This window comes from Medicago sativa, chromosome 5 (genome assembly GCF_051527215.1).
Source record: "Medicago sativa cultivar Bolivia chromosome 5, Bolivia_mono, whole genome shotgun sequence".
NCBI lineage: Eukaryota > Viridiplantae > Streptophyta > Magnoliopsida > Fabales > Fabaceae > Medicago > Medicago sativa.
Window position 1 is genome coordinate 1433681 of NC_140753.1, and position 56866 is coordinate 1490546.

General features: G+C 36.1%; 4 protein-coding genes, 1 long non-coding RNA gene, 1 other non-coding gene and 3 pseudogenes across 7 annotated transcripts; 6 read left to right on the forward strand and 3 right to left on the reverse strand.

Annotated features, from left to right (window-relative positions):
• Positions 1–8822: 8822 nt before the first annotated feature.
• Positions 8823–8929, forward strand: LOC146918957 (small nucleolar RNA R71). Its single transcript, XR_015013054.1, has one exon. It is a non-coding gene; the product is annotated as a small nucleolar RNA R71 (small nucleolar RNA).
• Positions 8930–10851: 1922 nt separating this feature from the next.
• On the forward strand, positions 10852–13376 carry LOC146918958 (putative 12-oxophytodienoate reductase 11). The gene is made up of 4 exons (XM_085712212.1): positions 10852–11462; positions 11559–11830; positions 12225–12383; positions 12540–13376. The coding sequence occupies exons 1-4, from the start codon at positions 11398–11400 to the stop codon at positions 13121–13123; spliced, it is 1080 nt and encodes a 359-aa protein (XP_085568338.1). The 5' UTR covers positions 10852–11397; the 3' UTR covers positions 13124–13376.
• Positions 13377–14081: 705 nt separating this feature from the next.
• On the reverse strand, positions 14082–18944 carry LOC146918959 (uncharacterized; annotated as a pseudogene).
• A 123-nt stretch (positions 18945–19067) lies between these two features.
• On the reverse strand, positions 19068–20258 carry LOC146918960 (F-box/kelch-repeat protein At3g06240-like; annotated as a pseudogene).
• Positions 20259–21714: 1456 nt separating this feature from the next.
• LOC146918961 (putative 12-oxophytodienoate reductase 11) lies at positions 21715–23692 on the forward strand. Its single transcript, XM_085712213.1, has 4 exons — positions 21715–21822; positions 21906–22177; positions 22537–22695; positions 22858–23692. The coding sequence occupies exons 1-4, from the start codon at positions 21746–21748 to the stop codon at positions 23439–23441; spliced, it is 1092 nt and encodes a 363-aa protein (XP_085568339.1). The 5' UTR covers positions 21715–21745; the 3' UTR covers positions 23442–23692.
• Positions 23693–39493: 15801 nt separating this feature from the next.
• LOC146918962 (uncharacterized) lies at positions 39494–40511 on the reverse strand. Its single transcript, XR_015011312.1, has 4 exons — positions 40364–40511; positions 40130–40281; positions 39933–39999; positions 39494–39828 (listed from the first exon to the last, which is right to left on the reverse strand). It is a non-coding gene; the product is annotated as an uncharacterized LOC146918962 (long non-coding RNA).
• A 2225-nt stretch (positions 40512–42736) lies between these two features.
• Positions 42737–45462, forward strand: LOC146918963 (putative 12-oxophytodienoate reductase 11). Its single transcript, XM_085712215.1, has 4 exons — positions 42737–43279; positions 43360–43631; positions 44335–44493; positions 44651–45462. Exons 1-4 carry the CDS (start codon positions 43191–43193, stop codon positions 45232–45234), a joined length of 1104 nt encoding a protein of 367 aa, XP_085568341.1. The 5' UTR covers positions 42737–43190; the 3' UTR covers positions 45235–45462.
• Positions 45463–47161: 1699 nt separating this feature from the next.
• Positions 47162–51024, forward strand: LOC146918964 (putative 12-oxophytodienoate reductase 11; annotated as a pseudogene). Its single transcript, XR_015011313.1, has 5 exons — positions 47162–47440; positions 47530–47801; positions 48605–48781; positions 48996–49624; positions 50834–51024. The product of XR_015011313.1 is annotated as a putative 12-oxophytodienoate reductase 11 (transcript).
• A 3795-nt stretch (positions 51025–54819) lies between these two features.
• Positions 54820–56503, forward strand: LOC146918965 (uncharacterized). The gene is made up of 4 exons (XM_085712217.1): positions 54820–55192; positions 55305–55402; positions 55502–55936; positions 56030–56503. The coding sequence occupies exons 1-4, from the start codon at positions 55144–55146 to the stop codon at positions 56291–56293; spliced, it is 846 nt and encodes a 281-aa protein (XP_085568343.1). The 5' UTR covers positions 54820–55143; the 3' UTR covers positions 56294–56503.
• The last annotated feature ends 363 nt before the right edge of the window (positions 56504–56866 follow it).

Sequence of the window (56866 nt, forward strand, 5' to 3'; positions counted from 1 at the left end):
AATCATCTCAGACCTAACCTCTAATGGATTTAGCTACTCATAATAATGTTTACAAATAACATAATCATTAGAGGTAATAAAACATACACAAAGTGGTTGGAAGATGAAGAAATCGTCCTCCTGGTCCTCCTTGTAGTTGTAAAATCGCACTTGGCTCTCTAGAATTCGTAACCCCTGTTTTTGGAATAGACTTCAGCATAAATAGGCACAGAATATCGCCCAAATCGTGTCACGTTTTAAGTGAATCGTGACACGTTTTTACCTTCTGGAGCAAGAAACTGAATTAGGGTTTCACCAAATCGTGTCACGTTTTACCAATCGTGACACGTTTTCCTAATGTCGAAACAAGGCTTCTTGTGCTTCCCAAATCGTGTCACGTTTATACCAAATCGTGACACGTTTTATTTCTTTGCGTTTCCTTCAGTTTTTCTGCTCTTTTTGCTGCATAAGTCTTCTGTGAACTCCTTTTTGTGATGAAAATACATATAAAATTACGTAATGACAAGGTGTCATCACAACCCCAAACTTAAACCATTCCTTGTCCTCAAGGAATTTACTTGCAAAGCTGACAATCGACAGTGAAATAACAATTACCTATTCAAGCAGTAGTACCCAAAAGTTCAACACCTTACTAGCTAATGATGAGCTAGTTTGACTTGTATGCATCCACCACTTCACAACTCCACGCAAATATTTGAAATAGGGTTCTACCAGTCGACATGCAGATCTACATATTACCATACGCTTGAAAAGTTTCTAAACATCAATCAAAGTCAATATCATTACACACTTTTGAGGTCTTTAGGGTTATAACGGGGCTTAGGTGAAAGGTGGGACATATTTGGATAAGTAGGCTACACAAAATTAGAGTTAGGCATTCCTACGGAAGTTAAAGAACAAATTCAATCCTACGATCATTCACCTTGTGGAATAACAATCAATGCAAAGGTACTAGAGAATATTTATAACTTTTAGGGACAATCGAGTTTGAAGTTACTCACATGTTTCAAAGTTTGGTCCCTTTTTCATCATTCATTTCATCTTTTTTTTTTTTTCATACATCAATTTTTTTGAATGTATTTTTGCCTTTTGCATGACAATTCTTTTTCTTTTTGTTCTCTTATTCTCTAGTACCCCCACCCCAAACTTAATTGGTTGCAAATTCCAATAGCAACCCCAAACTTAATTTTAAGCAACATTCTACAATGCCTAACTCAGAAAAACAATAAGGGACAAGTCCTAAAAGTCTCTAAGTTTGTAATGTAGTTTGTCACCGAACAAAAAGTTCTAATCCTACCGGCTCAAAGGGGCTAAGAAAAGGATAAAGTTTAACAATTATAGTCAGGGTAGGCTTCAAAAGGCTCACAGGACCAAGCACTTTTGCCTCAGTGTGTAATTAACAAAGACCAATCAATAATAGAGAAACAATGCAAGTTCTAGAAATGTAGTTGCATGGAAAACTAAGCTAAATATAAGTAAATTGAAAAACAAAATATGGCAATGAACCTTATGGCTGAGATTTCTGGGAGTATGTGACTACCTAGCAACGCCGTACACTTCGCCTTTGAAAACCAAGTCACTCCTCCTTTTGAACTTTTGGAATACCACTTGAACAACTATTTGTTATCAAACTGTAAAAAGTCAACTAAACAAACAAATTCATCAATAATAAACAAGTGCAGGAATAATTACATAAACGGGGGGAATAAAACCGAGTTAAACTTAATTAAAAGCAATAAAAATTGTTTGAACATAAAATTAAAGTTACATAACCAAAGTGCTGAAACAAACAACAGAAAAATAAAAATAGGTGGGCCATCAGTAGCCCACTCAATCCTGCATCTGGTCCTCCGGAATCCAAGTGTTGGGGTCCTCCTCTGCATAGGTATCCTCCCCAAAGTGCTGCCTAGACTGAGCTCCACCAGCAGCAAAGTCAGCTCGGATCTCCTGCTCTCTATCCTGAGCTCGACCTCTGGTGACATCAAAGTAGTGGTCCATAGCCTCCTCGGACCCATCAAAGCGCTCGAAAGACCCAGTCATCTTCCTCCTGTTGAGGCAGACCGCCTCAGTGAACTCCTGACCAAACCTCGGACGGTTCCAATACTCCTGATCTGACACCTCATTCATCCAGTTGGCATGGCCGAACATGTAGTCCAGCATCATAGGATGAATAGGTGCATAGGCACCCTACTGGCTGCTCCCCTCTCCAGCAAAAGTCTGACTCTGAGGTGGTGGCGGTGGCTGTTGTGGTGGTGGCGGCTGTGGCTGTCCTGCTGCTGCTGCCTCGGCACCCATGATAGTCTGCATGCGGTCATGATAATCCTTGACAAAGCCATCCATGTAAGTGTCGGTGATGGGCTTCATCATTGCTGCACTCAAATCATTAGCAAACAAATCGCACTCCTCCTCCTCACAAAGCCAATTGATAAGGCTCAAATGAGGGAGTGCCTTCTTGGTACCTGAAGCAAACATATAGATATTGTTGGCAATTAACTCACCAACATTGATGGGTGTACCATCAAGAATAGCAGACAGCGTCAACAAGCGGGGCAACGGAATCTCTGAAGTACAAGAGGTGCCCTCAATAGTTTGCACCACAAAAGATGCCCACGCCTTTGCATGGGGCTTGAAGTCAGCCCTCAACAGCATATGTGACCCTCCATGCCACTTAGCACCTTCAACACAAATCTGCATTAGCAACTCCTCCCACCTTTCATCATCCCAATTCTTGCACTCCTCCATCCTCCTCTTCACATCACAAATCTCCGGTGGCACAATCTCCAGCAACTGATTAATCCTTTCCGGGCTATAGTCTATCTCCTTCCCCCTCACATAGGACACATACTTCCTCCCCATATACCTAGCATTAGAATAGAATTCTATCCCAATGGTTTTGTTGGCCTGCTCGAAAATCATACTAACAAGGGACTCCCACCCTCTCTCAGTGATCACTTGATGGAACTCAGGGTTGGAGATGAGTTTGGTGAAATCAAAACCTCTCTCCGGGATCACCCTATAGCCTCGGATGTCCTTGAAACGGTCACGGGCAGCAGTATTATAAAACCGGTGGTTGATGGACGGTGGGGGTGCGGTGTTAGGGCTAGGTTTGACAGGTTGTTTTCGTTTGGGGGCTATTTTGGCCTTTTTGGCTGGTTGGGATGTGGCTTGGGACTTGCCTTTGTTGCGGGTCTCAACCATGGTTAGGGTTAGGATTTAGAGAAGAAACAAAACTGGATATTAGGGTTAGGGTTAAGATGGAGATAATGGGTTTGGTTGTTTGTTGGTGATGATGAAGGTGTATGGTAATGGTTTGGTGATTAGAAGATGAAAAGATGAAGATTTTTGGTAGAAAAGGGTTAGAAAATTGTAGGTTAGGGTTCTGGGAAAATTTTGGCAGAGTTTGGCTACTTTTGGAAGTGAATGGAATGAAAATCGTGTTGGATATATTTATAGGCTGGGACAATCGTGCCACGTTTTGCCAAAAACGTGTCACGATTTTGTTTTGTAACGGTTAAATTTTTTGAAACTGCTACAATCGTGTCACGTTTGGGCTAAACGTGTCACGATTTTTCATCTTTGAAAATTTTCTTGCCCAGAAATCGTGTCACGTTTTGGCCAACGTGTCACGATTTCCAATTGTCGAATTGCACCAATTTGAGACTTAGAAAAATTTTTAGGTGCCAAAATTCGTGTCACGATTTCAGCATCGTGACACGTTTTCTGGAAATGTCGAATGGCACCCTTTTTTTACTTAGAAAAATTTCTGAGAGGAGCTTCAGAGGGGGCAAATCGTGTCACGTTTGGCCCAAAACGTGTCACGATTTGCACAGTATTGGAAAACAACAAATTTTCTTCCTCTGTTCGTTTCAGCAAAAAATCTTTTTGTATTTTTGAATATTTGAAAGCAATAAAAAGGAAATAAGAAATACTACCTGAAATCTAAATGTGGGTTGCCTCCCACCAAGCGCTTCTTTACCGTCACTAGCTTGACTCATGACGACCCCTAAGGATCATTCAAAATAAGTCCTACCTTTGCCTTCGGTAGGTCGCCTCCCAGATATGGCTTAACTCTTTGCCCATTTACCTTGAAACTTCGGTCACCTTCAGGTGTCATCAACTCGACAGCTCCATGAGGTGACACACTTTTCACCAAGAACGGTCCAGACCACTTTGACTTGAGCTTTCCAGGAAACAGTTTCAACCTGGAATTATACAACAAAACTAATTGCCCACAGTTAATATCCCTAGACACTAAGTTTTTGTCATGATACCTTTTAGTCCTGGCTTTATAAATGAGCGCATTTTCATATGCTCTAAGCCTCATCTCCTCCAGTTCATTAAGTTTCAAGAGTCTTTTCTTACCAGCGGCTTCTTGATCAAAGTTTAAGGTCTTAATGGCCCAGTACGCCTTATGTTCTAGCTCAACTGGTAGATGACATGCCTTTCCATAGACTAGCTGATAGGGTGAGAGCCCGAGGTGAGTCTTAAAGGCAGTCCTATATGCCCATAGTGCGTCATCTAATTTTTTAGACCAGTCCTTCCTATTTGACGCAACTGTTTTCTCTAAGATCTGTTTCAGCTGACGGTTTGAAACCTCTGCTTGACCACTTGTTTGTGGGTGGTAGGGAGTTGCAACTTTGTGCTTTATGTTATACTTTTTGAGCAAATTTTCAAGAAAATTATTGCAAAAGTGCTTCCCCCCATCACTGATCAAGACTCTAGGTGTTCCAAACCTAGTGAAAATGTTTTTATGCAGGAAGTTAACAACTGTCTTAGCATCATTAGCAACACAAGGTATCGCTTCAACCCATTTAGTGACATAATCAACACAGACAAGAATATGAAGAAAAGAGTAAGAGGAAGGGAAAGGTCCCATAAAGTCGATGCCCCAACAATCAAATGGTTCAACTTCGATGATTCCTGATAGGGGCATCTCATTCCTCTTAGAGATGTTACCTGTCCTTTGGCATTTGTCACAATGTGCAACAAAGTCGTGGCAATCTTTGAAAAGGGTGGGCCACCAGAATCCACTTTGCAAAATTTTTGCCGCGGTTCTTTCTCCACTATGGTGGCCCCCATAAGCTGAGCTATGGCAGTGCCACATGATACTATGAGCTTCCTTACCTGTAACACAACGTCTTATCAAACCGTCAGTTCCTATCTTAAACAGATACGGGTCATCCCACAAGTAGTGGTTTGCATCCTTGAAGAATTTTTTTCTCTGAGGATAGGTCATATCATCAGGAACTATGTTACCGGCCTTAAAGTTCGCAATGTCAGCAAACCAAGGCCTTTCTCCAATAGCAAACAGTTGTTCATCAGGAAATTCGGCCTTGATGGCCTTCTCTTTGTTTGTCACCTCATCATTTTCCAGCCTTGATAGATGATCAGCTACTACGTTCTCTACTCCTTTCTTGTCACGAATCTCAAGATCGAATTCTTGTAGCAAAAGGATCCACCTCAACAGCCGAGGCTTTGAATCCCCTTTTGTCAAGAGATATTTAAGAGCTGCATGATCTGTAAAAACAATGACTTTGGAGCCTATTAGATAAGAACGAAACTTTTCCAATGCAAAAATTACCGCAAGCAACTCTTTTTCTGTTGTGGAATAGTTAATTTGATTCTCATTTAAAACTTTGCTTGCATAGTAAATTGCATGGAAAAACTTGTTCTTGCGTTGGCCTAGAACTGCACCAACAGCATAATCACTTGCATCACACATAAGTTCAAATGGTACATCCCAATCGGGTGCAATGATTATTGGTGCAGTTACCAACTTGTTTTTAATCAAAGAAAAAGCATTCAAACATTCATCATCAAAATTAAATTCAGTTTCTTTGACCAAGAGGTTACAAAGGGGCTTGGAAATTTTTGAAAAATCTTTTATAAAACGCCGATAGAAACCAGCATGCCCCAAGAAACTTCTTATTCCCTTAACATTAACAGGTGGAGGGAGCTTCTCTATAACCTCTATTTTAGCTTGGTCCACCTCTATGCCCTTAGCACTTATTTTATGCCCCAAAACTATACCTTCGGTCACCATAAAGTGACATTTTTCCCAGTTTAAAACAAGGTTAGTTTCGGTGCATCGTTTAAGGACAGCATCTAGGTGAAATAAGCATTGATCAAAAGACTTACCAAACACAGAAAAGTCGTCCATAAATACCTCAATATTCTTTTCTATCATGTCAGAGAAGATGGAGAGCATACACCTTTGAAAGGTCGCCGGCGCATTACACAGCCCAAAGGGCATCCTCCTATAAGCAAATATACCAAATGGACAAGTGAAGGCTGTCTTCTCTTGATCTTCTGGAGCTACCGCAATCTGATTGTACCCCGAATACCCATCCAAAAAGCAATAAAAGGCTTGGCCAGCCAACCTCTCAATCATTTGGTCCATGAATGGTAAAGGGAAATGATCCTTCCTTGTTGCGGTGTTCAACCTCCGGTAGTCTATACACATCCTCCAACCAGTAACAGTGCGGGTGGGTATTAATTCATTTTTTTCATTAGCCACCACCGTCATTCCACCTTTCTTTGGTACCACGTGGACCGGACTTACCCATGAGCTATCAGAGATAGGGTAGATCATACCTGCATCTAGTAACTTCAGCACCTCTTTCTTTACCACTTCCTTCATTGTTGGGTTAAGTCTCCTTTGAGGTTGAACCACCGGTTTGTATTCAGCCTCCATGTGTATTTTATGCATGCAATAAGCTGGACTAATACCCTTCAAATCAGAAATGTTCCACCCCAAAGCTCCTTGATTGTCTCTTAACACCCTCATTAATTTTTCTTCTTCCAAAGGTGTCAAGGTATTGCTGATGATTACTGGTTTAGAGGCATCCTTAGTGAGAAAAACATATTTCAAATGAGAAGGGAGTTCTTTTAATTCTGGGTTTTTCTCTCCTTCTCCACTCAAAATAGGAGCATCCATAGAGTGCTTACCCATTAATTCTTCTATTTTTACCGGTCCCAACTCTTGCTTGCTTGCTGCTAGTTGCTTCACACAATCTCTTACTTCAAGATCTTCATCATGCTCACAACTCTCTATAGAATTTACAATTGCTCTTTCAAGAGGTTGTGGTGGTTGAGGTTCACGAGAGTTGTCTTCTACTATTTCTTCAACAACATCAATCCGGTAACACTTGGGATTTTCCTCTCGGTGTTTCATTGCTTCGAAGATATTGAACACCACTTGCTCATTATGGAACCTCAACATTAGCTCTCCCATCTCAACATCAATCAAAGCACGACCAGTTGCAAGGAAAGGTCTTCCTAAAATGAGTGGCATATCTTCATCTTCAGCCATGTCTAAGATCACAAAGTCTGCTGGAAACACAAGATCATTAACTTTGACTAGCACATCTTCAAGTATACCGAAAGGGTAAGAGATTGACCGATCAGCTAAAGTAATGGTCATTCTCGTTGGTTTTGGCTCCCCACACTTGAGCTTCTTCATCATTGAAAGTGGCATCAGATTTATACTTGCTCCCAAGTCACATAAAGCTCTTCCAATGTCTACCGGTCCAATTGAACAAGGGATAGTAAAAGCACCAGGATCCTTCAGCTTAGGTGGCAACTTCTTTTGAAGAATAGCACTACAATTTTCAGAAAGTGCTATGTTCTCATCATCCTTAGGCTTCCTTCTTTTGGTTAACAAATCTTTCATGAACTTGGCATACAAAGGCATTTGATCAAGAGCCTCACTGAAAGGGATATTTACTTGAAGTTGTGAGACAAGTTGCATGAACTTCTTGAATTGTCCTTCCTCCTTCTTTTTCTTCTTCTCTAGATGAGGGTAAGGAAGCTTCACATATGATGGAATAATTTGTGGCTTGTCTCCATCTTTCAAGATTTGACTCTTTGACTTCCTCAAGATTGAGTCTTCATCTATCAATTTCTCACTTTTATCTCCCTCTATTTTTTTCTTCTTTTCATTTTCAACTACATCCTCATCATTTTTTTCAACTACTCCATGATCATTTTCTTCAACTACCTCGTTCTCCTCCACCTCAACTACTTCATCAACCTTCTTTGGAGCTTTTGGAACTAAAGGTGTCAAAACCTTTTTGCTCCTCAGTTCAATAGCATTACAAGACTCATTCTTAGGGTTATCTTTAGTGTTACCTGAGAATCCGCCTTTGTTTTGTTCAGCCAACTGCTTAGCTAATTGCCCCAGTTGAGTTTCAAGCATCTTCCTAGAAGCTTCATTGTTCTTTCTTTCAGCTTCTTGACTCTTCTTCATCTCTTCAAAGTTGCCTTGAGTCATCTTCATGAAATTCATCATAGTTTCTTCAAGAGCTGATGGCTTCCTTTGTTGTTGTTGAGGAGGAGTAAGCATTTGAGAATTTAAAGCATTGTTATTTGAGTAGCTTAGATTTGGATGCTTATTAATGCCTGAATTGTAGTATTGATTCTGCCTTTGATAACCTCCCATGAAGTTAGCTTCTTCACTTGATCCTTCCGGAACACATTCACCGTTTGGATGTTCTTCACCACATAAGTCACATTTGATTGCAGCCACTTGTTGTTGCTTATGAGCCAAAGTGAAGCCTTGAAACTCCTTAGTTAGAGCTTCGATTTGTTTGTTCATAGCTGCTTGGTTAGCAAGGATAGCAGTTTGTTCACTCACCCCAAACACTCCTCTTTCTTTCTTTTTAGCTTGATCACGATACTCATTGCCAGCCATGTTTTCAATTAGAGCTTGAACTTCATGATCAGTTTTACTTTTGAGACTACCTCCCGCGGAAGCATCTAAGAACATTCGAGTGTTTGGTGTTACCCCCTCAGTGAAGATTTGGAGGTATTGCTTCTCGGTGAACTCATGATTAGGGCATCTCTTGAGAAGCAAATTGAATCGCTCCCAAGCATCGTACAATGATTCACCTTCTCCTTGCTTGAAGTTAGAGATCTCCATCTTCTTGTCCCAGTACTTAGACATAGGGAAGTATTTCTCCAAGAACTTCAGCTCTAACTCTTCCCATGTTTGGACAGTCCCGTTTGGAATTGTTAGCAACCAATCTTTTGCTCTTCCCGTCAAGGTGAAAGGAAATAGCCTTAGCTTCTTTTGTGCTTCAGTCACGGTGGCTGGTTGCACACAAAACTCACAGGTTTCAGCAAAACGGCTCAAGTGTTCATGAGGACTCATAGCTTCAGTCCCATCGAATTGCTTGTCCCTCAAACCATTGAGGACAGTTGTCTTGATGTCGAACGCTACGGGGTTAGCTGGTTGAAAAGTGTGGGTCAGTTGACCGCGATGAGTGGCTAACCCGTAGTCTCCAAGCTTAGGTCTTGGTGGTACAACTCCTTCTCCTTCCATAGTTGCAGATTTAGGAGAAGAGATTGTTTCAGATTCACTTGAGAGTTGCTCCGGTACTTGTTCTCGAACACCCGGTGGAACGGATTGAGCTAACCTTTGCGATCGGACAGCTTTCCGAAGTGCTCTAGCAGTTCTTTCAATCTCCGGATCGTACTCTAGGTCGTCAGAGCTCTGTTTACCTCGCATAAACAGCAAAATACCTTAGTAGCACTGCACAACGCAAAGTAATCAAGTGAATATGAAAACAGAAAAATAAAAATTAAAAACAGAAAATTAAATTGCAAAAACCCTAAACTATAACGTAATTGCCTTGTTGAAATAGTTCAACAGTCCCCGGCAACGGCGCCAAAAACTTGATAGAGGTTTGGCAAGTGCACCAAATACTATCGAAGTAGTAAAAATATCGATCCCACGAGGACTGTTTTTAATCTCAATAATTCAACTACGTTGTATTTTAGGATGTATAAAGGTTATTTTGATTTGCCACTAGGCAGTAGATTGGTTTGATTGCATAAAAAATAATTGCTAAAAATAAATTGGTTTTCAAGAATAAGAGAGAGATGAGTTTAGGTCTTTCGAATCATCTATGTTCCCCTAATTGTTATGTTGCACCTATTCGTATGAATGATCTTCTAATCCCACGATAGTTAACAAAATAGTCCTAATCAATCCCTTGAGTTAGGACCCTCTCCTTAAACTACAGCCCCTAATCCCTTAGGTGGTCTAATAATCTTTGAAGGTTTAAAGCACGTTAACCTAACATCACTAATAAACGATTATCCATTCCTAGACTAACCATGTTTATTAGAACAATTCAATAGGTCTAAGTAGAAAGCTATGGTCAGTAGTCATTCATTCTCACAAAATCATATTTATATTTGATCAGGATATAAAAAGCATTAAGAACAATTGAATTGAATAAAGACTAGAATATCATTCACAATAAATAGAGTTTCACAACATAATATCTCAATTAGGGTTACAACGAATCATCTCAGACCTAACCTCTAATGGATTTAGCTACTCATAATAATGTTTACAAATAACATAATCATTAGAGGTAATAAAACATACACAAAGTGGTTGGAAGATGAAGAAATCGTCCTCCTGGTCCTCCTTGTAGTTGTAAAATCGCACTTGGCTCTCTAGAATTCGTAACCCCTGTTTTTGGAATAGACTTCAGCATAAATAGGCACAGAATATCGCCCAAATCGTGTCACGTTTTAAGTGAATCGTGACACGTTTTTACCTTCTGGAGCAAGAAACTGAATTAGGGTTTCACCAAATCGTGTCACGTTTTACCAATCGTGACACGTTTTCCTAATGTCGAAACAAGGCTTCTTGTGCTTCCCAAATCGTGTCACGTTTATACCAAATCGTGACACGTTTTATTTCTTTGCGTTTCCTTCAGTTTTTCTGCTCTTTTTGCTGCATAAGTCTTCTGTGAACTCCTTTTTGTGATGAAAATACATATAAAATTACGTAATGACAAGGTGTCATCAGTATTTAACGTCAAAAAAAAAAAAAAAGAGTGTGGGTGTAAATATTGTATCTAAATCTTGTGAACACGAATGATTTCCTCCAAATTACGTGCTTTATCATACAAAAATAAGCTCTCCTTTTTTCTTCTTCGAAAAACATGTTTCCATATGAACATAATTGTGTTTACATTACATTTACTAGAGTCAAAAGAATATTATACTTGTGTTTACTATGTTATGAACACAACAAGCATTTCCTATTAAAAACAGCAGGGACACCGACAAATTTTTCCACTTCCAAATTGATGAGAAAAGAAGGAACGTGGACGGTTTAATGGAGAGGTACAAATAGAAACAAATAAAATAAGACCTTCCTCTTCAATGGGGACAATATGCCAATAAGCAACTATAGCAAGTTAGCAACGCAATGGCACACGTCACCAAAAAGTTTTTGGTGGGGTATTTGACTTTCCATCACATACCATATACTATAAATATAGATGCACCCTAACAACTCCCTCTCAAATTGAATTGCATATTTGCATCAAAATTTATTTACTTATCACATTATTTGATTTAATTGGTGGTTTCAAAATGGAAGCTGATCCCATTCCTCTTATTACACCTTACAAGATGGGCAATTTCAATCTCTCTCATAGGTACCTACTACCTATTATACTTTCAATTTCAATGTTATGTTTATTTCACTTTCTATTCAATTTCAATATCAATGCTTACCTTATCTTGCATTTCAGAGTTGTTTTGGCACCACTCACTAGAATAAGATCCTATGGCAAAGTTCCTCAACCTCATGCTGTCCTCTATTACTCTCAAAGGTCCTCTAAAGGTGGTCTTCTTATAGCTGAAGCTACTGGTGTCTCTGACACTGCTCAAGGCTATCCAGACACACCAGGTATATGGACTAAAGAGCAAGTTGAGGCATGGAAACCCATTGTAGATGCTGTTCATGCCAAAGGTTCTACATTCTTCTGTCAGATTTGGCATGTTGGAAGAGTTTCTAATTCAGGTATGTATTTTTCCTTATATAATTTGAAGATTATTTTAGTTCGAGATTGTTTATTATTGTTGGATTTCGATTGTTTGTAGTGTGCGTGTATGCAGTCAACCACATCAAGATCGATTGTCTAGATTTCAATGCAAATTTTGACTTTTTAAATCTAAATTCTTGAGCTTGAAATCCAGTCTGTCCAATATTGATCGGACAGTTTTGACGTGTCTGAATAAATGCAGTCACAACTCCGTGATTATACACAACCTAAATCCGTTATTTTTTTTAGTATTTCTACTACTAAGGGGTGACTGCTTTCTGATTTTTTAAGTAATATATATATGCACACATTTATACAAATAAAATACTAACTCAGTATGTCAACTCGGTATGTCCATGTTATTCTCAACAGGTTTTCAGCCGAATGGACAAGCACCGATATCTTCTACAGACAAGTCACTCACAAGCAATGATTTTGAAAAATTCTCGCCACCGAGAAGGCTTGGGACAGATGAAATTCCTGATATTGTCAATGACTTCAGACTCGCCGCAAGAAATGCTATTGAAGCTGGTAAGTTTGTTGATCTTTACAAATTTATCCAAACGAAAAGTACTTCAATCATAGTACAATACTGATATTTTTTAGAAACAAGACTATTTGTTGCTTTAAAGGGCACAAGGACATTTTGAAAATCAACTAACATGCTCAATGTGATGCAAATTGCAGGTTTTGATGGTGTTGAAATTCATGGAGCTCATGGCTACCTACTTGAACAATTCATGAAAGATAAAGTGAATGACAGAACAGATGAATACGGTGGATCCCTAGAGAACCGATGTCGATTTGCATTGGAAGTTGTTGAAGCTGTTGTGAATGAGATAGGAGCAGAGAGAGTTGGAATTAGACTATCACCTTTTGCACAATATGCAGAAAGTGAAGACTCCAATCCCAATGAATTGGGACTTTATATGGCCAATGCTCTCAATAAATACAATATTCTTTATTGTCACATGGTGGAACCAAGAATAAAATCAAATACTGAAACAATTGAAAGCCCTTACAGCCTGGTGCCAATGAGAAAGGCTTTCAACGGCACTTTCATGGTTGCAGGAGGTTATGACAGACAAGATGGGATCAATGCTATAGCAGAAAATAGGGCAGATCTTGTTGTTTATGGTCGTTTATTCTTAGCTAATCCAGATTTGCCAAAGAGATTTGCTCTCAATGCTCCTCTTAACAAGTATAATAGGGAAACATTCTACATTTCTGATCCGGTTGTTGGTTATACGGACTATCCATTTCTTGAATGAAGAAAACAATGTTGTATTGTAGCATCCAGGGTTGGAAGCGGAACCTCCTTATTTAATAAGCTTTTTCTCCCTGCACATTTGTTTTTGTAGTGAATTTGTTTACTTAAATAAGAATTTTGTTGCTTATAGTAATATTTTTTATTCATACTAGCTTCTCTGCTAGGACACACAGTGTGCAAACTATTATGTACCTGATCCTTAAGTCATATGAAGTCTCATGAATGAGTAAATACTCATTGAATTTCTTGTCCAATTTGAATATAAATAAAAAACAAATAGAAATCATAAGAACATTTAAATTTGAAAGAACTGTGATTTCTGAACACATTTGTACATTCGATGGTTCTGTTCCAAAATAACATAATGGTTTTAGCTACTTTCAATTTATTGTTTCCCTTTAACTTGTCGATGCCATAAATTACATCTTATATTTTATGAAAAATCATACAAAGAAATATTATAGTAACAGCAAATGAAAAAACAAAGAGAAACATGCTATCATACCTAGTAGCAACACTGAAGATTAACATGCATAAATATCTATTGTTCACAATGAAAAACAAGCATAATGAAAAATATTTATGAATTAAAGTAACACTAACGACCATTTTACAATTATTCACAAGAAGATTCAAACTCAATACGGTAAGGTTATAATTCCGAGCTCTTGCACCGAGCTAGAACCTCAAGTGTATAATTGTCATTTTTGCCACTTAGGAAGTAACAAAATAAAACAGCACGGGGATTCATAGCATGACTATACTTCTAGTGGAAAAAAAATAAACTAATTGTTTATTTTTCTAAATAGGTAGAAGGCTTTCTGACGCAGTACGGAAGCGTAGGGTTAGCAAGCGCTAAACCTAGATAGAAAAGAACAAGTTTGCAAGCGACAAACTTGTGAAAATAGGGTTGCAAGCGACAAACCTATCAAAATAAGGGTTCCAGAATCCACCAGAAATTGAGAGAAAATCTCGAATATTATTAATGAATGAAAAAGTGTGCCTCTTAGGCTACATAAGTTCTGCTTATATAGGGAAAGAAATAACAAACCCGTGGGCCAAAATAAAACAAAACGAAATAATAATAGAAAGTTCTAGAAAATTACTAAGATTTGGTTAAAATAAAATACTATGAAATTACTAAGAAAGCCCTCCTACATCAGTCTCCTCCACCTCTGAAGAACTCGACCCCGAGTTCTCATCTTGATAAAGGACTTCATCTGCATGGTATTCATGAATGTCTACCACATTGAAAGTGTTGGAAATGTTCATAGAATCTGGAAGTGCTACCACATATGCATTATCATTGATCTTGCGAGTCACTTTGAACGGACCATACTTGCGGGGCTGTAGCTTGCTGTAGGTACCAACGGGAAATCTCTCTTTTCGCGGAAACACCATCACATCCCCCACATTGAAAACCTTGACTCTTCGCCGTTTATCTGCAGCAGCTTTATTTTTCAACCCGGTAGCTTCTAACTTGGCCTTGACAGAATCTTTCACAGTCATAATCCCTTCAGCCATCTTTTCAGTAGCTACGCTAACTCCAGGAGCTTTAGGCAACTTAATCAAATCAACCACATGTCTAGGGACATAAGTGTAAACAAGTGCAAAAGGTGTTTTTCCGGTAGCAGAATGCACGATGCTGTTATAAGAAAATTCAACCTGAGGTAAAGCCAAGTCCCATTGTTTCGGTTTGTCACCACAAACACATCGAATCATATTTCCCAAAGTCCTGTTCGTGACCTCAGTTTGTCCATCAGTCTGGGGGTGAGCGGTAGAACTCCTGTTCAGTGATGTTCCAAATAATTTCCACAGAGTAATCCAAAAATGACTGAGGAATTTGGTGTCTCTGTCGGAGGTAATAGATGTAGGAACCCCATGAAGGTGCACAACCTCTCTGAAAAACAATTTGGCTATGTTGGATGCATCCGCAGTCTTCTTGCATGCAATGAAATGGGACATCTTGGAGAATCGGTCCACAACCACAAACACAGAATCCACACCTCGCTGGGTACGAGGCAAACCCAACACGAAATCCATAGATAAATCCTGCCAAATGTCATCAGGAATGGGTAAAGGCATGTAAAGACCAGTGTTTTGCGACAGACCTTTAGAAACTTGGCAAGTGTAGCATTTCCTGACAATGATTCCAACATCTTTTCTCAAGTGCGGCCAATAAAACCTTTCTTCTAGACTAGCAATGGTCTTATCTCGCCCCATGTGTCCACTAAAACCGCCACTATGTAGGTCCCTAATTAATTTCTCCCTCAAGGATGAGCAAGGAATGCACAGTTGGTCTCCTTTAAAAAGGTATCCTTCTCGAATATGAAAATCTGCACAAGGATGCTCCTTGCAATTGGCCCATAATTTTTTGAACTCAACATCACTCTCATATAATTCGTTTAGGCATTCAAAACCCACAACCTCTTGTGCTAAAGTGACAAGCAAAGAAGCTCTCCTACTTAAAGCATCAGCTACCTTGTTGAGAGCACCAGATTTATGCTGAATAATAAATGGGAATTTTTGCAGAAAACTCACCCACCGAGCGTGCATCTTGTTGATTACTTTCTGACTATGGAGAAATTTCAGAGCTTGATGATCAGTAAACAGAATGAACTCTCTATGAATCAGATAATGCTCCCATTGGCGAAGGGCTCTGAAAACGGAGTAAAATTCTTGGTCATAAGTACTCCATTTTTGGCGAGCTTCACTCAACTTCTCACTAAAGAAAGCAATTGGCTTCTTCTCTTGAGACAAAACAGCTCCTATTCCAATTCCACTAGCATCACATTCAACTTGGAACACCTTTTCAAAATCAGGAAGAGCTAAGACTGGGGCGGTGCACAACTTCGTTTTTATTAAGGCAAAACTCTGATCTTGCTCGGAACCCCACTTGAATTTTCCTTTCTTCAAACATTCTGTGATTGGTGCAGTGATAGTGTTGAAATCTCTGATAAATCTTCTATAAAAAGTGGCCAGTCCGTGAAAACTACGTACTTCAGTAACTGATGTGGGTGCAGGCCAATCTCTGATAGCCCTCACCTTTTCCTCATCAACCTGGATTCCTTCTTCACCAACTATAAACCCCAAGAAAAGTAACTTATTGGTACTGAATGTGCACTTTTTCAGATTAATGTACAACTGATTATCTTGTAAAACTTGCAAAACCAGCCTCACATGTTCCAAGTGCTCTTTCTTGGACTTACTATAAATCAAAATATCATCAAAATAAACTACCACAAAGGATCCAATAAAGGGGCGTAGAACCTGATTCATTAATCGCATGACGGTGCTAGGGGCGTTTGACAATCCGAAAGGCATCACTAGCCATTCATAAAGTCCATCCTTACTCTTGAAAGCTGTCTTCCACTCATCTCCAGGTCTAATTCTGATTTGATGATATCCACTACGCATATCTAGTTTTGAAAACACCTTAGACCCTGACAACTCATCAAGCATGTCTTCTAAACGGGGAATTGGAAACCGATACTTGATAGTTATCTTGTTGATGGCTCTACTGTCGACACACATCCTTCACTGATTTCCTTTCTTTGGTACTAAAAGGACTGGGACAGCACAAGGACTCATGCTCTCACGGATGAATCCCTTTCTTAGTAAATCCTCAATCTGCTCCCTTAAAATCTCGTTCTCTTTAGGACTCATGCGGTAATGAGGAAGGTTTGGTAGGCTAGATCCTAGAATCAAGTCTATCTGATGTTGAATATCTCTCATAGGAGGTAAATCATTTGGAAGCTCATCTGCAATCAGCTCATTGAAATCTTTTAGAATTTCTAAGACTTCACTTGGTATCGGAATCTCTTCTTTCACCACATTCATCAGCCCTTTGATCACAACCGGACAAAAACACTCAGTTTCCTTAACAGCATCATCAAGTTCCTTTTCATTCTGAGTCATCACTAGGAAACTCGTTTTCTTCTCTTTTGGGTTCTTATCAAATTGTAAAACAGGTGTCATAGCAATCTTATGGGCTCCCCAAGTAAACAACATCACATTATCCCGTCCCCGATAAGTAATATCTTTATCAAACTGCCAAGGTCTACCAAGTAAAATATGACAAACATCCATATCAAGAACATCACAAAGTACCTATTCTCTATAATGTTTGCCGATGGATATAGGAACTTTGCAGGACAGCGTCACTCGTACCTGGGATCCCTTGCTGACCCAGCGGAGAGAGTATGGCTTCTCATGAGGCTCCGTGGGCAGCTTGAAATAATCCACCAATTTTTTTGACACCAAGTTCTCCGTGCTTCCATTATCAATTATCAGGTCACATACTTTGTTATTGACGGAACAACGAGTCTTAAATAAATTTTTGCGTTGACCTTCCTCTTTGGATGCCAGCAACGTTCGCTGAAGCACAAAGTTCACTCTCTCTTCAGAATCTTCCTCAGCAAACTCAACTCCTGCGTATTCATCTTCCTCATCAAGTTGCTCATCACCATCATCCAAACCTTCTGCTACTCCAACAACCCTCCTTGATGGACAAACATTGGACTTGTGACCCTTCCCACCGCAGCGGTAACAATTATCACCACTAGGATACGCATAAGGGTTGTTCTGCTTTTGAACGGGGGCCTTGACTGGAGGTGCACTGCCAGAACTGCTTGCTTTGCTAACATGGTTTGAATCTTTGACTGCTGCACTTTTCTCTTTGTCATCAGCTTGGTTCTGTGGAGAATATCTTCTGAAATTTGAGAAATTTCTAGGGGATTTCTCTATTATTTCTGCCTTTAAAGCTAGGTTGGACGCTTCAGCAACGGTCCAAACAGTCTGTAATCCCATTTTTTCTTGCAACGAACTTTTCAAACCGCTAATATACCGAGCCACCTTTTGATTCTCGGACTCGCCTAATTCATTACGTTCAGAAAAACGCAAAAATTCAGCCGTGTACTCAGTCACTGATCGCTTGCCCTGAACACATTCAATATACATCTTATATAGAATATGTTCATAATCTTCAGGTAAAAATCTGTCAAGCATCAACTGTTTCATCTTTCTCCAAGTTCGAATAGGGGGTTTATTTTGTCTACGCCTCTGAACAACGAGCTTATCCCCACCAAACAGCTGCGGTGCTTTTCAGCCTGATCGCAACCATCTTAACCTGCTTGTCTGTCGGGATGCCCATGACTTCGAAAAATCTATCAACATCGATCTGCCAGTCCAAGAATTCTTCTACTCCCATCGTTCCATGAAATAGGGGAATATCAGCCTTAACACGGTAATCTTGGTGATTCCCACGTTCACTCCCATCATCGATCACAACTTCATCCTCATCAAAACTCAAATCATCATCAGAAGGGTTGTTGACATAACGAATCCTAATATCCGGAGTTGGTCCTCCTCCCCTGTTGTTGCGGTTGTTGTTGTTATTTCGGTTGTTGTTGTTGTTTCGGTTGTTGTTTTTGTTGGCGAGGTCGTCCACCCTAGCCATCAACGTCGTTATTTGAGCCGTTGTTGCCGTTGTTGTTGTGGATATCACTGCAATCTGATCTGCAAGAGCTTTGATGGTTGCAGCTAAACCGTTAAAATCTGCCCTGGTAACTGGTTGATGGCTGATCACGTTAGAAAAAAGAACAGGAGAAACCTGCTCTGATGCCAACTGACGCAGTACGGAAGCGTAGGATTAGCAAGCGCTAAACCTAGATAGAAAAGAACAAGTTTGCAAGCGACAAACTTGTGAAAATAGGGTTGCAAGCGACAAACCTATCAAAATAAGGGTTCCAGAATCCACCAGAAATTGAGAGAAAATCTCGAATATTATTAATGAATGAAAAAGTGTGCCTCTTAGGCTGCATAAGTTCTGCTTATATAGGGAAAGAAATAACAAACCCGTGGGCCAAAATAAAACAAAACGAAATAATAATAGAAAGTTCTAGAAAATTACTAAGATTTGGTTAAAATAAAATACTATGAAATTACTAAGAAAGCCCTCCTACATCACTTTCCTTAAAAATCATTATCCGGCCATACGGATGTGCACTTTTCATACCAAGCTCTTCAATTCTTTGAGTGCTTAAATTAAACCAAATTAGTTCATCATCTTTTTTTCTAAAGAATATATCTCCCTTCTTACCGACTCCAATAGGATGCTCAACACAATCCAACAATGAAGAGTTTGGTCCAAGATTCCGTCACTCCGACTTCACCCAAAATTGATATGTGTAAAGTAGCTGTCTCTGTATAATTTAAAATCCATCCAATTGATCCATTTAACACGTCTAAGTGTCTAAACATGGGTCCAGAGTCAACATCATCCATGATTGAAGGTATATATGTTTTCACAAATACCTCACTGCTCAAGTCAAATGACACCAAATAAACCTCATCACGTGTTACGCTTTGACCCCACCAGTGACACATTTCATCCATGTACACTCGAACACCTACTTCAAGATGGTAATTTGTAGGAATATCTACTGCATCAACTTTTCTCCAAGAATCTTCTTTTAGACAATATATCTCCCACGAGGTGGGATGATGACGTACGTCTTTCCAAATCTCTCCATCTTGTGGTAAAAGAGTTATGTGTCGAATCACCTTATAGTCATCTCTAACATGGTCATAACCAAATCCATGAAGAGAAAACACAGGATCCCTATGAAAAGATTCATAAGCAAAACGATTTGAAGGAATGTCTTTGACTTCCTTAGTGGATGGGTTCCATAGACTAACTATTTCATCCAAATTACGTTCAATACAAAGAATGCCGTTGACACAACCATAAATAGAAAAATAACATGCATCCTCTAGAAATGAATTTGGCCAATCAAGTTTGACTCTATTTTCAATATTCTCGCCAAAAAGAGAGTGCAACATAGGTTGATAAATATGATTGTCCAGAACAACATGATGAAAGAGGAGTAATGTATCATTGTTATATGAGTGATCCTTGGATAAGAAATATGTTCGAAACATGGTCATAAAATAAGGATTTTGAAATAAGAGGGACCATAATTTGCTTACGCAACGAAATCGAGTCAATGATTTAAGAGACAATTTTGAAAGAACGAGAAAAGCGAGCTCGTCATGTATATGAATATTACTAACCTTTCCATTTGTTGCAGTCACTGATTTCACCATTGAGAGAAGCCGCCGATGCCAAACAAACCTAATCAAGCTGCTGCAGGTGTTGTTAACTTGTTGTAGCTAGAAATTGGATTGAATTTATAAACAATTTAAGAGATTTTTGCTCCTATTATGGCAAATACGCGGAGTTTATGCTTGATTTTTAGAAATTGATTTTTTTTTCTTAGGCCGAGTATAGTTTTTACATCCCTATATTTTATTTTCTCCAAAGTTTTTATTTATTTTATTTAATTTCGTTTTCCACCTTCATCATACTTGTTAGAGGGCCTTCATTTGATTGGATTTTCTCTTCCAATGCTATTGAAGTCGGTAAATTTATCCAAATTTGAAAAATGCTTCAATCACTGTGCAATAATATTTTCCGGAAACAGGACTAATTAATTGTTGTTAAGGTCATCTAACATGCTCAATATGGTGCAAGTTTCAGGTTTTGATGGGTTGAAATATCCATCCAGCTCATGGCTACCTACTTAGCAATTTATGTGTATAACCATTTAAACATCCATTATTTTCATATAGTCATTCAACGTATTATTCTCTCTCTATATATCTCCTCCAATCACATCATCAACTTATTAAATTATACGATATTTTCTTTTCAAGGGTAATAATCATTTTGGTTCTTCAAAAAAAATCATTTTGGTTCTTAAACGTGTAACGAATAGCCACAATAGTCCGTATCAAAATTTCAAAACAGTCTTTGCATTTTGTTTTTTTTTTTTGTGGTGCCCGAAGTTTGAACCCTGGATCTTGCATATATTTTATGCATTGTCCCTGTCAACTGAGTTAAACTCATGAGGACTACACTTCATTTATCAAAAGAGTTAATTGTCCACAAACTATACCAAAATAATTGTACAAATATCATTTCAATATTATAAAAAGAGAAAAGTTTTTTTTACAATCTACAAGCTGTGTCATTTTAATAATAATAATAATAATAATAATAATAATAATAATAATAATAATAATAATTTTTTTCCTTCCTTTAATCAAATTCACCTTTGTTTTAGGTGTATTTTCACACATATCTCAATAGTTATTCTACTTGTTCAAATATCACACTCTCAATTTCTTTTCTTCAAAAGTTCTAATGAGTGTATGTGAATGGGTGTTCCCTGTTCAATTATTTATTTATTTATTTCAAAGAAAATTTATTTTTTTAACAAAAAGAAGTGTGAACACAAAAGTTTCATATTTGAAACCATTTCCTTTTAAAGACAGCTAGGACATTGACCAATAGTAATACTTTCAATTCCTTCTTCTAAATGAAATGGGAAAATAACGAACTTGGACGGTTTTAATCGACAGGTACATACCTGATACCTATGCAATGGCACACGTCACCATGAAGAAGCACAAACGTGGGGATTTGACTTTTCACACCTTACTTACTTTATCAATAAGACAAAAAAGTATTTCCCCTTCTAGAACATAGTACCTTATAGTATAAATATACAAACCAACCCCCTTCAAATTGAATCACATATTTTTCATCAAAAGAAAAAAAATGGAAGCTGCTAACATCACTGATTCAATTCCTCTTCTTACACCTTACATGATGGGCAAATTCAATCTAGCTCATAGGTACATACTACATACCATTTAACTTTCTATTCTATTTTATTTTAATGTTTTGCTCTTGCTAAATAATTTCACATCATTTTCAGAGTTGTTTTGGCACCACTAACAAGAATGAGATCCTACAACAATGTTCCTCAACCCATTGCTGTCAAGTATTATTCACAGAGAACCTCTAAAGGTGGTCTTCTCATAGCTGAAGCTACTGGTGTCTCAGACACTGCTCAAGGCTATCCAAACACACCAGGTATATGGACTAAAGAGCATGTTGAGGCGTGGAAACCTATCGTAGATGCGGTTCATGACAAAGGCGGTATATTTTTCTGTCAGATTTGGCATGTTGGAAGGGTTTCAAATTCAGGTATATCATGTTTATTTCATCATATCACTATTATTTATTATGAAAATAAAAGTTGGTGTGAGCGGAAGGTCTCACCATCTGTGTCAACCCAAATTGGTTAAGATCATCAATTTTTAACATAGACCTAGCATAATTTTAGCATTACCTAGCTCAAATATAACATGCTTTTTAGGCATTAATCAAATAACTTAGGTCTACCATCATTGATAGTAAACTGAATATGATTTGGGTTGGAGGTTATTATTGAGTATTACTATCAAGGTGTTACCACTTTCTAATGTTTTGAGGTCTACTCACATTTATGCAAATAGAATACTCACTCAATGTATGTTCATGTTTTTTCCTTGTGAATCGAACAGTTTATCAGCCGAATGGACAAGCACCGATATCTTCTACTGACAAGTCACTCACAAGCAATGATGTACAACAATTCACGAAACCGAGACGGCTAAGTACAGATGAAATTTCTCATATTGTCAATGATTTCAGACTTGCTGCAAGAAATGCTATTGAAGCTGGTAAGTTTACTGGTCTTTACAAACGCCCGAAATTGAAAAATGCTTCAATCATATTCATAGTATACAATATTAATATTTTTAACAAAAATGACTATTTGTTGCTTTAATGCACAAGGACATTTTTCAAATCTCCTAACATAATCAATGTGGTGCAAATTGAAGGTTTTGATGGAGTTGAAATCCATGGAGCTCATGGCTACCTACTTGAACAATTCATGAAAGATCAAGTGAACGACCGAACAGATGAATATGGTGGATCCCTTGAGAACCGTTGTCGATTTCCTTTGGAAGTTGTTGAAGCAGTTGTGAATGAGATAGGAGCAGATAAAGTTGGAATTAGACTATCACCATTTGCAGAATATGCAGAAAGCGGAGACTCTAATCCAAATGCATTGGGACTTCATATGGTTAATGCCCTCAATAAGTACAATATTCTTTACTGTCACATGGTGGAACCAAGAATAAAATCAGCTTCTGAAACGATTGAAAGCCCTTACAGTCTGGTGCCAATGAGAAAGGCTTTCAATGGCACTTTCATGGCTGCAGGAGGCTATGACAGACAAGACGGGATCAATGCTATAGCTGAAAACAAGGCAGATCTTGTAGTTTATGGTCGTTTGTTCTTAGCGAATCCAGATTTGCCAAAGAGATTTGCACTCAATGCTCCTCTCAACAAGTATAATAGGGAGACATTCTATATTTCTGATCCGGTTGTTGGTTACACTGACTATCCATTTCTCGAATGAAGAAAACAATGTTGTATTGTAGCATCCAAGGGTGGACCTCCATATTAATAAGTTTTCTTCTTCTTACACATTGGTTTTGTAGTGAATTTGGCCACTTAAATAAGAATTTTGTTAATTATAGTTATATTTTTTTTTTTTTCATTCTTCTCATACTAGCTTCTGTGCTATGACACACAGTGTGTAGAACTATTATGTACCTGATTTTTGTAATACCATTTGAGCTTTGTGTTAATGAAAGGATTGTTGTAGTACCCGAATTTTTTAAATTGCTATTCTATTGTAACTACTGTGATACTAAGAATTGACATTGTTATTGATTTTGAAAATATCTGAAGTGAATTTGATTCCTAATTTACCCGGTTGAACCACAAAATTTTCAAATCCAAGCCTAACTCAAGGACTTTCAAGTATTGTTTCAACTTGAGATATAATTCAGGTACTACCACTAAACTGTGGTTGAAGCTTTGTACCTATGGCATGGTAACAAAGAATAAGAAAAAAAACCACCGGGAAAATATGAAACACAAATGCTATTTTGTTATAAAAGAATTAAGAATTCTTAAAAATTTGATATTTGACCAATCAAGTTTTTGGTTTTGACTGACTGTAGAAGAGTGGTGCCTGCCATGTAGAATTTTTACATTTCTTGTCCAAGTCTAACAATAAGAATTTTTCAATATGAAAACGATATATAACCAGTAACGAAAGGAATGGTCAGCAAAAAGCATAAATGCTGATACTACTTTCCAGTTTTTATAATATATAAAAAAAATATCCTCCAACTTCATATTCAAGTGTATATTTTCCTCATTATATATCAGTATCAGTTCATAATTGATTAACTAATCAAATGGAAATTATGGTTGGTGATCCCATTCCACTTCTTCTTACTCCTTACAAGATGGGCAAATACAATCTATCTCATAGGTATATAATATGTTTTAATTCCATTTATTATGCTTGCTTCAACCATAAAATTGTTTAAAATATTCACTCACCCTATTGATTTGATTTTAGAGTTGTTTTGGCACCGTTGACCAGACAAAGATCATACAACAACATTCCTCAACAGCATGCTGTCCTATATTATTCTCAAAGGGCCTCTGAAGGTGGTCTTCTTGTTGGACAATGGCAAAATTGATTATACACATGTGTCCCACATTGGTAAAACGTTTGAGAATTACCTTCCCTTATTTCTCTTTAATTGCTTTTGATAGTCAGATCCCTCTTTTTATTATTTGAAATATCTTTCATTTAAACACTTTTATTCAGTTATCAAACAGCTTTGACTATTCTTCCTTATTGCCTAATAACGTATAATTATTGGGCTATTATTAAGGGTTTGACTTGGCTGTTACAGTAAATCAAGGGAACCGTTTTTGACACTCAAATGTTATATTAAAGGTCTGAACCAAGTGGAAGGGGAGAGATAATTTTCTTAATGCGATCATTTTTCATCAAAATTTCCTTTTTCACTCCTAATTGATCTGGGCATTTGTTCTGTGTTTTCCATAGCCTAAGGCCACGAGTGCACGTGTTCATAGGCTCGTTGTGTTAACCTTGGGGAGCGGTCGGTACTCAGATTGCATCGAGGTCTTGCCGAATTCGCTTTCAGGGCAGTGGTTATTCCACGACACAACAAGTTCTTTTTCTTTGTTTAGTACTGTACTCTTTTCTATTTTCTCACAATCTGAAAGCGAATTTTTTTTTATTTTATAAATTAATTACAGTACTGAACAAAGATGACTATGAATGCCTCAAAGATCATTCCAGATATGTCAAAATTGGAACCTCTAGATGGCACAAATTACAAGAGGTGGTCACAAAGACTACTGATTCTATTTGAAGCCTTAGAGGTTGATTATGTGTTATTTGAAGAGCCTCCTGCTGATGTTGTTGACTCTACTGAGTCATCTACTCCTGCTACTCCCGCTACACCTGCAGTCACTCCACCGTCTGCAGAAACCAAGAAAGCCAATGATGAGGCTAAGAAGAAATATGAAAAGGACAACAAAATTGTTAGATGTCATTTGCTGAATCATATGGCAAATAATCTCTTCGATTTGTTCATTAATCAGAAGTCTGCAAAGGTGATATGGGAAATTCTGGTTAAACGTTATGGTGATGATGATGCTGGAAAGAAGAAATATGTGGTAGGAAATTGGCTGCGTTTTCAAATGGTGGATAACAAGCCTATTATGGAGCAGATTCATGAATATGAGAATCTGGTTGGTGAAGTTCTGAATGAAGAAATGAAGATGTGTGAGATACTTCAAGCTAACGTGCTTCTCGAGAAATTTCCACCATCATGGAGTGACTACCGCAACCAACTCAAACACAAGAAGAGAGATTTGTCACTTCAAGAACTAATCAATCATATGAAGACTGAAGAGGCCAATAGACTTAAAGATAAGCATGTTTCATTTTCTACAAATTCAGTTAATGCTAATGTTGTTGAGTTTGTTGATAAAAACAGGTCCAAAGGCAAAGGAAAGAAGTTCCAGAAAAATGAACAACGGAATAAACATATTGGTCCTAAGAAAGGCGATAACAATATTCAAAAGAGAACAATTTCTTGCTATGTCTGCGGCAGATTAGGTCACAAAGCATACCAGTGTCACATGAAACAAGGACAACAAAGCAATAACCAGAAGAATGCGGCACCATCAGCACCTCAAGCAAATCTAGCAGAAAATGAAGAAGTGATAGCTGCGGTGGTAGTGGAAGCAAACCTGGTTGACAACAAAGTAGACTGGATTCTAGATACCGGCGCGTCTAAACATTTATGCGCCAACAAAGAGCTTTTCCACCAGATTGAGGATGCTGCCGATGGAGAGTGTGTCCTTATGGGAAATTCTGCTACAGCTGGAGTGCTTGGTAAAGGAAAGATTCTCCTTAAACTTACTTCTGGAAAAACTTTATCTTTGAGTGATGTTTTATATGTTCCCTCCCTGCGTAGGAACCTAATTTCTGGTAGCTTGCTTAATAGAGCTGGATTAAAATTGGTTTTTGAAGGTGATAAAGCAGTTATAACAAAGAATGGGGTATTTGTAGGGAAGGGATATCTTGCTAATGGTTTATTTGTACTGAACACCATTTCTGTTGCATCTAATAATATGTCTGTTGTTGGTTCTGTTTATATCGCTGAATATGTTAACTTGTGGCATGGTAGGCTAGGACATGTGAATGTGAATTCCATTAAGAAACTTAGAAATATGAATTTAATTAATGTGCTGGATATTAATCTATTTTCTAAGTGTCCTATATGTGTTGAAGCAAAGTATGCAAAGAAGCCTTTTAAGCATGTCACAAATAGATCTACTGAATTACTTGAATTAATTCACTCAGATTTGGCTGATTTTAAAAACACGGTCAGCAGAGGAGGTAAACGATATTATGTTACATTTATAGATGATTTTTCTAGATATACCAAAGTTTATCTTCTAAATTCGAAAGATGAGGCTGAAGCGATGTTTTTAAAATATAAGGCAGAAGTTGAAAACCAGTTGGACCGTAAAATTAAGAGGATTAGGTCTGATAGGGGTGGTGAATATGGAACTAATTTCCTTAGGGAATTTTGTGAAAAAAATGGGATTGTCCATGAAACTAGTGCCCCTTATACTCCTCAACAAAACGGTATAGCTGAAAGGAAAAATAGAACGCTTAAAGAAATGATGAATGCTATGTTATTGAGTTCTGGTATGTCCAACCAAATGTGGGGGGAAGCTGTTCTGTCAGCTTGTTATATACTAAATAGAGTCCCTCATAAACGGCTAGATAAAACCCCTTATGAATTGTGGAAAGGATTTGCACCTAATTTAAACTTTTTAAAAGTATGGGGATGTCTAGCTAAGGTGGGACTGCCGGATTTCAAGAGGAATAATGTAGGCACCAAAACGTTTGATTGTGTGTTTATTGGATATGCTCAAAATAGTGCTGCTTATAGATTCTTGTGTTTGAATGATAATTCTATTTGTGAATCTAGGAATGCAGAATTTTTTGAACAAGAATTTCCTTTTAAGAAACATGTTGATGATGTTAGTGGTTCTCATATTACTACTTTAACGCCTTTATCCTTGCCTGTTTCTTCCTCTGGTACAAATGTACAAGCTAATGAACCTAGGAGAAGTAAAAGGCAAAGAATAGAAAGTAGTTTTGGACCAGATTTTATTACTACTTTTTTGGTAGAAAATAATGATGTTGATAAAATAAATCATGCATTTGTGTCTACTTTTCTTATTGAGGATGACCCTAAAACTTATAATGAGGCAGTAACTTCTATTGATGCTAACTTTTGGAAAGAGGCGATCAATAGTGAATTAGATTCTATCATGTCCAATCATACTTGGGAACTAGTTGATTTGCCTAAGGGAAGTAAACCAATTAGATGTAAATGGATTTTTAGAAAGAAACTAAGAACTGATGGAACCATTGATAAATTTAAGGCCAGATTGGTAGTTGTAGGGTACACACAAAAGAAAGAAATTGACTATTTTGATACATACTCTCCCGTTACTAAGATTGCTACAATTCGTTCTCTAGTTGCCTTGGCCGCTATTCATGGACTTGTAGTACATAAAATGGATGTAAAAACGGCTTTTCTTAATGGTGACCTGAGAGAGGAAATTTATGTGGAGCAACCCGAGGGCTATGTGATTCAAGGTCAAGAGAACAAAGTGTGTAAGTTGAGAAAATCTTTATATGGCCTTAAGCAGGCTCCTAAACAATGGTATGAAAAATTTAACCATACTCTTGTAAGTGACGGTTATGTTGTGAATTCATCTGACACTTGTGTTTACTCTAAATTATTTGGACAAGAATGTGTGATAATATGTCTATATGTTGATGACATGCTAATTTTTGGTACTAATGTGACTGTAGTGAAAGAGACCAAATCATTTTTATCTTCTCATTTTGATATGAAAGATCTAGGAGAAGCTGATGTGATTCTAGGAATTAAAATGAGAAAAATTGACAATGGTTTTTCGTTAAGTCAGTCGCATTATATCGAAAAGATATTGAAAAAATTTAATTGTTATGATGAATTACCTGTGAAAACTCCCTATGATTCTAGCATACATCTTAAGAAAAACAATGGTTCTAGTGTTTCACAAGTTGAATATGCTAAAATCATAGGCAGTGTTATGTTTCTCATGAATTGTACTAGACCTGACATAGCATATGCCGTGAGTAGACTCAGCAGATATACTCACAATCCAGGTAATGAACATTGGATTGCACTTCGTCGTTTACTCAGGTATCTTAAAGGTACTATGGATTTGTGTTTGCATTTTTCTAAATTTCCTGCTGTGTTAGAAGGATTTTGTGATGCAAATTGGGTTACTGATAATGATGAAGTGAGTTCCACCAGTGGATATATTTTTACTTTAGGTGGAGGTGCCATATCATGGAAGTCTTCCAAACAAACTTGTATAGCACGTTCCACTATGGAGTCAGAGTTCATCTCTCTTGATCTAGCAGGTCAAGAAGCAGAATGGTTGAGAAACTTGTTGACTGATGTGCCATTGTGGGGGAAACGGTCTGTACCGATTTCTCTTCATTGTGATTCACAAGCAGCTATTGGTGTAGCAATGAATAATGTGTATAATGGAAAGAGGAGACACATACGTGTAAGACACAGTTCAGTTAGAGAATTGTTGAAAAATGGTGTGATCTCTTTGGAGTTTGTTAGATCTGAAAGGAACTTGGCGGATCCTCTCACCAAAGGTCTAACAAGGAAATTAGTGCTTGAATCGTCGAGGGAGATGGGGCTTAAGCCTATGTGTTGAGGAAAATATGGTGGATCCCATTCTTGGTCAAACGAAACCATATGAATACTCTATTGCATTACACCTCCCATCTCTATGACATGTGGTAATGCATTGTGAATAGGTTGAGCTTATAGCTCTTAAATGAGTTCATAGCCCTAATTTTGGGTGGTCCTTATGAGACGGACTTGATGAACTCGCCGCTTGTTTAATTTGAGGTTGAACATTTTTATGTTCTTAATGAATTCATAGCCTTTTATGGTGGTGCTTTTGAGACGCACTTGATGAATTTACCTACTTGAGTGTGAAGGTGGGCCGCCTTCTATGAAAAATCTTGGCTATTTTTCTAGAGCACTCATGAGAATCCAAGGTGTACGCATGGCCTTTAAAAGCGTGTGTTTTAACTATCGCGGAAATCACAGATTCTAAGGTAATACATGTGTTGTAGGGGTCTCAATTGAAGCCGATAGTTCAAGAGTAATTCACTATCTAGACAAAATTGTTGCCTTACTTCACTACGTATCAATTCAATCATTATGATATTGGTACTTAAGTGTTAATCCTTCTTTTGCCCAGATTTTCTATGTTCTTTCTGTCTTTCTTTTGTTTTTCCATTTTTCCATTGGTGGGGGATTGTTGGACAATGGCAAAATTGATTATACACATGTGTCCCACATTGGTAAAACGTTTGAGAATTACCTTCCCTTATTTCTCTTTAATTGCTTTTGATAGTCAGATCCCTCTTTTTATTATTTGAAATATCTTTCATTTAAACACTTTTATTCAGTTATCAAACAGCTTTGACTATTCTTCCTTATTGCCTAATAACGTATAATTATTGGGCTATTATTAAGGGTTTGACTTGGCTGTTACAGTAAATCAAGGGAACCGTTTTTGACACTCAAATGTTATATTAAAGGTCTGAACCAAGTGGAAGGGGAGAGATAATTTTCTTAATGCGATCATTTTTCATCAAAATTTCCTTTTTCACTCCTAATTGATCTGGGCATTTGTTCTGTGTTTTCCATAGCCTAAGGCCACGAGTGCACGTGTTCATAGGCTCGTTGTGTTAACCTTGGGGAGCGGTCGGTACTCAGATTGCATCGAGGTCTTGCCGAATTCGCTTTCAGGGCAGTGGTTATTCCACGACACAACAAGTTCTTTTTCTTTGTTTAGTACTGTACTCTTTTCTATTTTCTCACACTTCTCATATCTGAACCTACCGGGGTCTCTGAAACTGCTCAAGGGTAACTTGCAATTAATACAAACCAATTTCATAACTATCTTTAACTAACTTCAACTAAGTAATTCTAAATTCTAATGGTAAGTGCAACTATAGATCAATAATATGCTGAATGCAATTCTGTTTTTTATTATATATTATGCGAAGGTATTCAAACACACCTGGCATATGGACAAAAGAGCAAGTTGTAGCGTGGAAACCTATCGTGGATGCTGTTCATGCCAAAGGTGCTACATTCTTCTGTCAAATTTGGCATGTTGGAAGGGTTTCTAATTCTGGTACGCATTTAGTTTTATCAAATTAGCAATTTTTTTTTTTCTGATTTTTCAGTATTATTTCTAGGTGGGAATTGATATTGATTTTATGTTCACTAGTTTAATTACAAATTTAAATGCATGTATTCTACACATTTATTATACACATGTAATATTGTATTCTCATTTTCCATACAATTCTTCTAACCAGTTTATCAACCAAATGGACAAGCACCGATATCTTCTACAGACAAGCAACTAAGACAACGAATTGGAGGCGATGGTATTGAAATATCACAATTCACACAACCGAGGAGGCTAAGAACAGAAGAAATTCCTAATATTGTCAATGACTTTAAACTTGCTGCAAGAAATGCTATTGAAGCTGGTAACTTCACTTATCTTTACCAATCTCTCCGAAAATTCAAAATGCTTCAATATAAGAGAGGCCAGAATAAGACGTAAACTAAAGACAAAAAAAATCACAAAATCCGACGTCTCTAAATTTCACATTTTTGTAACTCTAAATTTTCATAATTATTTTGACTTTTATAACAGGAAAACATTTTGTGTACTAATTGTGGTGCGCAATGTAGGTTTTGATGGGGTTGAAATTCATGGGGCTACTGGCTACCTACTTGAGCAATTCATGAAAGATCAAGCGAATGACAGAACAGATGAATATGGCGGAACTCTTGAGAACCGTTGTAGATTTGTTTTGGAAATTGTTGAAGCTGTTGTAAATGAGATAGGTGCGGAAAAAGTTGGAATAAAATTATCACCTTTTTCAGATTTCGAAGAATGTGGAGACTCAAATCCGAATGCATTGGGGCTTTACATGGTTAATGCCCTCAATAAATATGGTATTCTATATTGTCATATGGTAGAATCCATAAAGGAAACTATTGATGAAAAAACCGAATGTCTGCACAACTTGGTGCCAATGAGAAAGGCTTTCAATGGCACTTTCATGGTTACAGGAGGCTATGAAAGACAAGATGGGATCAATGCTATAGCTGAAAATAGGGCAGATCTTATTGCTTACGGTCGTTTATTCATAACTAATCCAGATTTGACAAAGAGATTTGCACTTAATGCTCCCCTAAACAGGTATAATATGGAGACATTCTGCACTTCTGATCCAGTTCTTGGTTATACCGACAACCCTTTTCTTGAATGAATAAACATATGTTGTACTTGTAGCATGTAAGGGTGGCCACATTTGTGCAATAAAGTTGGTAATTGAATGTTTGAATTCACTGTAGATTTTCAGAATCATAATGAATAATCGTGATTCAGATAAAAACTACACTTTTTAATTTCAACTAAATCACGGTGTTGTCACAATTTGACCTAACTCACCACACATTGAAACATGCATTTGGCCCTTATATAGCCTTTTACACACTTTCTTACCCTACAAGTAAACTTCTAATTGCAATGAATCTGAACCGTCATAATATTCCTAAAGGCTTAGAAGCCCTCCAGAAAGGCTCCAAGCCCTCCAGAAAGGCTCTGGCGCCCTCCAGAAGGGTTCCTTTGGCCTGGCGCGCTCGCTAGGGGCGCCGCCTTACTAAACTCCTAGAAGCTTCTAGAAACCGCCTGAAAGGCCCTAAAATACTTAACTACCCCTGTTGCTTGGGAACCAAGCAACAGAAACCCAAGCCCATAGAAGGCTATAAATACCACTCTTGAGAGCATTCTCTTACATACTTTTTTGCAAGTACAGTTGGCGCCGTCTGTGGGAAACGGTAAAACTAACCTAGACCACACTCTTAAACCTAAAAACCTTCCCGGCGATCACGAAAAGAATGGCCAGCGAAGATCAAACCGCCATCAAACCTCAGGACCTCACAACCATGGCAATCGCACAAAGAAGCCGTCGTTCACGATACTATGCCAGTACGCCATCAACACACCCATGGTCATTTTATTTTAATCAGTTTCTATCCTTCTCGATATTTATGGATCCATCGTCGCATAGTTATAACATAATTACTTCGTTAATTGAACCAAATATGTCGCTGTTTGTCTAAGGGGGATGTATTGGATTAGGATTCTATGGGATTTTAAAAGACTTTTTAATTATGAAAAAGTCTTGTGGTATTCAATCATGACTTTTTGCAACTTAAAAAAAGTCTTGTGGTATTCAATCAAGACTCTTTTTCATTTTAAAAAAGTCTTGAGGTATTCAATCAAGACTTTTCATCACTTAAAAAAAGTCTCATGGTATTCAAAATCATTCAAATTTCGAAGGATTGTTTAATAAATTGGATTTTGATGGATTTTGTGGGATTTTGTAGTGTAATTTTAACAAGAAAAAGTCTTTCATGAAAAGATGAGATTTCTTGGGATTGTTTTTCATTTAAAAGTTACTATCTCTTTCTTCTCCCTTCTCTCTCTCCCCTCCCCCCTCTCTCCTTTCTCTCTTCGTCTCTCTATCTCTCCATTCTCTCTCTCTCTCTCTCTCTCTCTCTCTCTCTCTCTCCCTCTCTCCTCTCTTCTCTCTCTCTCTCACCTCTCTTAGAAAAACTCAAACGACTTCTCTAATTTCAAACACAAAATGAGGGCTGACACAATATTTTGTTTTTGAAAGATTTGTAAGGGCTGTCATAATTTTAAATATGTACAATTGAATTTTGTGAATAAAAAATGTGTATGGAGAATAATGTGTTAAGAGTGTTTTTTAGTCCCTTAAAATCTTATAAAATCCATAAAATCCTTAAAATTTTAAAATCAATAGTAAAAGAATTTTTTATTGGTTTTATTTTTCTTTATTCAAACGCTAGAATTTATTTGTTCATTATTTTTATCATTCACACTTGTAAGTTTGTTCTTTTTTCCCCTAAAATTCATTGAATCCTTTAAAATTTTAAAATCCCATAAAATCCTTTGAAATCCTTAAAAGTCAGTGTGATAAATCCATTAAAATCTTGAGTGTATAAAGTCTTTTACATAAAAAATCTTTTAAAATCTCACAGAATCAATACAATCTCACACAGTCTTTTAAAATCTTAAAGACTTTTTTTTTATTAAAATAGTCTTTTAAAATCCTAATCCAATACACCCCCTAAGTATCATCGTATGCTTTATCGTTTTTGATGTGATCGATATGCATATATTGTTAGCTAGTTAGCACTTTTATTTTGAATAGGATTCAATATTTAGCTTGTAATAAATCAGTGGCTTTGTCATATGTACTACAATCGATGAATTTGTATTTTATGGTTTGGGATAAAATGTTTTATTAACATGAATTCAGAGTGTTTCAAAGGATCGTACTGTTTCAAACCAATTTTCTTTTCATCACGCTATCAAAAGAGTTTTTTGATACTAGAACATTATTTGTCTGTTCATGGTCAACTGCTTCTCGAAATTCGTGTGTCCATACTCAACTGCTTCTCGAAAATTAAATGCTAATGAGAATTGTTAATACGAAACACCGCTTACATACAGTATGTTACAATTATATGATGATACGTTCAAAAGTTGGATGCATCTTTTGCTTAATTCTGTTAAATGAGTTTTTTATTTTCACTTTATTTTCTTTATTCTCAAATTTATGTGTGCCCTTGGAGCTGCACAAAATGCTGCTGGACCTCGCGGCGATCTCGAAAAGACGATGACTAGTGAAGACCAAACCAGCATCAAGTCTCAAAATCTCGGCGACGACATACTCTCTCAGAGTGATTCTCCCACCCTGAAGCAATTCACTTTCGAAGGAATACCAGGTTCTATGTTTCCAATATACTTTGAGAAAATATATCTACACTTTTAGATTTGAAGAAAATTTTATGTTCAATATATTTGGAGACAATATATTTCCACTTTTTGCAAGTAAGGCGATTTTCATATATTAGAGACTCCCCACATATTCAGTTTTGTTATTTTCTGATTTTCTACTAATCATGTTTTCTCTCCCAAATATTTGAACTTTAATTACCTTACTATATATCCTTTGATAACTATGCTACTATACTCAATCACTATATGTCATAAAGGTTAGGTCAACTACACAAGCTGCACATTTTGGTTCAGGTGACCTAGTTGGCAAATTGGTTAAAGTACAAACTAATTAAACTTTTCGATTGACTTGCAAATTTGTTACATTAGCGTACCAGCATATAAATCTACATTCTCTCGGTATTCAGCTTTTCTCCAATAATTTCTGATAACAGGATATCAATGTTAATCTATTTCCCCTAACATGCGAATGTACTCTAACAAACTTTATCAGTAAATATAAATGTCAATGCCTAAGAACCAGGTGCTCGGATGAACACCCCAAGGGAACACTGCACAACTGTAACAACGTCACTCAAGACTCAAGAGAAAATTAAAACAATCAGGTTTCATCTTTCTGATCTTTAAGTGTATAACAACTGTATATCTGAGGTAATCCAAAAGCAAAACTGATGGCTTATATCTTTAAAAAAAAAAAAATTATTTGTATGAGTTGACAGCCTCATTTATTTTGGAATTGTTTTTTGGTGCATATACATAAGATGTGGACGACCAACCGACTGTTACTATTCGTCGCTAATCTACTGTTTCAGCAACAAAATATTTAGTATCTATTCTAGTGGGAGAGCGAGTGTAAGAGGAGTAAGAAATAGGATAATGGGCGAGTTAGTTCCAATTCAACTAGGTGAGTTAAGCCACAACTTAATATGAGAAAGAAGAGGATGATAAATATAGGTAGAAGAAATAGTTCCCTTTAACGCGAGAAAAAATAGAATAGTATACTTAAATAAAAGACGTAATTCATTTAGCAGTAGAAGAGCTAGAGTAAAATAGCTATAAGTATACCTTTGTCACTAGCAAAATTATTACAACACCCTTTAACTATCCTAGGTACCCAATGGCACAAGTGAAGTGTAGTATTGTTAAAAGGTCACATAAAAGGGATTCTGTCAAGGAAAGCCTTGGTATTTAAGTGGTCCAGGTGACCCACCTCTCTTTCCTGGGAACCCCTTCTATGCACCATTTACTTTGCAAACTGAACTAACTGCTTAGTAGAACATAAGTATTAGTCTAATAGCCACATGTTAGGATAAAGACAAAATGGGCCCGAATAGAAGAATAAAATGGAACAGAAGACTACTTAGTTCTAACTTCATAGGAGGGGGTAGGGACATAGAGAACAAAATACCAAGCAAGTCAAAATTCAAGTTAGCAGGAGGAAAAGAAGGAGTATAGGATGGGGGAGTTAGTTCGAATTTAATAGGAGAATGATAAGTTAATGGGCGAGATAGTCCCGAGTTAGTAGGAGAACCAAAAAGAGTAAAATTGAATAAGATATTTATTCCCAATTTAAGTAGAAGGATGAAGAAGAGAAGAAGAAGAGTAGAAAATATAGGCAAGCTAAATAGGAGGTAGACAGAGATGAAATAGTTCCCTTTGAATATGATTGAGGATGATTAAAACTCTCTTATTTATCTTGGAAGTTCGGAAGTAACGTTATATTTCAGATGAAAAGTTTGGAAGGCAAACAAGCCCGCCAGGTGCGAGATTAAACAAAAAAGAACTCGCCAAATAACACGCAAAATGAAATGTAGAAAGCAATGATCCCACCATTTAGAGCTTGAAGATGAAACACGGAGTTATTCTAGCCTTTTACGACCTTTGAGATTTGTTTTGCAGGTTTTTAACAGGGCACCCTACTTTCTAAAAAAATACTTTGCAATTTTCTGTTTGTTCAGGTGCTACTACAATCTACGGATCAACTTGGCGCCCAAAAAACGACAACGAAGATGATCCAAAAGATCTGCGAGCCCCCATCAATGCCAACCTTGATAAAGGCTCTGGCAAGGGTCGACGATAAGCTCGCCGCGAGCCCCACAACGCCAACCTTGATAAAGGCTCTGGCCTGGTCGACTGTAATAACTCGCTTAAAATTAAAAAGAACGAAGATGATCCAAAGGATCTGCGAGCCCCCATCAATGCCAACCTTGATAAAGGCTCTGGCAAGGGTCGACGATAAGCTCGCCGCGAGCCCCACAACGCCAACCTTGATAAAGGCTCTGGCCGGGTCGACTGTAATAACTCGCTTAAAATTAAAGACAAAAGAAACGAATCTGATTCACAGGATCAGCGAGCCCCCATCAATGCCAACCTTGATAGAGGCTCTGGCAAGGGTCGACTGTTAAGCTCGCCGCGAGCCTCCGAAACGCCAACCTTAATAGAGGCTCTGGCGGGAGTCGACTGTTGAACTTGCCCAACCTCCAGAAAACCGGCGGTTCGTCCAACTAAAGTCATCCTTCAATAAACATTAAGCAATCAAAGAACCTGAGATCGCCAATGGCGCAAATTGACTAAGCAACAGCACAAACAAAATTCGAAATTAAGAAAATACGCGAAATACGACGAATTCCTCTTAAAAAAAGGTATAAATAAGTTCCAGAACCGCGCACAAAAACATAGAAAGATTCCTTATAGACAGAGCACCGACGAGTTAACCAGAAGACCCACAAACCACTTCGCCTTGTCCCAAAACTCGTGCTTGGGGGGCTACAGCGTAGTAAGTATGATCAGCATATAATGCACCCCCCTTAGGGACTACTAACATACTTTAAGGTCGCCTTAAGGGGACGCTTTAAACTTCAATCATATACGAACCCTCGGGGGCTCCGGCGCGTTCCGAGACCGCCTCAGGGGAGTTCTCGAAGCAACAATAAGTATGACTTAAAATTTTTCAAGCAAGTCAATCACTTCGCCTTGTCCCAAGACTCGTGCTTGGGAGGCTGTGAACCGTCATAATATTCCTAAAGGCTTAGAAGCCCTCCAGAAAGGCTCCAAGCCCTCCAGAAGGACTCTGGCGCCCTCCAGAAGGGTTCCTTTGGCCTGGCGCGCTCGCTCAGGGGCGCCGCCTTACTAAACTCCTAGAAGCTTCTAGAAACCGCCTGAAAGGCCCTAAAATACTTAAATACCCCTGTTGCTTGGGAACCAAGCAACAGAAACCCAAGCCCATAGAAGGCTATAAATACCACTCTTGAGAGCATTCTCAAGGCATCCAATAATCAGTCTAAAACCCTAGAATCCTAGAATCTCTTACCGTACTTTTTTGCAAGTACAGAATCCTAATAAAATCCTCCCCTAAACTGAACACTGCTATAGCGCATCAGTTTACACAAACGACAACAAATCAATCTAGGCTTGATATATCACAAACGCAAAGCCTTTCTCTTAGATTGCAAAAGACTCAAGCTTCAAAGGCTTAGACATTATGTCTGGCAATTGTTCTTGAGAGATGCAATGAAACAATTTGAATGAATGAATGGTCTAGGAGGATTCACGTAGTGGCTATGAAGCACGGACATAGACACGGACACCGGACACGACACGGATAATAATTTGAGAAAATGACATAATACGGTGTAATTATAGGTGTCGTGTCGGACACTGACGGGTGTCCGACACCGGGACACGCCTAATTCAAAGAATGCCTGTGCTTCATAGCGTAGTGGTAAAAAGAAACATAGCATATGTTCTTACATCACATGAGTCAAATTGGACTGCTAATTAAGGTCAAAGGCAAGAATGCAACGTAACAGCAAACGTTTGCAAGAGCCAAGAAGCATAAAGGCCCACCACCTCTTTCATAGCCATATTATTTCAACATCAAAATAATTGAGGTACACGTCAGCGTTACACATATAATACAATGTCCTATCAATTGATTTAAGTTCATACTAGACTTTAAACCCGCGCTATCGCGCGGGTCTGTTATAGACTCTCGATCAATATGCAACCATAACAGATATATTTACTGAGTAATAACTTAACAGAATATATAGACGCTGTTATAAACATGGAGTACATAGATTCTAGAGCAATGCTATATCTCTAGAAAAATAACATCAAGAATTCTTCAAGAAAAAAGAGCAGCCAATCACAATGCATTATTTACCACAATTCAAGGAGGTGTGGCTGAAAAATAGGAAGTGAACAAATAAATCATGCAAATAAAACTTGGCAGTTGAAAAATTCTTGATGCTATTTTTATAGAGAAATAGCATTTTCCTAGATTCTAAATTACGGCAATAGTAATTACAGATGTTTCCTGAGTAATAAACAGACTATATTTTCTGTTTTCAAATGAGATTGAAATTACGGCAACCATAACAAAAACATATAAATACGCATTCATATTGTGAGGGTTAATTATTATAATCTCTAAAAGTAGTTTCATTTGTGAGCTATTTTCAATTTGCTATGCGCCTGCTTCATTATAAATAGTTCAGATTCTAAATCACGGCAACTGTAATTACGGTCTTTTTATTCTAAATCAAGGAACCTTTTTAATTATTATAATTCCTCAAAGTAGTTCATTTGTGTGCTGTTTTCAGTTTGCTATGCAACTGCTACATTCCATGGAGTCCATATATGCTAAATTACGGCAACCGTAACCACGAATATTTCACTGAGTAATTTAGTTCATATATTTTCTGTTTTCAAATGAGATTGAAATTACGGCAACGATAACAAACACATACAAATAAGCATTTATATTATGTGGGTTAATTATTATAATTTCTAAAAGTAGTTCAGTTTGTGAGCTCTTTTCAATTTGCTATGAACATGCTTCATTCCAGATAGCTCGTATGCTAAATCACGGCAACCGTAATTGCGGATTTTCTTGAGTAAAATAGGATAATTAATTATTTGTCTTCAAATAAGATTGTAATTACGGTTGCAGTAAACATGTTGGAGGCCATTGAGGATACAAAACACCATTATGCAGATCAACCCTTGTAAACCACAAACGATGGAAGTTGCAATGATGAATTTATATAAAACGTAATAGCTTGCTTTCAAATATTAATTGATAATACATAGTAGAACCAAATCCATTAGACAATTCAAAAGAGTCATTAATCACTACAGCCAAAATTACATGCAATATTATGCATGTTAAATTAAGAAATGACAAAACAGAATAAAAAGACCATAGATGAGTCTAACTGGGAACAAACAGAAAACCACATAACACATTTAAAAGAAACGCAGACATTGTGAAGTTGCATGACAATCAATCAGAATCTTCAACCTTGACAGACACAATCCTCGGCTCCTTAGTTGTAGATGCGTCGCATGCAAGTTCCACGTTCGCCTCATTCATTCTGCAGGAGCACAATCACACGGCAGTACAGTTATTCGATGTAAATTATAAGTTTTAAATGAACATGGGTCATTTGCAAAATAATTAGAGCAAAGTGTAGACTACCTTTCTTCAAAGTGATCCTTAAACATAGGTAACATATTCTTTCTCACACTTGCATGAATTTTCATGCCTTACAACAAAACCAAAGCAAAACAGATTGAATTAAATTACCGCATACTGAAAATAAAACACGAAGCAGTCCGTAAAGTGCAATGCGCGTATCTAAATCCCTTATATCAATTACAAACCGGCTCAATTACCTCAGGATCCACCAATATCATATGCATCATGCCAACTTCAGTTGCATTGAAACGGTCAGGAGTAGTCCACAGGTTAAGCACTCTACCGTGGATCTGGAACTCAATTTTTCCACCAACAATCTCATCAAATTTCGTTAACGTTGGAGCTTTTCCTACAAACCAACAACATCATCAGTATTTATGAAGATATGTCATATTATAAAAAAAACCATACATGAAAACATGAAAACTAACCTTTGTTTGCCATGAGTGAGTATGCAAGATTGGCTTTCTAACGTGATGGTTTCAGATGCACCCTGATATGAACTTAAAGTATATTTTGAGAGAATGGCACAAACAAAACTCAGAGTAACTCATATTTATAGGAATAGATCATAGGACTTGAGAAATTCGATTTGGCCTTGAGACAAAGAAATAAATGATGTCTATAAGTTGCGTGTCTCAATGGTGTGTAATTAATCAGATGTCGAGGGCATTGTAAGACAAACTTTTATTTAGCACATAAAATGCAGTTGAAAGTCTTCGCATTAATGAGTGTATGAGCTGTAAGCTCTTTCAGCAAACCAACTTATCATCTTGAGCAGCGCAAATCTGGATGGTTATGGCCTTGAGCAGCGCAAATCTAGATTGCTTCAATGCAAAATTAGTTGGATTGTATTTAATTAACATAGGGTTTGGAAATAGTTGAGTGAAACGATGGAAATAAGACGATTGAGGTAATTATAGGGTCCAGGAAGCGATGCAGTAAAGGATTAATGGGGTCCCAGTTAATTAATTGAGTTAGTTGGGTGATTTAGACTGACCTGAGGCGCCAAAATCATACTTAAGAATGCATAAAGTGGGGTAGGGCTGCAATTAGGGTTAGGGTTTTGCACTAATCAGACCACCTTTGATTAATATTAAGTAAGATATCAAAAAACTAACCCTTTACGTGTTTATTTTTATTTCTCTCTTGCTTTTTATCTTTAAATTTTTACACATATTTTAAAAATATACTCGACACAATACTGTATTTGATAACAATATTTTTATACTCAATCATTTTTCGTTAAGTTTTAGTATAAAAAATACAATTGGAATTCAGCCTCATGTTCATGTTAGTTATTGTTGTATTGGTAATAATACCAATATCGGTTTTCTTTCGTTCAAAAAACCAATATCAGTTTATTCTCACACACACAAAAAAAAAAAAAAAAGAGTATGAGTTTATAAATTAATTAACCAATCAAATGGAAATTATTCCCGGCGATCCCATTCCTCTTCTTCTTACAAGATGGGCCAATTCAATATAGCACATAGGTATATACTCCCTCCGTTTCAAAATGAGTGTCGTTTTAGGTGTTTACACACATATTAAGAAATGCAATGATTAAAAGAAAAAGAATGGTTATTTTACCAAATTATCCTTATTAACTATTGGTTAGTTTTAAAAGTAATACTTTGGAAGTAGTGTACTGAGTATTAATTGGAGGGTACAATTGAAAAGAAAAAGTTATTATTGCATTGGAAACTGAAAGTGACATTCATTTTGAAACAAATTTTTTTGGCTAAAGCGACACTCATTTTGAAACGGAGGGAGTAATATATTTTCATTTACTTTGATTACTTCAAGACTCTTTCTAGTTTCACCCCATATAATCATAGTTACACCCAAATTTATTAAATTTTTTACTATAATACCAAAATTACCCTCTTCTTCTAAATTTCTAAAAACCCTTCTTTTACTATCATTCTGAACCCTCACCCCTTTTTCACCCACAAACCACCATGGATATGCAATCGATACCTACTAAAATCGTCAATTGAATCAACATCTCTTCCATTGATACGTACTCAATTAATACAAGTAAGTGAATTTCATAAATTTCTTCGAGTTTCTATTTATCATTTGCTCTATGATTTATGGATGTTTATAGTTGTTGTTAATTTCACGTTTGTCTATCTACATCGATTTGTTTGATTTAAGTTTACGTAGAAAGGTAACGTAATTTAAGTTTACATATAGGTCTCACGTGAATTTAGTTTACTACATATTCTAAAAAGGAATAACATACACCTAAACTCAGTTTACTTGGTGTATGTAAACTCAGTTTACATAAACTACGTAAACTCAGTTTACATAAACTAAAACTCAGTCTTAACTTACTTATGTAAATTCAGTTTACAGAGTGTATGTAAACTCAGTGTGCTTAGGGTATGTAAACTCAGTTTACTTAACTCATGTAAACTGAGTTTACATACACTACGTAAACAGAGTTTACATACACTACGTAAACAGAGTTTACATACACTATGTAAACTGAATTTACGTATACATAATTAATGTGCAGTGAACATGAATAAAGGGTATATTAGTAACTTTGGGATGTAACTTGGATTATTTGGGGTGTATGTAGTATCTGTCTTACTTCAAACATATAAAATTGTTTAAAATTTCCACTAACCCCGGAGAGTCATGTGTCTATGTCTAATAATATATTAATTTTAATTTTAGAGTACTTTTGGCACCATTGACCGGACAAAGATAGTATTAGTACAACAACATTCCATCCTCTATTACTTTCAAAGGTCCTTTAAAGGAGGTCTTCTCATAGCAGAAGCAGCCAGGGTCTGGGTAACAACAACACTCTTCAATTTCTTTATTCCTCTTCATGCTTTGCTTCAAACGCATCATCGTGACTAGTTGTTATCTAATATATGTTTGAATTGATGGTAAATTTGACATAATCACGATAGATAATCAAGATAACTACATGGTTCGGATGGTAAATTGAAACTGCAAAAAATGCATTTGATTCGGATGTATTTTGATCACTTTCTTACTTAACTACATGGTTTGGTTTGGTTCGGATTTTATTTTAAATGTCAACCGAACCAAACCAAACCACATGTTTTTTTATCTTGCGGTTTGAATGATTTTTATCCTCGAAACTGAACTAAACCGCACCGCACCGCACTGCGAACACCTAGTATAAATATAGATCCATCAAAAGAAAGAAAAAAAAAATTGAACTGCATACTTTGCCTTTTGAACTGTTGGTGATCATTGTAATTTATTTAAATGGGTATCAAAATGGAAGGTACTAACATCACTGATCCTATTCCTTTACTTACACCTTACAAGATGGGCAAATTCAATCTAGCTCATAGGTGCATACTACATACCATTTCACTTTCTATTCTATTTTATTTCAATGTTTTTCTCTTGCTAAATAATTTCATCATTTCAGAGTTGTTTTGGCACCACTAACAAGAATGAGATCATACAACAATGTTCCTCAACCCATTGCTATCAAGTATTATTCTCAGAGAACCTCTAAAGGTGGTTTTCTCATAGCTGAAGCTACTGGTGTCTCTGACACTGCTCAAGGCTATCCAAACACACCAGGTATATGGACTAAAGAGCATGTTGAGGCGTGGAAACCTATTGTAGATGCGGTTCATGACAAAGGCGGTATATTTTTCTGTCAAATTTGGCATGCTGGAAGGGTTTCAAATTCAGGTATGTATCTATTTCGTCATATCATTATTTATTATGTAAATAAAAGTGTGACCAGAAGGTCTAACCATTTGTGTCAACCTCAATTGGTTAAGATCATCAATTTTTAACATAGACCTAGCATAATTTTACCATTACCTAGCTCAAATATAACATGCTCTAAGGCGGTATATTTTTCTATCAAATTTGGCATGTTGGAAGAGTTTCAAATTCAGGTATTTATCTATTTGCTCAAATCATTAGTGTTTTTTTTCCTTTGATAAAAATAAAATTTAGATTAGGTGACACACTTCCAATTCACAACTGGTGCAAACGGAATGTTTAACTATCTGTGCCTACACCGATTGGTTCAGATCATCAGCTTTTATTTAACAGACTTATTATGAGTTTAACATGCCCTGTGTGTTATTTTTTCTAAAGTCATTTTTTTTGTCAAAAAACAAAATTTCAAGCAATTTGTTGCAGAAAGTAGTAATGGAAAACGTGACACAAGCTACAAATAGGAAACCACATTATTGAAGTTATTAGCGTTAACTAGCTCAAATATAACATTTTTTTTAGACATCAATCAAATTACTTGGGTCTACTATCAGTTACAATAAAATAAAATGATTTGGGTTGGAGGTTGTTATTATTGATTATTACTATCTCGGTGCAAATAGAATACTCACTGTATGGTCATGTTCCTTCCTTGTTAATCTAACAGTTTATCAACCGAATGGACAAGCACCAATATCTTCTACAGACAAGTCACTCACAAGCAATGATGTACAACAGTTCACGAAACCGAGACGACTAAGGACAGATGAAATTCCTCATATTGTCAATGATTTCAGACTCGCTGCAAGAAATGCTATTGAAGCTGGTAAGTTTACTGGTCTTTACGGATTTTTTACGAAATTGAAACATGCTTCAATCATAGTACAATACTGATATTTTTCAGAAACAAGAGTATTTGTTGCTTTAAAGCACAAAGACATTTTTCAAGTCACTTAACATGTTCAATGTGATGTAAATTGCAGGTTTTGATGGGGTTGAAATCCATGGAGCTCATGGCTACCTACCTGAACAATTCATGAAAGATAAAGTAAATGACAGAACAGATGAATATGGCGGATCGCTCGAGAATCGTTGTCGATTTCCTTTGGAAGTTGTTGAAGCAGTTGCGAATGAGATAGGAGCAGATAAAGTTGGAATCAGACTATCACCATTTGCAGAATATGCAGAAAGCGAAGACTCTAATCCAAATGCATTGGGACTTCATATGGTTAATGCTCTTAATAAGTACAATATTCTTTACTGTCACATGGTGGAACCAAGAATAAAATCAGGTGATGAAACGATTGAAAGCCCTTACAGTCTGGTGCCAATGAGAAAGGCTTTCAATGGTACTTTCATGGTTGCAGGAGGCTATGACAGACAAGATGGGATCAATGCTATAGCAGATAATAGGGCAGACCTTGTTGTTTATGGTCGTTTGTTCTTAGCGAATCCAGATTTGCCAAAGAGATTTGCTCTTAATGCTCCTCTCAATAAATATAACAGGGAGACATTCTACATTTCTGATCCGGTGGTAGGTTATACGGACTATCCATTTCTTGAATGAAGAAAACAATGTTGTATTGTAGCATCCAAGGTTGGAAGTGGAACCTCCATATTTAATAAGTTGTTTCTCCTTGCAAATTTGTTTTTGTTGCGAAGTTGTTCACTTAATTAAGAATTTTGTTGCTTATAGTAGCATTTTTTATTCATACTAGCTTCACTGCTATGACACACTGTGTAAACTATTATGTACCTGATATTTTATACCATATGAGCTTTGTGTTTGATAGGATCCCGGAATTAAAGAGAAGAAGAAGTGTATTCGAAAATGGAGAAAAACTCATAGTAGCCATCATTTAATTTCAACTAAATCACGGTGTTGTCACAATTTGACCCAACTCACCGCACATTGAAACATGCATTTGGCCCTTATATAGCCTTTTACACACTTTCTTACACTACAAGTAAACTTCTAATTGCAATGAATCCTAATAAAATCCTCCCCTAAACTGAACACTGCTATAGCAGATCAGTTTACACAAATGCTAAGCCTCTCTCTTAGATTGCAAAAGACTCAAGCTTCAAAGGCTTAGTCATTATGTCTGGCAATTGTTCTTGAGAGATGCAATGAAACAATTGTTCCTTTGAGAGGTCTCTGAGAAAGTGGTACCTAACATCAATATGCTTGCATGTGTCAAGCATTGTAGGATTTTTAGAAAGTCTTATGGAGGAGTTATTATCACTGAAAACAACTGTTCACTTCCTTTGAGATTGTCCAAGCTAACTGTGAATTCTTCTAAGCCCTTTACCTTGACAAGCACAAAATGCAGTTGCCACAAACCCTTCTTTTGTTGTGGAGAATGTCAGAATTGGCTGCTTCTTAGATGACCAAGATATATCCCCTGAACCAAACATGAAGACATAGCCTGAAGTGCTCTTTTTATCATCTATATCTCCTGCATAGTCAGAACTTGACCATCCCTGCACTTCCATCATAATGCTTGTTTTGTATAGAAGCCAAGACTTATGGTACCATTCAGATGCCTAAGTACTCTCTTAGTTGCAACTAAGTGCATTTTAGTTGGTCTATCCATATAGCTATCAGAAACGCTCAGAATGTGAGATCAGACTAAGTAGAAATTAAATACATTAGGCACCCCACCATCTGCTTATGCTTTGTTTCGTCCATTGCTCTACAGTTTTCATCTCTAGCCAGCTTGCTTTCTGGGGCAATATGACTGCATACCATGTTGCAATGTTCCATGGTAAACCTTGTTAAAATCTCTTTGGCATGTTTCTGTTGATGGATAAAAATTCCACAATCATATTGTTTTACTTCAATTCCTAGAAAGTACCTCATCCCTCCAAAGTCAGTCACAGCAAACTTTCCCTTCATTGAACTTTTGGAGATTTCGAACATACTTTAATCATTACCTGTGTAGATAGGTTTATCTACATACAAGCTAACAATTAGAATATTCCCTTCGCCATGAATGCTAACAATTAGAATACTTTGTTCGGAGTAAGCATATACTGACGGGTCAAATTTCGTTCCCTAATTTTGTAAGAATGGTTAGAACATCATAAGAATCTTCACCATGAAATTTTGGAGTTTTTAAACAAGAGACAAATTAATTTTGAATTGTTTAAGAAATTCATAAACATGGGGAATAAAAATTCATAATTAATATGTCCCTAGTCGAAAAAAATCTATTTTTTTTTGTATAGACATATTTTAACGTTCTAAACATGCTTGGAAAAAATTATGAAAAAATTCAACTCTTAGGTCACTTTTCTGAATTATGCGTATATTATAGAGTCAAAAATAAGAAGAATTTCAAATTACAAGGTTAAAATATGTGTTTTTTATTTTAGAGAGTCATTCTTTCAGACATCGTCTTCATTGGGTCAATCTCGTGATGCAATATGATAAGATTTATTAATTCAATTGTGAAAAATAAGCTTGTGTATGATGCAATACTATATGTAGGCATTACAACCACAAAAATTCATGACAAAATGTGAAGGACGATAAGATGGACAAATCATACCAAAGCATAATCAACATCACCACACACATACAATCATACTATAAATATAGATGCACCCTATCAACCCCCTCTCAAATTGAATTGCATATTTACATCAAAATTTATTCAGTTATCACATTAATTTGATTTAATTGGTATCAAAATGGAAGCTGCTAAAACTGCTGATCCCATTCCTCTTATTACACCTTACAAGATGGGCAAATTCAATCTCTCTCATAGGTACCTATTATACTTTCAATTTCAATGTTATGTTTATTTCACTTTCTATTCAATTTCAATATCAATGCTTACCTTATCTTGCATTTCAGAGTTGTTTTGGCACCACTCACTAGAATAAGATCCTATGGCAAAGTTCCTCAACCTCATGCTGTCCTCTATTACTCTCAAAGGTCCTCTAAAGGTGGTCTTCTTATAGCTGAAGCTACTGGTGTCTCTGACACTGCTCAAGGCTATCCAGACACACCAGGTATATGGACTAAAGAGCAAGTTGAGGCATGGAAACCCATTGTAGATGCTGTTCATGCCAAAGGTGCTACATTCTTCTGTCAGATTTGGCATGTTGGAAGAGTTTCTAATTCTAGTATGTATTTAATTTTAGGCTAAAACCCACTTTTTGCCCCCTAAGTTTGCAAAAGTTGCGATTTTGGCCCCCTATTAAACAAAATAGCATTTTTGGCCCCCTTCGTCCAAAAATTACTGAGAAGAGGCCACGTGTCCCAAAAAAGGGGCATAATTGCAATTTTTCTAAAGATAAGGGGTCTAAAAAGCATATTTCCTTTATGTTAGAGGGTCAAAAGAGCATATTTCCCTAAACATAGGGGGTCACTAATGCTATTTTTTTTAATAGGGGGCCAAAATCGCAACTTTTGCAAACTTAGGGGGCAAAAAGTGGGTTTTAGCCTTAATTTTATCAAATGAGCAATTAATTGACATATTTTTCTAATTTTTCAAGTATTACTTTTAGGTGGGAAAGAAATTTTTGTTAGAGATGATACTTATTTTATACTCCATCCTTCCCAAATTGTATGTCGCTTTGGGAAAAAAATTGTCCCAAATTATACACCTGTCACTTTACAATACCAATGAAACATTAATGTTACTTTTTCTATTATATCCTTAACTATTTATTACTTTCTTTTCTTTCAATTCTTTCATTTATCTTTCACATATCATTTATTAAGGACAATTTTGTAAAACAACTCATAATTTTTCTTTCCCACACAATATTAATTACATTTCTTAATACGTGTGAAATGCCCAAAACGTCATACAATTTGGGACGGAGGGAGTATTCATTAGTTTAATTAATTACATGTATTGTATATATTTATTAAACACATTTATATACACACTCAATATATTATATGCCTATATTCCATACAGTTTGTCAACCAAATGGGCAAGCACCAATATCTTCAACAGACAAACTACTCACACCACAAATTGGAGGTGATGGTACTGAAATGCCACAATTCACACCACCAAGGAGGCTAAGAACAGAAGAAATTCCTAATATTGTCAATGACTTTAAACTTGCTGCAAGAAATGCTATTGAAGCTGGTAAATTCATTTATCTTAAATTTCTCCATAATTCAATTGATTCAATTTAAGAACAGAAATAACGACGTAAATTAGAGAGATAAAAATTGTTACAAAGGTATGACATCTGTAACTCTTAACAAAAACAATAAGAGACAAACTTCATATTTTTACTCTCTAGTTTAATTACTATAATAGGAAGACATTTTACATACTTGTATTGTGAAAATTGTAGGTTTTGATGGGGTTGAAATCCATGGAGCTCATGGCTACCTACTTGAACAATTCATGAAAGATAAAGCGAACGACAGAACAGATGAATATGGTGGAACCCTTGAAAATCGTTGTAGATTTGTTTTGGAAATTGTTGAAGCTATTGCAAATGAGATAGGTGCAGAAAGAGTTGGAATAAAATTATCACCTTTTGAAAAATTTGGAGATTGTGGAGACTCAAATCCCCAAGAATTGGGACTTTATATGGTTAATGCCCTCAATAAATATGGTATTCTTTATTGTCATATGGTGGAGCCATGAATGGAAATTGTTGATGAAAAAACTGAATGTCATTATAGCTTGGCACCAATGAGAAAGGTTTTCAATGGAACTTTTATGGTTACTGGAGGCTATGAAAAACAAGATGGAATCAATGCTATAACTGAAAATAGGGCAGATCTTATTGCTTATGGTCGTTTGTTCATATCAAATCCAGATTTACCAAAGAGATTTGCACTTAATGCTCCTCTTAACAAGTATAATAGGGAGACATTCTACACTTCTGATCCAATTCTTGGTTATACCGACTACCCTTTTCTTGAATGATCCATGAGGTAGCATCCAAGGTGAAACTTCCATATATTATCCAAGGTGAGTCTATATTATATATTTAAGGCTTAAGTGCAATTTTACCCCCCCTATTTTGACTGAATCGGAATTTTACCCCCCCTATTTTAAAACTCGGAATTTTGCCCCCCATTTTAATGTTTTTCGGAATTTTACCCCCTCTACCACATTATCTTATTATCCACCTAATTAATTATTTAAATTAAATAATTTTTAATTACAAAAAATAAACAACTTTTTAAAAAAATCGAAAAACACTTTAAAAAATAACTTAAAATGCAGAAAAAAATTCTAAAAAATACTAGAAAATAAAGATAAAATGTAGGAATTACAAAAAATAAATAAATTTTTTAAAAAATCGAAAAAACTTTAAAAAATACCTTAAAATGCAGAAAAAATGCTAGAAAATAAAGATAAAATGTAGGAAATAAACCTGAATAAACGAAAAAATCCAAAAAAATACATGGAAAATTCCATTAAAAATACATGGCTAATATTTGGATGATCAATTATTAGGTGTATTATTGCACTCGTATATTTGGCTAATGATCATCCAAATATTTACAAGTGCATTATGTTTTTTTTCATGTATTTTTAATGGGATTTTTTTCCGTTTATACTGTTTTTCCATGTATTTTTAATGGAATTTTTTTTGTTTATTCTGGTTTATTTCCTACATTTTATTTTTATTTTCTAGTATTTTTTCTGCATTTTAAGGTATTTTTTTTAAAAAAAATCGATTTTTATAAAAAATTATTTATTTTTTGTAATTCCTACATTTTATCTTTATTTTCTAATTTTTTTCTGCATTTTAAGGTATTTTCTAAAGTTTTTTTTCATTTTTTTAAAAAGTTATTTATTTTTTGTAATTAAAAATTATTTAATTTAAATAATTAATTAGGTGGATAATAAGATAATGTGGTGGAGGGGGTAAAATTCCGAAAAACATTAAATTGGGGGGGGGGGGGGGGTAAAATTCTGAGTTTTAAAATAGGGGGGGTAAAATTCCGAAAAACATTAAATTGGGGGGGTAAAATTCCGAGTTTTAAAATAAGGGGGGTAAAATTCCGATTCAGTCAAAATAGGGGGGGCAAAATTGTACTTAAGCCTATATTTAATGTATGACCATGTCTCAACAGTCAACAGTATTAACTCTTGTTGTGGAAACTTATAAGAGACAAAAATGAAGTTGGATCACTTAAATAACAATTTTGATACTTATATATTTTACAGGACACAGATCAATTGATGGAGAAACAAAAAAGGTCATGTTAAACAATATCCCGGAACACCGATTAAGGAAGCCTTAAAAGGAAGTTTTTCATTGAGAGGGGTGGTATAATCAAATAACCGATCAATTACTATCTATTATCTGTTTATAAAAGTCACAGTTAAACCAATGAAAAACGCTCTTTAGGCATTAATTGTTGCTTCCAGGCACCTTCGTAATGACGAAAATACTCCTAACAACAGTTAATTACTTTTTAGAGAACTTTTCAAATTGATTAAACTGATTTATAAAATGATATGAACGATCTAAAAAGTGTCGAACGACATTTAACTACCGTTTTATAGTGAACAACACTTAACTCCCACTAAACCCAACGATAGTTGCAATTTTTAGTAATTAGAGGGTGCACTGCCCGCAACAACCTCCTAAGCCAATAACCATACATGGTGAATAGAGACTACTAATTTACATTAAGCACTACCTATTTTCCTAATTATACGACCCTTTTGATAAAAACAAGGGAATTAAGAAATTTAATTGTTTTATTAATTTTGTTGACAAATGTTATTATTTTACAATTTACCCTTTAAGTTTTTTTTTTTGTACTAATTAGGTCCTTAATATTATTTCGCCATAATAATTTGGAGGATTTTTTTTGTACTAATTAGGTCCTTAATATTATTTCGCCATAATAATTTGGAGGATTTCAAGTTATTAGACATTTAAAAGTTACAATTAAATAACTTAAACCTAACTGATATGTAAAATACTTAAAGGACTAACTTACTACAATTAAATAATTTAAAGTACGTAAATGGTAAAAAAAAACATTTAAATAACGTAAGTGGTAAAAAAAAACTTAAAAATCAACTTGTTATAATTAAAGATCTCGTGTATAATTTAGAAAAGAAAAAAAAAAGTACTAGTAAATTGCAGGCAAGGCATAATAGGATACATACAATGCATTTATTACAACTTTGTTGACAACCTTGTTTTTCTCACTTCTCATTGGTCAAAAACAATGGAGAGAGAAAAAGAAAGAGAGAGGATAACAACATCATGTGAGTATGAGAGAGAAAATTGTCCAAAAATTGTCAAAAAGTGGCTGTCAAAGTATGATTTCTCTTTCCTTTATTAGTCAATTTACATATGTCATACACACTTGCCTTGAATTGATTCCTAGCATCCAATTCCATCATCAGGCACGCATTATTAAATTACTTGACTAAAATGAAATGAATGCCTCAACAGTGGGGGCAAGTTGATGGCGTACGTTCTACTCTCTACTACTGTGGTATGAATTGACAAGTTAAGATACTCTATGATCCTTCCAAATAAATTTGAGTTTGCTTTATGGATGAAATTATTTTTATCATATTATTTATCTTACAACTAACTTCAAACTACCAAATCATTCTGACCAAAATCGAATGGTTAATACTAAAACAAAATCATTTTACACGAACTGAAAAGAACGAACGTAGATGGGTAATTAGAGAAAAACATTTATGCAACCACCTTATTGGGAAATAAATAAAAAATGGTTTGTTGTCTTTTTCGTTGAAAAAAGGGATATGGTATAATCAATCAATTAATCAATCACTATCTACTATCGGTTTAGTTGCCGTTAAACCAATGAAATTGCTCTTAAGTTCCCTAAAAAAAAATTGCTCTTAAGTCATTCATTATTTGGTTTCATCCACCTTATAAGTTGTCATGTAAACGATTATTCAAAATTTAAGGCACTTAAGAGCATACAAACAATCGGTTTAGTTGTCATGCAAATGATTGTTCAAAATAATGAATCACCTAACTGATTTACGGCAAACGATTGTTAAACGATTAGGTGATTTTCAGGTAAGGGGTAGTTAAGTGTCGTTTAACACTTTTTAGATTGGTTCCCTCAAACAATTGTTCAGAAAAAGAGTAAACTAATCAATCTTATAAGTTGTCATGCAAACGATTGTTCAAAATTTACGAGTAAATTGCAGGCAAGGTAAGGCAACTAAGGATGTTTATTTCCTTTAGTGAATTTGCATATTTTTCCTCAGTTGCCATAAATTGATTCTTACGTAGCATCCAATTCCATCACTATCAGGCACGCATTATTGAATTAATTGACTATAGTCAAAAATGCCTAAACAGTTGGGGGTCAAGTTGGGTGGCGTTTAGCCTGGGAAGGGACAGTTTTTTCCCACCATGGGAAAGTGTCCTTTTCCAGGACAGGTGGCAGTGGATGAACCTGCTAGGAAAAAAAAAACAAAAAAAGAAACTGTTTTTTAATGTTGTTTGCTTTTACTAGTACACCCCACCCTATTTACTAACTACAACACTTCAGATATATTTCAGAACACACAATGCTCCTTCCTCCTTTATCGTTTACGCCATTCCTCCTTCTCTCCAACAGCTAAATAAGATACTGAACAAATTGATTGAAAAACCTGGAAACGCCATTTTCATTAATTGAAACTTAATCTCTCATTGATTACTTGGGCAGTGCAGGTGTTAACACAGAATTGAAATAAGAACATAATTAAAATACATAAACTCAAGAACAGCTAATTTGACCTACCCAGAAATCATAGACTAATGAACAACTATTTCATGGAATCTTCGATACAATGCAAACTAAAAAGAAAATTATTGCAACCAATAAACATTTGACCTTCAAAATTGTCGTTCAGCCTTTCCAAGTTCTTCCCTTAATCTAGACACCTCACAGATCTGGTTTTCTTTCAAACCTTCAATTTCATCAGCTAAATTTTTGTTAATTTGACAGATTTCAACTTTGAAAAAATATTCCATTTCACTTAATTTTCCAATGCTTTCCTTCTCAAGTAAATGGACATCCGCTTCAAAAGTTCTCCGTGTTTTGGAAATCTGGATCTCAGTATCAGTACTTTAATGCTCTAATCTATGGTTGTTGTCAGCAAACAAAGCTACCCATGCAATGTGAATTACTGACATTATTCTTCTTTAATTCAAACTAAATAAATAATTTCAATGTTAATCAATTAACCAAATATAATACAAAAATTAGTAATCAATGTTGTTATTCCAATGCCCTTTTTTTTTTTTGACCGATTCCAATGCCCATTTTTAAATTTAAATAAATAGCTATATTAATAAACTTAACCTTTAACCTTACAAACCTCAAACTGATGCCAACAATTTTAATTCCTGTAACCTTTAATTTTATTTGAATCTTGTCAGTTAAATATATAATCCTGAACTGATGCGTATATTTTTTTTTTAAGAAACTTAATGTGTTTTATTATAAATCAATGTATATATTGATTTATAATTTCTTCAAAAATTATAAATCAATGTATACATGAGGTACATATGCCAATACAAATTTATAACGTGTAAATTAATTCTTTTTTTTTAAAGGAAGACAAAATTAATTTATGCCGCACATAATTAACGTCAACAAAATTAATTTTATGTCACATAAAATAGTCCACATGATTTAATTTTATGTCACACATTATTTATCTTTTTAATCAAATTTTAAAAATTGCTTAGATCCTTCTAACATTTAATTTAATGTGGCAACATATAGTAAGTTAAAATAAAACATACGCGCCAAAAGCATTAAATTATTTAGTACAAAATAATTACCTGGGTAAGAAACAACAAGCCGAACAGAAATTTCCAGGGCCATTATTTAGTACAAAATAAATAAATAAATAAAACAAATGATAAATAGTTTTTAAATGATTTTCGTGGGGTCCACATAAGGGTCACACAATACTCAACAAAAAGTATAACAATTATCAGGTAATTAATCTTGACCATCCAAATAAAAAACTATTAAATCAATGGTTAAAAGTGCAACTTTCCCATCATGGGAAAAAACTATCCATTCCCATACTAAACCTCACCGTCAAGTTGATGGAGTACGTTCTACTCTATACTGCGGTGGTATGAATTGACGAGTCAAGATCTCTATATTTTGCTCTCTCCAATTTATTGGATACAATCATACTTACTCTAAAAGCCAGTTAGGTCAAGCTATTGGCTTAGCCCTAATTCTATGCTAATTTCCCTCCAAAGTACTTAACCAAAGAGTGCTTTGCAAGCTAATGGGGACACATTAAATGCTGGTACATGGTTTGAAATTCAAATTTCCCTCCTAATGAGTATATGTTACCTTTGTTATTCCAACTACTTCATTCAATGCATAACTTTATGTTTCAGCTTCCCATGCAAACTCTATGCACTATATATAGGTGTGCCCTACGCATGCATAAACTTGCCATTCTCATTCCTTCTAATTGTTTCTGCTTACCATTACTCTTAACTTATCATGTCTTACCGCGAATTTGAAACGCTACTTGCACTCCACTGCTTGAAGGGTGGGTGATTTACTTTCCATTGTTATTCTCTAAACTCTTAACTTAACATGTTTTTGATGATTTTGTTATGAATGTGCACTAAACTGTTTTCGTTTTTTATTGTTGTGATCAGCTCCTTTGGATCCAAATCCTACAACTGATGTTGATAAGATTGTGAATGAGCTGAGGCTTCAATACAGGACCGTTTGCTGTGAATTCCACGTTAATGAGGTGAAAGATTCACTTTGATTTAGTGCTATTATACTTTTCACCCTATGAAGCCTTTGTTGTGTAAACTGATTATTATTTTTTGATGCTTGATTCATGCAGGGGGCTGTTATGCTGCCAAAAATGTTTGTTACCGATTTTGGGGATCAGATTGGCTCCTATGTCACCTTTATTGATACTAACTATAACCAATTTGAGATTTTGGTGGAAAGGATTAACGGATCTGTGTATCTCACCACTGGCTTCAACGCAATTCGCGACTTCTACGACATACACATGGGTGGCTGGGTGCTAATGGTTTTTTCGGGTTTAAGCCAGTTTGGTATAAATGCCATTAACAGGCTTGGGTTGGTTGTTACCCCCCCTACGTTCACTCCTCCCATGCGTTTTGAGATTGCAAAACCTCTTGCACCAGATTTCGTGTACCAGAATGTCCCCATAACAACTGAACTGTTAACATTTCGTCACAAGGACAACAGCTTTCAGCTGAACACTGATGTCAAGCTGACTAAGTATGACGTTACATCTGGCTTTTTGGTAAGATGCCCTCTTAATGTTTATATCTATGCCGAGTTAATAAAGTTTTTGTTCTAATGGAAATAAACTAATTACTATTTGATCATGTTGTAGATGCTGCCCTATAATTCTTTTGGCAGATTGGCATTGGGTAAGAAAACAACTTCTGTAGTTATTGTGGATGACTGTGGAAATACATGGAGATGCATTGCTGTGTATGGCACAAGGCCATATGCTCATATCAAAATTGGTGGAAGCTGGGGTCGTTTAGTGGATGCGCGTAGACTTGCAATTGGGGTAAAGATCAAAGTTGGTGTTCCAAGTGCTGGGCAGAATGAGACTGTCTTCATCGCAGTCAAACGTCGAAATGTTTTCTAGGGCTGATGTTTAGTGTTCCATTGTTTGTGTTTTAATTGGAACTGATTGAGTCTTTATGTTTTTCGTTGTTTCAGTTAGTATTGTGTCCACTTTTTTTTTTTTCCTGTTAAGTGTCGTATCAGTTGTTTCGTTTTGATGTCGTTGATGGATGTTGTTCGAAGTATTGTAACGTGTTATGTTAATTCAATGAAGTTGTTATCGTTTTGTTAAGTTTTGATTATTGTTTACGTTTTCTCATTATCATTTACCTAAATGGTTACTGATAACGAAGTGTTATCTCCATCTTAATGTCCATTATGTATTGTTTGGTGGATGCTGATGTATATTAACAACTCAGTCAATCAATTTTTACAAAAAATAAAAAAAGAGGTCCATAAAATTAACCTACTCCAATTAGCCTTCGCCAGTTTTTTTTTTTTGGTTCCCAAAAATTGAAGCTGATTCACTAACCAGTTATTGAATTGGTGCTATTGGTACATATTATTAAAGTGCAAGTTGATTAAATTTTTGCAAACAAAAGTCTCAAATACGCATGATAGTAAGTTTTAGTTAAGGGAAAATATAATTGATGCA

Bases quoted from the DNA above. Each gene is read 5' to 3' on its own strand.
- LOC146918961 (XM_085712213.1), top strand. From the start codon at position 21,746: ATGGAAGCTGCTAACATCACTGATTCAATTCCTCTTCTTACACCTTAC. The intron at 21,823-21,905 runs GTACATACTACA...CATCATTTTCAG, and splicing joins AAATTCAATCTAGCTCATAG to AGTTGTTTTGGCACCACTAA. The intron at 22,178-22,536 runs GTATATCATGTT...TGAATCGAACAG, and splicing joins TGGAAGGGTTTCAAATTCAG to TTTATCAGCCGAATGGACAA.
- LOC146918965 (XM_085712217.1), top strand. From the start codon at position 55,144: ATGTCTTACCGCGAATTTGAAACGCTACTTGCACTCCACTGCTTGAAG. The intron at 55,403-55,501 runs GTGAAAGATTCA...TGATTCATGCAG, and splicing joins GTGAATTCCACGTTAATGAG to GGGGCTGTTATGCTGCCAAA. The intron at 55,937-56,029 runs GTAAGATGCCCT...ATCATGTTGTAG, and splicing joins ACGTTACATCTGGCTTTTTG to ATGCTGCCCTATAATTCTTT.
- LOC146918963 (XM_085712215.1), top strand. From the start codon at position 43,191: ATGGGTATCAAAATGGAAGGTACTAACATCACTGATCCTATTCCTTTA. The intron at 43,280-43,359 runs GTGCATACTACA...TCATCATTTCAG, and splicing joins AAATTCAATCTAGCTCATAG to AGTTGTTTTGGCACCACTAA. The intron at 44,494-44,650 runs GTAAGTTTACTG...TGTAAATTGCAG, and splicing joins AAGAAATGCTATTGAAGCTG to GTTTTGATGGGGTTGAAATC.
- LOC146918958 (XM_085712212.1), top strand. From the start codon at position 11,398: ATGGAAGCTGATCCCATTCCTCTTATTACACCTTACAAGATGGGCAAT. The intron at 11,831-12,224 runs GTATGTATTTTT...TATTCTCAACAG, and splicing joins TGGAAGAGTTTCTAATTCAG to GTTTTCAGCCGAATGGACAA. The intron at 12,384-12,539 runs GTAAGTTTGTTG...TGCAAATTGCAG, and splicing joins AAGAAATGCTATTGAAGCTG to GTTTTGATGGTGTTGAAATT.